This window comes from Pseudoliparis swirei, chromosome 21, assembly GCF_029220125.1.
Source record: "Pseudoliparis swirei isolate HS2019 ecotype Mariana Trench chromosome 21, NWPU_hadal_v1, whole genome shotgun sequence".
NCBI classification, from domain to species: domain Eukaryota; kingdom Metazoa; phylum Chordata; class Actinopteri; order Perciformes; family Liparidae; genus Pseudoliparis; species Pseudoliparis swirei.
In genome coordinates, this window is record NC_079408.1 from 15243992 (window position 1) to 15311566 (window position 67575).

At 45.1% G+C, this 67575-nt stretch overlaps 3 protein-coding genes across 8 annotated transcripts; all 3 read left to right on the plus strand.

Moving 5' to 3' along the window:
* Positions 1-527: 527 nt before the first annotated feature.
* kiaa0232 (KIAA0232 ortholog) lies at positions 528-14850 on the plus strand. Of its 2 annotated transcripts, XM_056442484.1 has the most exons (8): positions 528-1001; positions 6574-7132; positions 7843-7983; positions 9772-9841; positions 9943-10027; positions 10133-13490; positions 13677-13785; positions 14696-14850. In XM_056442484.1, exons 2-8 carry the CDS (start codon positions 6896-6898, stop codon positions 14710-14712), a joined length of 4017 nt encoding a protein of 1338 aa, XP_056298459.1. In that variant the 5' UTR covers positions 528-1001; positions 6574-6895; the 3' UTR covers positions 14713-14850. The 2 variants fall into 2 exon arrangements, with proteins under 2 accessions (XP_056298459.1, XP_056298460.1); XM_056442485.1 differs by lacking the exons at positions 528-1001; positions 6574-7132 and adding an exon at positions 7139-7716.
* A 4227-nt stretch (positions 14851-19077) lies between these two features.
* On the plus strand, positions 19078-55504 carry tbc1d14 (TBC1 domain family, member 14). 4 transcript variants are annotated; one of them, XM_056442486.1, is made up of 14 exons: positions 19078-19466; positions 27668-28439; positions 36111-36234; positions 43567-43691; positions 44995-45077; positions 45184-45301; positions 46286-46392; positions 49906-49986; positions 50068-50156; positions 50292-50363; positions 51712-51840; positions 52872-52981; positions 53062-53320; positions 53390-55504. In XM_056442486.1, exons 1-14 carry the CDS (start codon positions 19418-19420, stop codon positions 53447-53449), a joined length of 2178 nt encoding a protein of 725 aa, XP_056298461.1. In that variant the 5' UTR covers positions 19078-19417; the 3' UTR covers positions 53450-55504. The 4 variants fall into 4 exon arrangements, with proteins under 4 accessions (XP_056298461.1, XP_056298462.1, XP_056298463.1 ...); XM_056442487.1 differs by lacking the exons at positions 19078-19466; positions 27668-28439 and adding an exon at positions 32276-32536; XM_056442488.1 differs by lacking the exons at positions 19078-19466; positions 27668-28439; positions 36111-36234 and adding an exon at positions 40319-40531.
* Positions 55505-55971: 467 nt separating this feature from the next.
* On the plus strand, positions 55972-59980 carry ccl36.1 (chemokine (C-C motif) ligand 36, duplicate 1). 2 transcript variants are annotated; one of them, XM_056442500.1, is made up of 4 exons: positions 55972-56407; positions 57975-58211; positions 58290-58401; positions 59678-59980. In XM_056442500.1, the coding sequence occupies exons 2-4, from the start codon at positions 58094-58096 to the stop codon at positions 59769-59771; spliced, it is 324 nt and encodes a 107-aa protein (XP_056298475.1). In that variant the 5' UTR covers positions 55972-56407; positions 57975-58093; the 3' UTR covers positions 59772-59980. The 2 variants fall into 2 exon arrangements, with proteins under 2 accessions (XP_056298475.1, XP_056298474.1); XM_056442499.1 differs by lacking the exon at positions 55972-56407 and having other exon boundaries at positions 56988-58211.
* Positions 59981-67575: the final 7595 nt, after the last annotated feature.

Genomic DNA, 67575 nt, shown 5'->3' on the forward strand with positions numbered 1-67575 from the left:
TTTATTGTTATAATAATACCATATCTTTGCTTTAACCAAACAGTAGATCATAATAAAGAAAAGAAGGCCCTGGTGGTAGTAAATTATGTTGTAAGTAAAAAGCAATACCTTGGAAAGTACAATTTCCAACAGAGGGAAGGTGGGGAAATGCCACCTTTGACAAAGCAGCCATCCTTGTCAAAAATTACTTTTTTAAAGGTCAATTAATTCTGGTTGAGTTTCTGCAATAGATTGAAAACTCAAAGCTGTATTCAATTGGCAAAATTGCACATAAGTGTTATTTCTGCTGTGGCTTAATGTATACATTGTGTTAATTATGATAACATACATATGTACTCTGTTGTTTTAAAGCATTGTTTACATTATATGAAAATGCCTTCATTAATACATTGTCGAGTAAATAATAACGACACTAATATAAAGAACTATTTTCATGAACTGTAACTATATTGTAATGTGTAATTTGGAGACATGATATTTATTTATATATTTTTAGGAGACGATATTATTTTTGTTCGTCTGTCGAGCGATGCTTTATTCACTTATTACATTTCCATAGCCGAGTTCAACCTCCTATGTCATTTTTCTTCAGTTTAGTATAAATGCTGAGGACTAGTTGGGCTTCTGATGCAATGCCCTAGCGGAGGAATCAAGCCTCTACGAAGAGGACGGCGGAGGTTTGCCTTGTTGCCTAGATACGAACGCGGCGCACTCGCGAGCCCCTTCTCTCAATGAAACAGGATTTTCGTAAGCGGACATTGTGGTTCTGGGTATTAAGTGTCATCGACGAATGACCTTCCGCTAGCTGGAGCCGAAATGTCGCCGGTTTCCTCGACGCCGTTGAGGAAGCGCTGGATGTGAAAAACAGCGCCATTTCTGTCGGCGTCCATGATACGCGATGCTACCGCAGCGGATTCCAGAGCTCGAGCTCGGAACGGCAGCGGGAGAGAAATAGCCGCCGCTCCCCTTTCGCCGCTCTTCGTTACTTCAGCCCTCGGCAGGTAAGGCAACGTGTTTACGGCCGCTCTGCGGTGGCGGTTCCTCCCGTTTAGTGTGCAGTCACTCTTTCTCTGTGTGACGATATGGCGGAGCTACATTTTGAAGGCAAACGTCTGACAGTGCTCCGGCAACGTTAGCCTGCCGCTCCTCCTCCCCTCGGTCACAACAACAAGCCTGCGTGAGAGCTAACGCTAGCTAGCGTTCATGTTTCATATAAATCGGGACGCCGACAGAAATATTGTCCTGACTTTAGCTCCGGTTCCGACATTAAAAGTTGAGACTTGGCCTCACGTTAAACGTGTTGCTGTCTGCTAGCTAACGATAACTATATAACGGAGCACCGTCCAAGCTGTTTATAAACGGCATCGTGATTAGCACACCATTAATAACGTAACTGATCACGTCTAACCCAATTCATGCCCGTTAAGTACCGTTAACTTTGCCCGTAATGATAATAAACTGTCCAATGGCAGCAGGCTCTCACTAACTTGGCTAACTTAAGCTAGCGCATTAGCTCACGTTAAAGGTCGGTGGTGCAGCTAACCTTGCAGTTTGAGTGCAAAGTGACGCCGGCTAACCCAGGTTAAACCCGAGTTAGAACAACGCGAACTAGTTGACACGACAGCCGCCACCTTATCGCCCACTCTGCGGTCAATCTCCACACCGATAACACCAATAACGTGACTTTCTCTTAACCATGAAGCCTGGCTGCTCTGTGGTCGCTCGTCAGTAATCCACAACGAAGGCACGCATCTCCCCCATGCGCCGGCGGGAGAATCTCCAGTTAACGCAACACATAAGTGCATTATTTCGGTCCTTCCCGGTGTCGTATAAGTTGCATTAAATAGTTGGTTGTGTGCTAAAGTTTGTATGCGGACGGTGCAGTCGGGTGCTAGCGTTAGCTGCCGGGGCGAGTGTGCGTACGAGGAACAGCTGGGCTGTAGAAGCTGGTCAGCCATATTTAGCGAGCAGGGAGAAAACCAGCGAACCTTTTAAGCTGCCGTCCATCTGTATTTATTGAACTGACAGCATTATTCTACTGAAGGCTTTGCGTTATCCCTGCGGAAACAGTGCGGTTGCATGCGACTAAACTATTGCCCATTTGACGCCTCTCTGGTTAATCTTTCATATCTAGCTGATGAGTGACGACCGGCTCGGCCAATCGGATTGGCGCAGCCTCCATTTGCTCTTCACGTCGACTCCTCATCCTCTGCTGCCCAACGGAACACATGCACTTGACAGCAAGTGTCCCCCTGCTGGTCGTGGCCACTGTTATACCCAACTGCTGCAGCTTGCGGCTTCTTTTATTGTCATGGGTACTAATCCAGGACGTATTCGGTTTTATTGCTCACTTTTGTTGGTGATTTTAAGGAAGCGGATAAGTGGTGCGTCCTGATGTAGGAGTTTTTATAAAGCCTTGCTGTCATCCAGGTGTTTCAAATGACCCCTTGCTCTCTCACTGTCTTGTGTTACATTGCGTGTCCCTAACAGGAGGGCCATTTCACATTTAAACTTCACTAACGCTCGTTAACCCGTGACTTGATTTAATAAAGGCCTACCACCATAATGGGTGATCATGATTGTGACTGCGGTCCAGATTGTGTCTGGAGCTCGTCAGTGGCGGCTGGTGAAAATTTTTTTGGGGGCGCAGTTGGGCGACGCGGTTTAAATAGCACTCAACAATGAGAAGAAAAGAGGGTTTGAGTAGAATATTGTAAAAAACAAAGCTTTATTTCAAGAAAACAGCATGCTCAACACTGTCCAATAACAACTATCAACACACTGTAACTTTGGGCTTGAGAGGTTCAGAGCAGCTTTAAGAAACATTGGGTTGGGTTTCAGAGGTTTACAGAATAAAAGAGTTTCACCCTCACATGAAAGAGGTTCAGAGCAGAATAGAGTCAGAAAGAGATGCAGCACATGTTACATTGGGTGTTTGACAGAGTAGACCCACTACTGTAAAGACAAGTCGCCTCCTCTCTTTAAAGTGGTCAAACTTCTCAATAACGCTGGTTAAAGTCAATCATATCTGTGACGAGCCTGTTTCCATTATTCTGGAGGGAATGCGTCTGTTTTTCAGAACTTCTTCGTTGTGTTTTCGATGCCAGTTCGGTCTCCTTCTGCTGCTCTGCTCTGCAAACAGGGTTAGCTTCATGCTGTTAGCTAGTTAGCTTCATGCTCTTAGCTAGATAACTGTGGCAAGATTCGTGCTTTCCACTTGTCTGAAGCTCTTTAGATCCCTCACCCCGTTGTAGTCCAGAGAGTTTCAGTCCCTTTGGAACAACAGACAGGGGAAACTAAACAGCGCATTACTCACTGAGCCTCCAGCTAACCAGCTCCGTTAGCTACCTGCTCCCGTAGCTCCGTGGAGCTCTCTGGCTGAGGGAACGATACCGGTCTCTGATCTGCCGAATAGTCCAGTCACGTGAAATAATAAAACTATGTCATTGGCCAGGGCTCACATTTTTGCGCCCCAAGATTCACGTTTCATCCGCCAATGAGAAGCCGTCCTTGCCGAAACGACTGTGAAATGTTTGCTCGCTGCCGTACACACACGTTGGGCCGGAGCCCCGAAAATGGGGAGGGGCTTCTCTCCGTGATGATGAGTGGCGATATATTATATTTTTTCTAGGGCTGGGCAACGATTAAAAATTTTAATCGCGATTAATCGCATGATTTCCCTGATTAATCACGATTAATCTCATTTGTATACGCAAAATCCAATAATTAATTCAAAAGTAGTGTATAGCGCACTTCTATTTTAAATGTTCTGCCATATGAATGAAAGTGCCATAACATGTGTTGTCCCTGTTAGAGTGAGACACCAGAAAACACTTTCAGTGCAGTTTGTCAATTCCTAGAACTTGACACTTATTTTAAATGTTCTGCCATATGAACTAAAGTGCCATAAAATCTGTCAGGACATTGTCAAATGCACTGTTATGCAGAGACACTGTGACAGAATGCTGGAGACTGAAGCAGGGACATGATCAAAGGCAGTCGTCTGGCAGCAGCGATCATCTCTGGTGCTCTATCTGCTCAGTGTGGTGACTTTATGTGACACATTCCACTGCTGTGCAACTTCAGTAAAGTGTCCCGCGCACGTTTCAGCATCATGTGTCTCCTCTGTGTTCATCAGTCAGGGCGTGTGAATGCAGCGCCCACTTCTCATCAATATAATGCTCAGTAACTCCGAGGTCATTGTGGTTACAGAGTGATGTCCAGTAGGGTGACCAGATTTGAGTTTGTGAAAAAGAGGACACTTCGTCTGGGGGGGGGGGGGGGGGGTGCTGAGATTAAACATCTCTTATTTCTAGACTGAAATAATATCGGCATTATAATTATTATAACTATGAGGATTTTTTTGTTGCCTATTTTGTGGAGCCTCCTCAGGACTTGGTGCCCTACGCACAGCTCGTAGTGCGCTATGGGAGCGGCGGCGCTGGTAGTAGTGTACACAACAATTGACTAGTGGAGGGGCAAGGTGCTCAGTGTTGCCAGATTGGAGATGGTGAAGTATCGTACCAAAGGCTCAAAATGGTTGTATTTGGAGGATAATTATCGTGTATCTGGCAACCCTGAGATCGGTCGACCAATGACTGTTCTCTATACTGGGAGATACCATTTCCAAAACTTGTAAGGGGTAAATACTAGTTTATGAAAACCCAGAGAAACACAAATATCCGACGAAGCAAAATCCCGGACGTTTTTGGAATCCCTGCCGGACGCATTTTTTAGGTCTCAAAAGCAGGACATGTCCGGGGAAAAGAGGATGTCTGGTCACCCGATGTCCAGTCGTCCCCAGTGAGAGCAACAGGGTGCACATTGTGAAGCTGTCGCTTTGCAGTCCTCTCCTTTCCATACAGCTCGTGTATTCTCCGTGTGACGTGTGTCTCATACCTGCCGTCATTTGTTGAGATTCTCCATGTTTGTTAAACCGCGAATGACTTTCTTTTCCGGCTCCGCAGCAATCAGTAGCAGACTTTTACAAAATAAAAGCCTGTGAGCAACACACTTTTACAATAAGAAAATAAATAATAAAACCTGCGTTAACGCGCGATAAAATAATTGTCGGCGTTAATTCATTGATGCGTTAACGCAAGATTAACGCGTTAACGTGCCCAGCCCTAATTTTTTCACATTAATTTAAGTGGTTGTTGACAGGCTGACGGTCTCCCACACACATTTAGCGCGTCAACACGGTATATTTACTATTTAAATGATTTGGTATATAATGTTTTTTGACAGGATGTATACATATATATATATATATATTAGGGCTGTCAATCGATTAAAAAAAATTAACTAATTAATCGCACATTTTGAAATTGCGATTAATTAATCGCGATTAATCGCGCTAAAAAGTTGCTTCCTTCTTTTTAAAGACAAAACTTCACACAGAGCTGTGTTTTCAAAGAGGCTCCTACCTATAAAGTGCCAGCGAGGTATTTAATATCGTGGATGATAAATTGTTTCTTCAGTGAAACATCAGATTAGTAAAAAAAAGAAGTATATTGAAACCCCATTGGTCCTGTCATCTTTAACACTGAACACAGCAGAACCAGTGGCCTTGGTAACTGACTGACATTCAAATATGTCACGTTCACCCTCTGGAGGCTGGGCTCATTTTATACATTTTACAAAATAAATAAAATTCACCGTTTAAAGTCTTTTGCATGTGACACACCCCCCCGTGTTATACATCAAACATTCCAGAACAATCTCAGCTCTGAAATGAGCCTCATTGTCCTCGCGCCGTGTCCTCTGGTTCTCTGACTGACAGGCTGCTATAGAGCCTTACCTGTGAGGTGGGAGGTCCTTTGTGATTTACTGAGTGTTCATTGGTTGTTTTTACCGAAACGGATTGACAAATCATGGTGAAGGTTTCGTGTGACGAGTTCTTTCCGCGCCGCGTCACCCGACACGTCGCCCCTCCGTTCCTCTGTGTATCAGAGGGGGAGACGGGAGGAAGGAGGAGCAGGAGGAAACCCGACTGATTCATCCACGAGTTAAACTGATTTCTGCTCCTTATTTTCGCGGAGAAATAATTGTTTTAAAAACGGAAACAGTGTCAAACCGTACTGCCGCGGTTTAAAAAAAAATAATAATAAATTTGCGTTAATTGCGTTAAAATATTTTAGTGCGTTAACGCGGCCAAATTAATCGCATAGATTAACGCGTAAACGCTGACAGCCCTAATATATATATTTTTCATCTCAAAATTTTAAGAGGGGCGGCACCCTAGCGCCCTCTATGGACGCACCGCCACTGGAGCTCGTGCTTTCTCAGGAGCCCCTTAACTTAAGGCTATGAACAGCCAAGCTACATCTTTTTGGGAGGAGGAAAACGATGCATATGTTGTAGTGGGATCTGTATTGACATGTCTCTAACTGGTTCACTCACTGTTTTTAAATCATGGGAAAATATAATTTTAATAATTCCTTTATGCATTTCTTTATATGAAGACGCCTTGATTCTGGCTGTATTGAGGTTGTGTGTAAGGTCTTTGACGACATCTTGCATTGAGCATTGAAAATACCGCAGTGTAACTGATGCTTATTTGCTCCGTTCCAGGTTGTGCCGGTGAAGTAAGACGAAGCCCCAACATGGACCCTTCCGACTGAGACGCAAACACGTTCCGTGTTTTGCTCAGCAGCTGAGATCCATCAGCAGCACGAGCCATGCCTGACGAATAAAATCACCTTTTCTTTGCTCAAAGCAATAATACAAACATCCTACATGCCTCCCCATGTAGAACCCCTTCAGTGGGTCCTGCTGGAGTGACTGCCCCTTCTACCCACGCTTCTGCCTCGTCCTCTCGCTGTACCCTTCTCCTCCGTCCACCCTACCCATCGCAATGCTGCGTCACCTGAGAATGGCCAACACCTGAGGTCCCATGCGTCCAGTGAGCACCGATTCAGACGGTCCCGCTCCTCCTGAAACCCTCTCTTGCCCCTACCCCCCCGTGGGCCCCCGGCCTGCCTCGGAGATGTCCCTGTTCCAGTCGCTGGGCCCAGTGCAAAGCTGGCTTGGCCAGGAGCTTGAGAAGTGCGGGATTGATGCCATGATTTACACCCGCTACGTCCTCAGCCTTCTCCTGCATGACAGCTACGACTATGACCTGCAGGACCAGGTGGGCTCTCTCAACCTTTAAGTAGAAGCTCCTAGTCTAGTCAAAAAGTTTAGAAGATTAGTGCGTGTCATTGTTTGCGTTGTCAAATGAGTGGGCAGTGGGCTTTTATAGAGGGGGAGTTTGTCTGTCAATATCATGGCCTCTTTAGAGGAAGACATCAATTTGCCAGGAGAGGTTAACAATGGAGCTTTTCTTTCACATCGCGGCACTAATGGCTAAACTGACATGAGCCCGTTTCACAAAGAGTTCACCACAAAGATGTGAAGAAGATATGTAATTACGACGGCGTTGCTCTTTTTACACTGAACCAAGCAGCAACGTCACCCCGGTGTGATTTTTAGATGTCATTTCCGCATTCTGGGAGCAAAAGATGCTGCGAAATGTAACACGACGGCGCTGGAGTCGTGTGCGTGTGCGTGTGCGTGTGTGTGTGTGTGTGGTTCGCCGCCGACTTGATAGTGGAGCCACTCTATCCTCCCCCACGGCATGTTCGTACCTTTTTATACAGAACGGTGAAGCAGAATAACGACCACACAGTGTGTGAAAAGGGCTCTATGCAGGTTTGCCGTGTTTGTGTGGTCGTGGTATGTATACAAATTCTGATAATTTCTAATTTTTAAAAATCTATTTATACTTTTTGAAACTGTTTTTTTTCACTGTTAAACACTCATTGGTCTTCTGCGACTGACTTTTCACGGTTTGTGCAAAAGGAAAACGACATCTTCCTGGGCTGGGAGAAGGGAACTGGCAAGAAATGGGGCAAGAGCAAGAAGAAAGGAGGGACCGACCTGAGTCTCGAGGAAATGAAGAAGCAAGCTGCCGTGCAATGCCTCCGCTCTGCATCTGATGAAGTAAGCACCATTCCCTCTCCGCCCGACTCGTTCTGTAGTCTAACATGACTCACGCGTTGAAGCAGCAGCAGTTTGACCTGACTCATCCGATATGAAAGTGTAGAATAAAAAGCATTCCGAGTACAGAGACTTGTGAGGAACATTTTGCAGTCGGGTTTGTTATGGTGCAGATATGAATTACATAAATCACGGTGAATAGACACAGAATGAAGCCATGCCGATGTGCGATGCTGAAGCATTGAACAAGGGAAGATCTTCATTGCATCGCCACCTCATTTTCCTTACTGGCCATACCTTCAGTCAGCCTTCATTAGAAAGATTAAAATAATGTCAGTATTTCAAGAGTTTTTTTTCTACATAAAACTAATGCCATCCTCACTTATATTGCATGCACTCAATAACCTATTGTGTGACATGAAAATCTCCAGAGAGATTCACTCACATGTTTGTCCGTGGCCTAGCTGTAGTACGGGAGGTGTGATTTAGTTGAGTGACATAACATTACGCTGGAGGGGGGGGGGGGGGGGTCTGCAGGGCAAAAGGAGCAGTGTTGAGCTCTGGGGACTGGTATCTGCAGTCTATTTTTTAACCAGCACACGCTGCACAGAATTGCAGCAGTGAGCGGCGCAGTCGGCCGTCAGCTGACCGGCGCTGGCACAATGATGCAAGAGGAAACCCGGGGCCGGAGAAAACTTTGCTTAACTTTTCATGTGGTGATATGGTAAGGAATATAATTAGTGAACAGGGAACAAGTGAGCTGAAGTGAGGCGGCCGGTCATGAGGAGCAGCTGTGTTCCGGATGTGATTGGCTCCGACAGCGCTGCTTGATCTGAGCTCGTGTTTGTTTTTCATCATCCTGCTCAATGTCAGTGGGAATTAACCTAAACAGGATATGTAGTAAACTTTAATTGTTTCAAAACATATTGAGGCAATCACTTGTACTGTTGCTAAGCCCCTTTTTTTCTTTTTCTTCTTGTTTTTCTTTTTTAAAGCATTGTTGCACCATAGCTAAATATAGCCCTGTCATGGCGGGCATGCCTTAGCTCTCACAAGTCAGCTGGCTTGACTTTGTACCTTTCGTTCTTTCTTCTGGGTCACATTAGGGGTCAATGTAGCGATTGGGAAACTGCATTCTTTCCTTAGGCGATGGATCTTGTTACTCGTGTTGTTTTGGAGTAAGAAAAAAAAATCTTTTGTATTTGGGCCATGGCTTGTATTTTATATTGTAATTGGTGTCTCCTAAAAATCTGTGAACATGTTTTTGTCATGTCAACTGATCATTACAATATATAACTATAATATAGTACCAGTAGCGTGATATTAACCAGCGTGCTGCTGTGGCTCAGGAGGTCGTGTGGGTTTGACCTTTAATGACAAAACTGACTTCAATCCACGGTTCCTCCAAAGTTTACTTCAAAAAACATTGACCCAAGTTGCTTTTTAGTTTTTGGAGACTTTGTTTTCCACCCACCCTCTTTTTATTATTTTAATAATAAATAACAATTCTTTAAATGTACATCTAATTTATATTGGTTGCAAATGCAATATTGAAGTAAACCCTAATGTTGCCTCGCAAATAAAAGAAAGATCCCACTCACTTTCAGATCGGTACTCCGTACGGCTCGTACTCAAAACCCAGGTTTTGCTGTCAGTATCGGGACTGAACGAGCATTACTATGAGTCACGTTCTCAAGTATATGAGAATATCATGTCATGAGATTGATATCAGCTGTTCATAATAAGTTCAAGTTCTCAAAAATCTGTTTCTTTTCTTTCTCACGTGTGCAGAACTCTGGAATTGAGAGCCTGGTTGAAGAGCTTTGCTCTAAACTAAAGGACATCCAAAACAAACAGAAAGGTTTGGCTCATACCCTTTATCGTCACATTTAAAATATGTTGGATTGGAAAAGAAAAGGGAATAATAATTGCTCTAATAATATGTGCGATGCTTTTTTACAGAGGAAAAACAGATACAAAATAAATCTGATGGCTCTCCGTCTCCCGAGCGAGCCGAGTCCCCCTCTTCAAAGGACCAGGTGGAAATGTAAGCAACAACATGGATATTGTGTAGCTGTGAATGTGTATTTATAAAGTGTGTCTGCCGTTTGAAGTCTGCTGCGGTTCAATCACGTCGTCTCTCCGTCTGCAGGTATTATGAAGCCTTTCCTCCTTTGTCAGAGAAACCTGTTTGTCTCCAAGAGATCATGACGGTGTGGAACAAGGCAAAGGCCTGCACATACTCGAGTTCATCGTCCTCCGCAGCCCCACAGACCAGCACAGACACCTCCTCCCCAAAAGATTGCAACAGTGAAGGTGAGACCGCGAAGGAGGGAAACCTCGAAGCCTGTGGCGCCATCACGACTGTGAACAACGAAAGAGGTCAGCAGCGGCGAAGCAAGGAAGAGAAGGAAAACAGATGCCGTGGTGGTGGTGGTGCAGCGGCGGAGGAGAAGGCTACCGTCCACTCGAAGAGACAGACGAGACACCGATCTGAGGGGAAAAGCCGACACAGATCCTGGTCTTCTGGCTCTAGCGAGGCGGGCTCGAGCTCAAGCGGGAACCAGGGCGACTTGAAGTCATCCAGAAGCAAAGCGGTTAGAATCAGGCACAAATCCAGGGAGGCTGCGAAGAACAAGAGAACACGCAACGGCGGGCAGGTGAAGGTGGTCGACAAGGAGGAGCGAAGAGTCCCGGGAGGGAGCGGTAGCAGCGTCGCCGGAGGCTCTGCCAAACAACCACAGCTTTACAAAAAGGGGAAGAGACCTCTGAAGGAGATTCGTAAAGACCCGGGCTGCAAGGAGGCCAAAGAGTCCGGAGCCGAGGCCAGGAACGAGAAAGAATACATGGAGGAGCCACTTTGGTACACCGAGCCCATCACAGAGTATTTTGTACCTTTCAGCAGCAGACAAAGCAAGCTGGAAACAAAATATCGAAACAAGGTGGACTCTCCCGATGGCTTTGCTTTGTCAACCGACACGGAGAGGCTGCCGGAGAGGATCCAGGGAATCTGCATTGCCAACGAGAGCTGCCAGAGGGCATACCTGACGGCAGGCTCGTTCGTGGACGGGCACTTTGTGGAAGGGCCCGGCGACGCAGAAGAGGAAACTGTTGAACTCCCCGGGACATCGAGCTGCCCTCAGCCAGAGGATAGTCGAGATTTAGATGACAAGCATCTGTCTGAATTCACTCACTTCTATGAAGTTGACATTTATCAATCCATATTGGATACTAGTGCCTCAGACTCTATACAAGAGAGTCGGATCTTAAGCATGATTCGACAAAAAAGCAAAGAGCAAGGAGACGTAGAGGCAGCATGTTGTTTAGTGTTAGACGGCCTTGAGCAGCAAGGGAAAAGTGCAATACGGGCGGACTCGCTGGAAGCTCCGGGATCCTTTGGATTCTTAATGGCGGATCTTGAAAGCATGGCTCAAGTGTGGGGATGTTACTCGCCATCTACGTCAGAAGATCTAGAAGGAGAGAGCTTCGTGGGAGACTCCCCCATCAGACTCTCCCCACTCCTCGATAGTGTTTCGTTCACCCTGAGCAAACTGTCTGGGAATCTGGAGGAGCCGGCCATCTCCGAAGCCACCAGTGAACCGTCCGGTTTGAACTCGTCCTGCTTCTCTCTTTTCGAGCTGCAGTACGACAGCCCTACTTTCCCTTTCCCCCGCGACTCGCTCGCCGTCGGACACGAAAACAACACAGATTCTAGTAGCTGTCTCGACCCGCATTCTAATAAACGGTCTCGCTTGCTAATATGGACCAAAAATAGTGCCTTTGACGAAACTGAACACTGTTCTAACCTTTCAACGCGGACTTGCAGTCCGTGGTCGCATTCGGAGGAGACTCGGTCGGACAACGAGCAAGGAAACGTCCCGGCGGAGGAAGCCGCTCAAATTGGCAACGAGGAGATCGGTTGTATCATCCCTCCTCTCTCTGGTACATATCTGGAGGAGGAAATCTTGGATTTTTTGCAAGAAAACTCTGGCCATAAGTGTGAGGAGGTCAGTGTCAGCACAACGTCCATCAAGACCCTCACCAAAAAATCTAAATTGGAGTCCGTTTGTGGCATCGCGTTGGAGAAGGTTGAGAGTAAACAGTACGTCACTGGCATGTTTTCGGACAACGCAGAACAACACGGTGACGACTACAGCTCAGGGATCATAAAGGACATCTGGACGGCGATAGGGGAGGACAAATCTGTGATGTCAAAGCCGGGTGCAGAACAACTGAGCGACGGGCTGTTCTCAGACGAGTCGGGCGGTTACTGCTGCAGCGGTCTGGAAGAGCAGGCCAAAGAAGTGCCGACTCAGGGGCCTCAGAAGAAAGCGGTGCAGCGGTCCGAGTATCACCTTTGGGAAGGCAAGAAGGAACGAGACTTGGCCAAAAGCAAACTCTCCAAGGTGGACGGTGCTGGGGATTACATGACTCCGTCCAAGCCCTGGGACCTGAACTCTGACAAGGAGAGTACATCGTTCATCCTCGGCGGGGTCTACGGCGAGCTGAAGACTCTGAGCGGTGATAAGAGTTGGGCTGTGGTGCCGCCAAGTGACTCCCACGACAGCCTGCTCCAGTGTGCTGCTGCGGCTGATATGCTCACCATCACTGGCACAGATGTGTTCATGAACACCGGCAGCTGCTTTGCTCCCGGGCACAGGCCCCTGTGGAGGCCTCTCGTGTCCTTCGGGCAGAGCGACCAGGCCATCAGAGGAGGCGGAGATGGATTGAATAAGGGATTTTCTTTCATCTTCCATGAAGATTTGCTTGGATCTTACGGAAGCTTGCAAAGTAAGGAGCACGGTTTAGACTACCCGTTCTCCTCCTTCAACCTGAACAATCCCTTCTCTCAAGTCCTGCATGTCGAGTGTTCTTTTGAGCCGGAGGACATGGCTTCGTTCAGTCCGGGCTTCAAGCCCAAATCTATTCTTTGCTCGGACTCTGAGAACGAAGCCTTCCACCCACGATTATACGGCATCAACCGGACGCAGTACAGGGCCATTCGCATTTCCCCCAGGACTCATTTCCGACCCATTTCGGCCTCCGAGTTAACTCCCGGCGGCGTGAGCGATTCAGAGGCCGAGACGGACAAAGACGAGACGAGTTTCCCCGACGAGGCGCCGTTGGACGTCTTCGACGATCCTCAGGCCGATCTCAAACCTCTGGAGGAGGATGCCGAATGCGAGGGCCCTTATTACGGGAAGTCAGAACTGGAATCTGGTAAATTCTTACCCAGATTAAAGAAGTCTGGCATGGAGAAGAGTGCCCAGACCTCTCTGGATTCACAGGAGGGCTCCGGTACCCTCCTGCCAATCGCTGAGCAAGAGATTTGCTTAGACTGCAAAACGGCAGCAGCGGCTGCATCAACTGCAGGTGGACCGACGGAGGTTTCTGTCGGCAAGGTCCAGAAGGAGGAATCTTCAGGAGGAAAGCAGTCCTGTTTATCTGCACCAGCAGAGCAGTTCCCCAAGTACGGGATGGCTTACGACTTTGCTGGAGATGTGCCAGAGGTGAGGCTCTCTACGAATTATCTCATAAGATTCTTAAACTTTCTGTGAGACCTTTTTAACAAAAGTGCTGGCCTAACCACACAGTGTTTCATAATCTGTCATCAGCTGTAAAAAGGTTCCCCCTGCGATGTCTGACAACGGTTCACCTGAAACTCACGAGCCGCTTCTCCTTTTTGTCTCGTTTAGTTCCCTCTGTTAAATATAAGTGGACAGGGAGGAACTGGCAACCAGCAAGACGAGTGCTGGTGGCAGAACACGCTGTGTTCCCCCCTCTTCCCTGGATCTCAGTGTGCAGGTAAACCCGCCTCCAACAACACACTTTGCATACTTGCCTTAAACCAGTCGCGTAGCTTATTTGCAAACTTGTTCTCAAGAGTCGAGGTCAGTAGGCAACATACGACCTCTTGAACTCGGGATGTACTGCACACATCTGTAGTGGCTAGAAACTCGTCTGAAAGTGAGACGTTAGTATTTACATTGTTTACGGTCGTATTCACCTGCAGAGCGACGGGGAGCTGCCGTTGCCACTTATTTCCCTCTCATTGGAAACTGCATGTGTAATTGAATATGGAGGTTGTTGCAGGCTGGACAGAGGTCATCCATCTCGGGCACTTCCTCCCACAATAGATCCACTCCTCTCCACAGATGTCAGTCGGTGTCACAGTGCTCTGTGAGAACAGCACATTAAAATGCTTCTTTGTCCCGTGTTGCTGGCATTACATAGAAATCTCACAGAAGATGCCGATGTATTGGATAAATATTGACGAGGTGTTAAAATGATCGTTTGAATGTGTTAACTGGGGGTTGTATGATGTACGCATTTAGTACTGGACCTCTTCCTTGACAGGCATCGTATACGGGCACTTGAGTACGCCCACGAAGACGAGATACGAGTTTAAAGTTGATTACAAGATGGTTTATGGCATTTCAGCCGGCGTCTACGCGCTTGTAGCACGTAACTTGCGTGCCAGGCCTGCATCAACACGCTGGAAACAAAACTTAAGGACCGCATGCAATCGCTCTAAAGAAGCTCCAAAGCATCCCATAAACATCCAACAGACAGACCTGTCGACCTCTGGCCACCCGAGTATGTGAGCTATGGAGGTTCTGTGACCATAACATGGGGATGGTCAGTCTGAAGTCGGATGCAGCGTGGAGTGTTCCGTGTTTCCGTGTCTTAACTTGTGCCTGACTTCTCTCTCCAGGGAGCAGCAACATTTGAATACTCCCGTTCTGCAGAGGACGTCTGTCACAGGGAGGAAACCAACCTCTCCTGTTGCGACTGGACCGCGACCAGCAAAGATTCAGGGTCATCTCAGAGCTGGGAAAAACCTAATGTAGGCTAATTTCTGACAGCCCCCCCTCCGTTTCTCCCTCCCTAAAAAACACCCACACATAACCCTGCAGGTTTTCATTTACTAACTTAAAACCTTGTGTAATCAACAATCGGATCAACAAAAAGCGAGAGGAAAAATAGGAAAACTCAAACAATATTTGTTCTGTCTTTTGAGTGATGCAATGTGCAGATGTGCATTTTAGGCATTTTAGAATTTGTTCCATTTTGATTCTTCTGTACACTGGTCCTCCGTTCAAGTCCCACCGTTAGCTAGCGGGGACGATCTTTTGTTCTTTCCTCGTCGGTTCTGTTCCCGCGTTTTTTTTGTGTTGCTTTTTGAGCTCGGATCCCGCTAGTTGTGCGGCGTCCGAACGGTTGTGCACGTGTGTTCGTCCAGCCAGCCTCACTCCTCCTTGTGCAACGCACCGTTGTGTGTGTGAAATGACGGTCGCATCCTCTACTTTCCATCTTGTGTTCAGAAAGATGCTGGCTTGTCAGAATTTGATAGTTTTCATTTAAAAAAGCAACATGTGTTGGGATGACTGCTGTGAAGCAGAGGATGTGTGCAGCTTTCTTCACAATGTCCCTAAATCCCCCCCATGTGTGAAAAGTTATCATAAATGAGATTTTCTGTTGAATGCTGATCGTCTTACACAAGCAGTGGTAGAGATAGTATGTTTGAGGCAAAAGAAAAAAAATCCTTAAGAGAACAAAAAAAGTGGAAAAAAACAGGAAATCATAAAGAGTTCAGTTGGAAAGAAAATACTAATCTACTTGAAATGCAATGCTGTAAAATAATTTGGGAAGAACGCAAAGACAAAAAAAAAGAAAAAAAGGTTTATATATTGGGGTAAAGGCCCCTCAGAAAAAGACTACGGCCATTTCTGCAGACTGAATGAAACGTTTGTTTTGATTTCTTGTATTTTCTATGGTTCAGACTATTTGGTGCTATGAATATGTTCAAAAACCTGTTTTTGAAGCTGCAGTTCCATAATACGGCTATGATAAGTAGCCTAGTTTTGTTTCTAGTCCGCACCGTCAGACTCCATGAATACCTTTTTGATTTTTTTTTGGTTGCTAAAATTGTTATACAAAAAGGAAGGTTAAAGCCTGACCGCGGTCTCGCTCGATGTGGCTTGGTTTTTACTTTATGGTGACCTCTTAGTGGTCGGGTAACGGCCACTTCCGGGTATTAAATCTCACGTTACCACGCATCCATTCAGTCACTTGTCCCCACGGAGACAGACGGACGCTCCGCTGTCCCGGTTGCAACTAAACACACCTGTAACTAAACAAGTGGCGGGGCTGGAGGTTAAAACCAAAAACATGGCGTCATTACTCTACGGTACAAATGCTTTTTTTTTTTCTCTCTCTCTCTCTCTCTCTCTCTCCATCTCCATACAAGGTGTGTTTTTATTTTTGGTTTACAATATATCCTTTTGAAATATTGAGTAATGTCTCACTTTGTGTGTGTGTGTGTGTGTATTGGCAACAGAACTTGTGGTTCAGAATGAGTGTACGAGAACTTTATCTCAGAAGCGTGAGGAACGCATCGGCGGGCCCTGAATTTGAAGCGCCCCCTTGTGGTTGGACCGGCCCGTCTCGTGACACCTGAGCATCAAAGTCAAACGCCTTTTCTCTCCATCTAAAAGGAAGAGCTCAGTGCATTGGAGAGGGGTCTGTTGGCAGAAATGGAATATGTTGTTGAAGTAAATATAGTATATAATCTTTCCAAACCCGGTCACGAGGATGGCAGCAGGGTGACGCCTTCAGGGTCACGGAGCATGGGAATAAGCATCCCTCCATCTCCTCATGTAACAATGCAGAGGTCGTATATACACGGGCATCGGTTGGTTCAGTCCAAGGCCACTTCAGTTAAAAACAAAATCGGAGGACCCCCGAGTAGCTGAACGAAAGTGAATCCAACTTCAGGGTCTTGCCCCCTTTTTCTTTGACGGTCATCCGACACTCAGGAACCTTTTGATATGAGCATCGTGCATCCTCTACTCTCACACCTGGGACATTGATGCATTTGTGTAAAACCTTTCTTTGATTGTAGAGCAGACATCATGGACTGGAGGACTCTATAGAGTCCTTTTTGTTTCCCCATCCCAATTCTGAGACCTGAACCTGCTGATCGGCCCTCTACTGGACAAACGGGGAGTGAATGGCACACAACTTTCTTTTCTTTTTCAGTTTGGCAGATTATTTTTGCAGAGGTGACTTGCCATTAACGTCTAGTTTTAGGGGCGGGGGGGTAACAAAGCCATTGTAGATTGCATCAGCAATGTGTTGGGGAGTTCTATAGCCCTGAGTCCTATGCAATACGTTGGCATGTAAACATCCAAGAATATATACAGAGAAGTCATTCAGTTCATTCTGCATGTCGATTCCTTTTGAGTGAGAGGATGCTTGAGGTCGACGCAAGCAAACCACGCAGCATGCAAACGGCACACTCTGTTTTTTGTTTGTTTTTGCTATGTTGGATTTAACTAAATATTTTGGTTTTCAAAAGAAATAAATATATATAAATATATATATAAGTGAGGTTAAATCAGTGATTGGAAGAATGTCCAGGACTGCGTGTGAATCCGAGTGAATGTGTCACAAGAAAAGCACTTAGATGGGAGTTGGACCTTTCTCCATTTGACTCTTCCGTTTTGATAGGCCGTGTTGAAGATTTAGAACATTTAAAAAGTAAAATGCATTCAGTGAGGGTTTATGCATTTTGGAAGGACTGTGGCGGGGTCGCCGGGTTTCGTTGTGGTCTGAAGAACCGCGCCCTGAAACGTCTTTTCATTCCCACCTCGACTCTCCTTCACCCTTCCCTCTCCCTCTCTGCCCCCCCACCCCACCCGTCCCGAGTAGCGGTGTTGTTCTGATTTCATGTTCACCCTGAGAAAATTATTTTGTTTCATTGTGGATTTTTCTTAACATCTAATAAAGGAATAAACCAAACCTCAGCCTATGAATGTGCCTGTGTGTTTTTTATTGTACTTTGTTGTGTATTAACCAACGTGGAGACTTTACATTTAAAATCCTCGACCTCGAGGTGACACTAGAGGGCAGGGTGACTATGTTCCCATCAGATTACTTATTAATGCTTAATGTTGTGGTGAAAACATCAAACATTTGAGATACATTTCCAATTGAAAGTCACATTCTAGTTGTGTGTTACTCAAAAGAAAACCACCGAAAGAGGCCGTAAGTCTGGTGAACTGCATCCAATAGGTTGCACTGAAATAATGCTACCATCACTTCAGCATTTATTGGGTGTTACTTGATATTTTGATGCCATATTTTTAGTAATCCACATAGGATTAGGAGTATAGAATATTTTATTTATTTATATATATCATTATTTATAGTTGTATATTGTTATTTATATATTGATTTTATTTATTATATATTAATATTATATATATCGTTATTTATACATAGTTATTAATATATATCGTTATATCTGACATGTCTTAAACTTGTCATTTACTAGTTATTCATATCTATAGTTATTTTATATACATCTCTTTCTTATGATGTGCTCATTTGCTAGTTATTTTACATATATTTATATATAGTTATTCATATATATATGACATGACAATATATGACGTGTACTATGATGTGCTCATATGCTGTAGTTTAACTTTAATGTCTTTTCTGTGATCTGGCACCAATTATATATTTTAGATTGAACTATATTGAATGCCTAGAATTAAAGTTCCTATGCACATTTTATATACAGTATTGTTTCTGTATGTTATGTATATTGATATTGTTCTTAACTTGTTTGATATAACACCTGCTGAACGTCCCTTTTTGTGTTTACTTTTTATTTTATTTATTTAGTTGAAACATGTTTCATCAACCAGATAAATGAATTACAAGTTTACCATCGAGGCTGTAAATCGTTATTCTGGAGCTTGAAACACTAAATATTACACCAAAATAAATACAAAATATGTTAACCTTCACGACAGTTGACACATAAAAAAATTGCATTCTGGGGATTCCTCTTCTCGAACAAAACGTCCCTGGACGAGGAGCCTGTGAGCGAGTCTCGATTATTAATGCCTTCCGTTCCACAGGTAAACCTATCGACGGTGAGCGCTCGTGACTCGATTGCACCGCACTCACGTCACAAGTTTGTTTTTTTAAAATGGCGGCGGAAGCGTCAAAACAGGTACGAAATGTGACCGACACCGGGTCAACTTTAAGAGATGCGCTTGTTTTCTGATACACCGGAGCCCGCGCATCGTCTCCCGCGAGCGGTGCCATGACAGCGAAAAGCATCTCCGGCATTTTAACTCTATTTCCCCGCTGCGACAAGCCGTCGTTTGTCGGCGTCAGCGGCAAGTGCGCTCGGCGAGCGAGTCCCGGTAGACGTGGTGTTTATGTGAACCAGCCTTCTTCCTCCTCTTCCTCCCCCGTACTGTGTTCGTCCTGACTAATTAACTCCCCCGGTGCTTGTTTGTGAACTCTAAGCAGCCCTGAGGAGGCGGCGGGGAGCTGAGGGCGGCCACCGCGTGACCATGGACCGCTCCATCCCGCGGCTACCTGCCAACCACCTGTAGCAGCAACGGCAACAAACATGGCGAACACGACCCCCGGTACCCGGGACCGCAGAGACAGCCGCTGTGGTAGGTCGCGTCCACGCGCCGTCAAACACTCGGAGTTGTCACTGTTGACACGCGCACGGGACAGAGCGCGCGCGGGTCACCTCTAGGCGCGTTCCAGGTCAAAACTGCATTTCTAGTCGATACACCACGACATGTGGCGTTTTGTGAATTAATTAATACATTAAAAATAATAGTCACATTTTTGATAATTGTTTTACTCTTAACCAGACAGTTTATATACGTTTGGCTTCAAATAAGTTAGAGTACGTCATTAATTCATCCAGAAAAAATTATCCAATTCGGCATCCATTTAAATTATACATTTTTTATTTTATTATTTTCTTTACATTAAATGTAAACGTTGACCCCCACAGGTATAGAGCCATGGCTCTTAAACATATTTTTAATTGGTACAGCCTGTCTGCATTCATATCTAACTGGACTTGTTCATGTGTCACCTCCGTCCTGCAAAATGTAGTTGGAAAACCAATAAAAACATTTTTTTAAATTCCATTTAAATAAACTTTTGATGTGTTTTAAAAGCACATACAGCTACATTGGAACAAACCGACGGGGACACCCAGGCGGCGTGTCATGTGCCTTGTATTATCTGCATCACACCAGCATTCCAGGCTTTGACCCCTTGAGAATTTGATATTGTGTCTCAACAAATCTCATAGAAAATCTGCAGTTTCCCCACATGTGGTCATGTTGACTTCATACTGGTAATAACGTCGGCGTGTTTGTGTGTGTGTGTGCTCATGTGGGTGATTGGGTTGAGGAGACGATCCCTTTTGTTTTAATCAGGACTTCTGAACAAGAACATGCACGCCCATGTTGGAGTTGGCCTTGTGGTTAAAACCTCCTCGAGTGGCAGAGTGTTTACTGTGAAGGACATTTCAACATGTTTGCTGTACAAGGTTATAATGATGATATCATTATAACCTTGTATAATAGTGAGATTTTACAGATTTGAGACTTGGCACTGGATCCAACCTGAGCTGAGAGTGTAGCGGGCCGGGGTTCTGATGCCTTTGAGCGCCCGACTCGCTGGCCTCAGCTTAGCTTCCCCCAGCAGGAGTTCACATTACAGGCACACTCTGGTTTCATGCTGTGGGATTAGTTTTCACCTCTCAGGGCTTCCACACCCAGTTCCTGTGATGAAAGCTTTTGCTAACGCTGTATTTCACTGTTATTGGCATTTTGTAATAAACAAAGACATTTGAATTATAATTGAAGTCCGAGGTGACCTTTTCAAATGACCCCCCCCCCCCCCCCCCCCCCCCCCAGTCTCAGGTCCACACACCGATGGAGCCGGCGAATGTTCGACATTGTTGATATGTGACAATGATTTAAATGGTTGCAGATTAACTTTCTGTCCATCTCAAAATAACTAATTGCAGTTTAAAATGTTTCCATATAAAATGTAAATATGAGAGGCTGAAATAAAATAATTAAGTACAGAAGCATGAAATAAAAAACATAAGAAAATGCGATAGATCAGGGTTTAAAAGGTCCGCTGTGGAGTTGTAAAACATTATTTTTACATTTAGTATTTCTCACCAAAACATATAATTGAGGCATGAATAAATGCATCTCCTTCCTCACAAAACATTTAGTCATAATATATATAAATATCTAAAATATCTATATATAATATGTAGATATATAAAATCTAGTATGTGTATATATTAGGGCTGTCAATCGATTTAAAAAAATTAACTAATTAATCGCACATTTTGAAATTGCGATTAATTAATCGCAATTAAAAGTTAAAAGTTCATTCTTTTTAAAGACCAAACTTCACACAGAGCTGTGTTTCAAAGAGGCTCCTACCTATAAAGTGCCAGCGAGGTATTTAATATTGTGGATGATAAATTGTTTCTTCAGCGAAACATCAGATTAGTTTTTAAAAAAGAAGTATATTGAGACCCCATTGGTCCTGTCATCTTTAACACAACAGCAGAACCAGTGGCCTTGGTAACTGACTGACATTCACATATATCACGTTCACCCTCTGGAGGCTGGGGGCATTTTATACATTTTACAACAACAAAATTCACCTTTTAAAGACGTTTGCATATGACACACCCCCACGTGTTCTACATCAAACATTCCAGAACAATCTCAGCTCTATTCAATGAGGCTCATTGTCCTCCCGCCGTGTTCTCTGCTCTCTGACTGACAGGCTGCTATAGATCCTCACCCGTGAGGTGGGAGGTCCTTTGTGATTTACTGAGTGTTCATTGGTTGTTTTTTCCCCAACATGTTGACAGACAAACGGATTGACCAATCACGTTGAAGGTTTCGTGTGACGAGTTCTTTCCGCGCCGCGTCACCCGACACGTCGCCCCTCTGTGTATCAGAGGGGGAGACGGGAGGAAGGAGCGGAGGAGGAAACACGACTGATTCATCCACGAGTTTAAACTGATTTATGCTCCTTATTTTCGCGGAGAAATAATTGTTTTAAAAACGGAAACAGTGTTAAACCGTATTGCCGCGGCTTGACACTCGGTTTGAGTGTAAAAACTTCAACGAACACCGGAAGTAAACAAAGTTGCGTTAATTGCGTTAAAATATTTTAGTGCGTTAACGCGGCCAAATTAATCGCATAGATTAACGCGTTAACGCTGACAGCCCTAGTATATATATATAATATATATAAATATCCATATGGCTGCTGTCGGTTGGCATTCTCAGAAGGTGTCCTGTCCAGCGGAGAGTCTTTCTGATAAGGTCTTCCAGAGAAGGGAGTCCTGCTCGTTTGAGAATCTCCATGTTAGTCACCCTGTCCTGCCATTTGATTTTCATGATCGACCGCAGGTGTCTCATCATAAAAGTGTGTAGCTTCTTCACTTGACTCCTGTACACTGTCCATGTCTCAGCCCCGTACAACAGAGAGGAAAGTACGATCGCTCGGTATTTTTTGCCTTTTACTCTTTCTGACATGGTAGTTTTTCCAGAGTCTTTCACGAAGGCGACCAAAGCACATGCTAGCCTTTGACATCCTCCTTTGTATCTACATAATGTGTTTGTGTGCATATATATATATATATATTAGTGCTGTGAAAAATAACGTGTTAACTCAGTTAATTAAATTACAGGATTATTTTTTATTTATTTTTTTAACTCATTTAACGCATGCGCAGAATGAGCTTCCAATCCGTCTGTTGTTGGTCGTCTACAGCAGCATGTCATTCTGTCTCTACGTGTCGCGTTAACACGACTCCGATCTCCGTCTCGCGCGCCGCAGAGCTCGGATGCTCGGGACGAAAACAAGTCACTTGCACCCCCCCCCCCCCCGCGTCAACAACTCCTCTCTCGGCTCGCGCGATGCTAGCGCGCGCACTGGTGAGCAAGTTATGTGCCCCCACTGTGTATAAATGCAGGGCTCTCAAGTGTCACGCATTGAGCGTGAGACTCACGCATTTCGGTCTTAACTCACGCACTCCCGCCACACATTGTATTTCTCACGCTGAAAAAAACTCGGCTCTTTAATGTTTTAATGCAGGTGTGTTCAATATGTCGATTGCGGTCGCCGCAGAGTTCCGATGCCGGTCTGCTCGCATCGGGACGAAGCAAAGAAAAGTCACTAGCACCCCCCCCCGTCAACAACTTTTCTCGGAGCTCTTGCCTGTCTTGAGAGCCCTGTAAATGTATATATGTGATTAATCATGATTAATCCACAGAAACCTGTGATTAACCTGATTAAAAATTGTAATCGTTTCACAGCCCTAATATATATATACAATAAGTGTGTGAATATATTTATCTATATAATAAATCTGTGTTTGTGTATATATATATATACAGGACTGTCTCAGAAAATTAGAATATTGTGATGAAGTGCTTTATTTTCTGTAATGCAATTAAAAAAAACAAATGTCATGCATTCTGGATTCATTACAAATCAACTGAAATATTGCAAGCCTTTTATTCTTTTAATATTGCTGATTATGGCTTACAGCTTAAGAAAACTCAAATAACCTATCTCTAAATATTAGAATATCATGAAAAAGTATACTAGTAGGGTATTAAACAAATCACTTGAATTGTCTAATTAACTCGAAACACCTGCAAGGGTTTCCTGAGCCTTGACAAACACTCAGCTGTTATAAATCTTTTTTTTAACTTGGTCTGAGGAAATATTAAAATTTTATGAGATAGGATTTTAGAGTTTTCTTAAGCTGTAAGCCATAATCAGCAATATTAAAAGAATAAAAGGCTTGCAATATTTCAGTTGATTTGTAATGAATCCAGAATGCATGACATTTTTGTTTTTTTAATTGCATTACAGAAAATAAAGAACTTTATCACAATATTCTAATTTTCTGAGACAGTCCTGTATATATACACTAGAGATGCACCGATCAGGTTTTTGGCGCCGATCACTGAACTCAGTACCTGCCGATCCGATAATACCGATCACGGTGTCGATTGAAGCATTCTATTTATTGTGTAGCATTATTGCCTAGGACTATGAGGAAATACATATATAAAGCACCTCAAACATTGAAGAAATTACCGATTTCTTTAAACATTTAGGCCTTTTACTTTGAAAAATGTCCTAATTAATACATTAAAATTGTTTGATTGCTATTGTAGGGGATTTCAGATATGTATGGAACACATCTGCATTATTCATTTCCTGGAGCTCTTGGGGAAATCTATATACAGGACTTTTCTTCACATACAAAAGTCTGACTTATTTTTATAAACTCTTCCTTGGTACAGTAAAAATGTTTTAATGTTAGCATAACAGGGTTTTTCCTGCATAGAGAACATTTGGGCGCGCGCCTACTCCGTTTTCCCGAGCGCCTATGACAAATCCCGAGCGCCTAAGGCAAAAAAAAGTCTGCGATGAAAAAAACAAACAAAAAACAGTTCATCACGTGCATGTCAGCGAATATGTTCTCAATAGTATGTTTCAAGGAGGCTACAGCCGAACCCTCGTCCTGTTTGGATCAATAGTAATCGAGTTCAGTGATTCCCCGAGGTTTACAGCTTCAGGGGGGCGGGACCTGTAGACGAACAGCGTGTATTATGCATTCTTGTCTGTACATTCTAAATACTACTGTTGTTGAGTCACGGGATGCAATTTAAGGATGTTTTGAGCCGAGAAGTTAGTTGTTTAAGCATCAAATCTGTGGTCGGTTTATCGAGATTCAGCCTAATAAGGATATGCGACGGAGATTTGAGGTCCTGCTCGCGGGACCACTGAGCTCCGGGCGCCGCCGAGAGAAGCCTGATCTCGGCAGGACTTTTTTAAATGCTCCGCTGGCTCTGACGTCTCCGTAGCGGCTAAACATGAGATATAATTAGGTTTTGGAGGATCTAAAGAGCACAACGAGTTTATTATTTATTAAAAGATAACGTTATGTCAATTTGACTGAGATTCATAACTTCATATTGTAGCGACCCTGGGTCAGAATGGAAAGCTACGAGACGTTTTATAGTTATTACCGTTTATTCGGGAACAAGTACCAGGCTACTGTGGGCGGAGTATACGCCAAACGACAGTGAACACCGCAACACATTCTACTCCACTGTAAAGTATGAACAATAACAGTTGATGTGGTGACGTCACACGACCAGAAAGACCATCCTGCGTCCTCGAGTCTGGACTATAAAGACCAGACTCCAGAAGAACACAAGTCTGTACTCAGTGTTCTTGGAATTGATAAACGGCTGAAGTCAAAAAGCTGTCTCGGCTAACTTCTGCTAACGGTTAGCTGAGCGAGTCAACTTCAGCATCATGTGCCAGGCAGAAGTAGTAGAGCACAACAGACCAGGTGCATCACACTCCGGTGACCAATCATGCTTTAGACAGAGGTTCGGACCGCCCGGCTCATTTGAATATACGGACACGTAAATGTCAAACATACATAAATGAAGAAATACGTGTAGACACATAAATAGAGAAATAAATAAATGAAGAAATACAGAAATGTATAAATATATTTATTTAATGATGTCCTGTTGATTTATAACGTATATTTATTCATTCCTGTATTTATTTATACATTTATTTAAGCATTTATTTATTTATTCCCATATTTATTCATGCATTTATTTATGTATTTATTTATACTTAAGTCATTTTGAGTCCTCCATTGCCAGCTGCTGATCACTCACTCAACAGCCCAACTGCATGAATAGATGGTGCGCGCGTAGCGCGGCTAAAAAAAATTTGGGAGCACCGAAGACCCATTTTGACCCAGGAAAAACCCTGCATAATTTAAGCTAAATCTCAGAAACGATAAAGATACTAAATCAGTTCATGGTTTACTTTTATATGTTCGTGTATGATTTGTCGACATCTTATTTTGAAAAACGGATGTTGTTTCACGTGGTTCTTTCCGCTAACTTTGCCAAACCGGATGTTGTCACGTAAATCCTTCCGCTAACTTTATCAAAACCCTTGCGCGCTCCCGATCGAATGTGTTTACCGTCAACATCAGTCTATAGGGGCTCAGCAGTGGCGGGCCGTCAGGGCCAGCAAGGCCTTCTCTGCTGGCCTAAACATCATCAGAATATTTTTTTTTTTCTAAATATATTTTCCCACAAATATGTATTCAATTATTTCCCAGAGTAAGAGTTATTCTCTTAATTTCATAGCGTTCCTCTTGGTTGCACTGCTGCCAGCGCCAGGTTGAGATTTGGAGGGCTGGTCTTTATGTTAGATCTTTTATCGAATCATATTCAGCCATCGTGTGTTGCCAGGGGGCTAAAATCTGCCCTTAGGCCTTCAGAATCAACATTGCGGGCGCTGGTAGCTTAAAGTGAATGGGAATGACAATGTTGTGTCAACCAATCAGATTTAGAGTTGGCTCCTGTAGGCCAGCTAGCTCGCCCCGGAACCGGCACAGGAGCAGCGAGCAGGCGGAGTGCTGCACGTCTTTTGATTGGATTACCAATATTGAGAGGCGGGGCCTATGGGCAGGTAGATGCAGAACCTCAGAACTAGGAAACTGAATTTGATAGACTGTACAACAGAGTCATTGAAGTCTTCTTGAGGAAAGAAAGAAGGATGGATTTTGTGTTCAAATAATCAGTCTTTGGTGAGTAGGCATACAATGCATTCTATTTTTTATTAAATGTGTCTGTATGTTTGGCACAAAATAAAATGGCAAATAGCCTTTGTTGCAAATTATTTGTTTTCTTTCTTTTATTTTCAGTGAATAGTTATGTGTCTTTATCATCACGGTGAAACTGCTTTGGGTGCGACAATGCCCTGTTTAGTGAACAAACTAGTGCAAGTGACTTTTTTCTTCTTCTTTTTTTCCGTCCCGATGCGCGCATTCTGCAGCGCGCGAGACGGAGAGCCGAGAGGAATGACATGCTGTTGTGTAGATACGATCAACATCAGACGGCTGTTTAGTTTAATAAATGAACAAAGACGTGCTATAGAGAAAATGACGGGGGCGGGCCAATTTTTTTCAATGTCATGCGATCTACCAATACTACGCCGCGATCGACCGGTAGGTCGCGATCGACGTATTGAGCAGCCCTGATCTAGAGCCATGGCATCATAATGATAGTAATAAGAGGTGGATTAATTCGGGTGGGACTGTGTAGGACCTCACTGAAGGCCCAGGCCCCAGGCCCACGGCCCGCCACTGGGGCTCAGACATGTGAGAGTCGGCTGAGTTGACCCAGAGATTCAACTCGGGGGACGGGGACGCCGCTCGGTGGTGAGGATCCCCTCGTGGACCTCTCACTCTGCGGCCCTCGCCGGGCGCATCGTCTCCGTTGCGGTGCGCGGCGATTGAAACGTCTCTGATAGTTCTCGCAGATGTTACATCATTTGATCGGCCGTTCAAAACCAATCATGGGAATATCGGCCGATATGGATCGGCGCCGATCAGATCGGTGCATCCCTAATATACACATATATATATATATATATGTGATATGGTAGTTCTCCTCCACGATTGGCTCACAGAAGTTTCAGTTTCACAGATCCTGCACCCCAGACCTTAAAGCTTCACCAAGGGTCTTTCTTGGTGTGTTGCAGTCCTTCAGGATAACTATGGAGAACATCTTCTTGCTGATGGTCTTGTTATACATTAGACAGAAGCACATCTTGAGCCCGTTTCATAACCACATCAAAGTTCCTCATAGTTCCTTTTCACAATTATTTACTTTTTCCTAATTTTATTAAATAAAAAAACGTCGTAAAGATTGATATAAATGAATCTTAAGTGCTTCTCCGTTTGAAGGTGTGTCTGGAGAAGTCATCGTGGAGAACGGCTGCATAGCGACAGACCCGACGGCCTCTGACCTCCACGATGGGACCAACCACCAGGAAACCAGCACCATCCAGCACCGGGAGTCCGTCCTGCCCAGTTACAGGCCGTCCTGCTCCTCCACCCCCATCTATTACTGCAGCCCACAGAAGAGCTACTCGGACCTGAACCAGGACAGCCACAGCTTGACCTCCCAGGACTCTGGTATCCCCACCCTGGAGATCAACCCCCCGGAGCCAATCCTCCACCACCGGCCCGGTGACGGAGGCTTCGTCCCGGACTCCAGCTCCTACTCTCCCGCCACTTTGACTTTAAATGACAATCGCTTTCACGGCAACGCCATCCGCAAATCCTCCACCTTCCCCCGCAGCGGGTACGACTCCAGCCGCCTCTTTAGCCCCGCCCTCCGACTCACCGCAACAACGGCGACGGGTCTCGGGGGCGGAGCTCTGAACCGCAGCGACGACGTCTCCGTGTGCAGCGTGTCCAGCATGAGCACCGAGCTGTCGGTCTCCAACGAAGACATCCTGGACCTCACCGTCACGTCAGACTCCAGCGCCATTGTTACCATGGAGACGGACAACAGCGGCGCCGCGCATTTCTCCGATGTGACGCTGTCCTCGTCGCCGGTGGACCCCAGAGACCTGTGGGGTCCAGTGAGACCGCATCCCGGGTCCGGTGGCACGCAAGAGGAAGAGGATGGCAGACAAAAGAAACTGGGACCTCTGGCGAGCTTGTTCAACAGGTACGTTCAGAATGTATTTTATTTATTTTATTTATTTTATTTATTTTATTTATTTTATTTATTTTATTTATTTTATTCATTTTATTTAAATGTACACTACCGTTCAAAAGTTTGGGATCACCCAGACAATTTCGTGTTTTCCATGAAAACTCACACTTTTATTTATCAAATGAGTTGCAAAATGTAGAGAAAATATAGTCAAGACATTGACAAGGTTAGAAATAATGATTTGTATTTGAAGTATTAATTTTTTTCTTCAAACTTTGCTTTCGTCAAAGAATGCTCCTTTTGCAGAAATTACAGCATTGCAGACCTTTGGCATTTTAGCTGTTAAAGCAACACTATGTAACTTTTCACTTTTGGCGCCCCCTTCAGGTTTGTAGGTATTTAGGTATCGATTTCAGTGTCGTAAATACCCAGTGACGATAGATGCAGCCTCGCATACACTTGTATTGAGTTGGGATCATGTGTTGTCCTGTATTATAATATTATTATTATTATTATTTGTACGTGTCACGGGTTATAAAAGGTGACGAGGGGGAGGTGACGCGAGGGTTTTTGTTTGAGCGCTGACCGACGGCGGACTCAGAACGACAGCAATCCAGCGACTTTCTATTTTGGATTCATACCAACGGGCGGGATCACTAATAGAAGACTGCGCAGGAACACTGTGAACTGGCCCAGCACCTACCGGACTAGGGTGAAGGGGCGCGGGGATTGAACGCGGCGCCTCGCCACGTCTCTGCCTGGTCAATCAGCTGTTTGCGGCTTTTGGGGGGGGGGGGGGTGCGCGCGCCTTTTGTTTTGGGGGGACTGCAAATGTGGAGTACGTGTGATCGAATACAATATTGTTGACAACACCAAAAAGCTACATAAAAAAGCTACCCTTATACTGGAGCTGCCAGCGTGGAGTGGCACTATATGACATTGCGTAATCACTGCCAGAAAGCAGGTCGAGTACATCCGCCGGATGTACCGGGCGGCTCCAGAATCTTACATAGCGGAGTTATTTCCCCACAGACACCCGATGGCAATAGCGGAGACGCAAATCGTCATATTAAAAGTCATTGTAGCGGCACAATTTTTTTCAAGCTGTTATTTTAAGGTCCAAAAGTTACATAGTGTTGCTTTAATTTGTTGAGGTAATCTGTTGAAATTTCACCCCACGCTTCCTGAAGCACCTGCCACAAGTTGGATTGGCTTGATGGGCACTTCTTGCGGACCATACGGTCAAGCTGCTCCCACAACAGCTCAATGGGGTTGAGATCTGGTGACTGTGCTGGCCACTCCATTACAGACAGCATACCAGCTGCCTGCTTCTTCCCTAAATAGTTCTTGCACAATGTGGAGGTCTGCTTTGGGTCATTGTCCTGTTGGAGGAGGAAATTTGCTCCAATCAAGCGCTTCCCACAGGGTATGGCATGGCGTTGCAAAATGGAGTGATAGCCTTCTGTTAAGTTGTAATAGTTTATCAACCGGAACCATCAGGACAGCACTTCCTTATTTAAAATCCCTTTTACCTGGTACAAATCTCCCACTTTACCAGCACCAAAGCAGCCCCAGACCATCACATGACCTCCACCATGCTTGACAGATGGTGTCAGGCACTCTTCCAGCATCTTTTCACCTGTTCTGCGTCTCACAAATGTTCTTCTGTGTGATCCAAACACCTCAAACTTGGATTCATCTGTCCAGAACACCTTTTTCCAATCTTCCTCTGTCCAATGCCTGTGTTCTTTTGCCCATACCAATCTTTTCTTTTCATTGGCCAGTCTCAGATAAGGCTTTTTCTTTGCCACTCTGCCTAGAAGGCCAGCATCCCGGAGTCGCCTCTTCACTGTCGACGTTGACACTGGCGTTTTGGGTACCATTTAAAGAAGCTGCCAGTTGAGGACCTGTGAGGCGTCTATTTCTCAAATTAGAGACTCTAATGTACTTGTCTTCTTGCTGAGTTGTGCACCGGGGCCTCCCACTTCTCTTTCTGCTCTGGTTAGAGCCCGTTTGTGCTGTTCTCTGAAGGAGTAGTACACACCGCTGGAGGACATTTTCAGTTTCTTTGCAATTTCGCATGGAATAGCCTTCATTTCTAAGAACAAGAATAGACTGGCGAGTTTCACAGGAAACTTCTATTTTTCTGGCCATTTTGAGAGTTATCGAACCCACAAATGTGATGCTCCAGATAATCAACTAGCTCAAAGGAAGGCCAGTTTTATAGCTTCTCTCATCAGCAAAACAGTTTTCAGCTGTGCTAACATAATTGCACAAGGGTTTTCAAGGGTTTTCTAATCATCCATTAGTCTTCTAAGGCGATTAGCAAACACAATGTACCATTAGAACACTGGAGTGATAGTTGCTGGAAATGGGCCTCTATACACCTATGGAGATATTTCATTAGAAACCAGACGTTTCCACCTAGAATAGTCATTTACCACATTAACAATGTATAGAGTGTATTTCTGATTGATTTAATGTTATCTTCATTGAAAAAAACAATGCTTTTCTTTGAAAAATAAGGACATTTCTAAGTGATCCCAAACTTTTGAACGGTAGTGTATTTATTTATTTTATACTCTTAATGCATTCGTTCTTTTGTAACTCCATCCATTGCAATGGTTTGTCTAAATAGCTTTTTAAATATGTCACTTTCATTGACTCAACACACAAGGTGTAAAAATTAAATATCATTCCTATATTTTCTTGCTCTATCATTTGTTTGGAGCTGCACCGGCATTCATCCACTTCAAGCCCCCGTATTTAATAATAAACAGTTTATTAACACGTAATACATTTTCTATTAACTGACACGCACAACAATGTATTTATAGGCAGTTTATTTATGAATTTGTCATTTATAATTACTATAACATTCGTCTTTATGGATTATAAATGTTGACAAATACTGCACATTGATAAAATGTCCTAATAGTACACTAGAAAGGTTACTAAAGGCAGATGAACAGTATTTATATCGTGCTTATTAATGCTCAGCGGGGTGTTGAAAGTATAATGTCTCACTAACGTTCACGAGCTGAGGGAGAAATGACACTTTCTTTGTAAATGTCTGAAATGTATTTTCATCTGGCTGCACATCACGCATGTAAAAGCTTAAATCATCAGTACTTGTTTATTATTTACTATAGAAAACAGAAGTGTTGCATGTGCACCAGCCTCATTGTGTGCTGCCTTGAGGCTCCTGCCACCAGTTAGTGTGGAGTTGAGGTCGTGGTCGTCCCCCCCCCCCCCGCCTGATTTGGCTGGTGTTACCACATCGCAAGCTCCTCTCTCCCTTATTTGTATTTCTTTGATTCTCTGTTAATAAGTTTGTGATTTAAGAACAATTGGTTGTAAAAATAATCCAAATTATGAATGTTTCTTTCATTTTGAAGGAGCCTTTTCGAAAGGTCAGTCAAGAGACTCTTCCTCAGATAAATGAGAACAACAGGGACGTGAGGCAGGGCGGGATCATTACTTATTCATGACTCATGAGGTCAGCTGGTCATTCCAACTCTAGACAGGACGTGGTGCCCCGAGCAGGATTATGACTCGAGATCCTCTGATTCTTCTTCTAGCGCCACCTGCAGGTCAAAGTAATACTGATTACTTGCAGAACTAACATTTGTCTTCAGCTGAACTTTTTCTCTCTTTTTGTCCCTGTGACGGATTTGACGTTAAATGAATGAATGTGATCCATCATGTGTTACCGGGCAGGAACTCCCTTCTTAACTCCTCCCCAGCAATCTCTCTCTCTGTTATCCCTCCTTCCTCTCGTGGAGAAGTTACTCATTCCCTCGGTGCCCTTCCCGTCTCCTCTCACCCGTTCCTCCCCCTTTCTCCCACTTGTTACGTCGGGTTTCTCCACAATCTCACTCTGCCTCGACTCCCCGGCCGTGTGGACCTTTATTCCCCTTCTCTCCGTAACTCAAGACATGGGCCTTCATCTCGCCTAAACGGAGAGCTCCAGTTTCTGCTCTCCTTTTTTTTAATTAGCTCTTTCCTCCAGCGCTCAACCTCGAGGTGCCCGTTTAATTTTTTTGAGGAGGTGATTTAGAGCCACAAAGCATGATGGCCACCCCATCACTTCTCCTGTACGCCGACAGGTAGGACGCCAGCCGCCTCGTGAAACTCCGTCAACATCGAAGCCTCGGCTGGCGTTCAACGCGCCGCCGAGCCGCTCCACTTGAGCACTGGAGCGTAGCCGGCGGCCTGAATGAGAGCCCCGTTCCCCCTGTGGACGCCAGCTCGGCTCCACCGTCGTACGAGCTGTTAAAAGTTGAGACTTGAAGTCCGGTGTTGACCTCGGGGTTGACCTCTGCTCCTTGAGCTGTGCAGCGTTGTTTTACAGCAGCAGGGTCACTCTGTGCAGCGCGGCCGTGGTTCAAAGGCTCCACTGCAGCTAGTCTGCTGTTTTACATGTGGACTTATGTAATACACTACACCTCTATTCCTCTAAAGGAAAGACCTCCACTTTTAAGGGTTGTTATGGTCTTTCTTCCTTTGTTATTTGCCTTTTTCTTGCCATTATAAGAGCGATATACGACTTCCTGCAGTACACTACTGTCCGCATAAAGCTTCAGAGGTGTAGTGACACCGTCTGTTCCCACTGCTTTATACACACAGTAATCAACTAAAGTGGAGACACCTGTAGGAATTGGTAGCATCAACTTTCACGGATTCATTTACTTCCAGACCAGCTGCACGTCGTTAACCCTTAATTACTTGTTCCCTGAAATGTACATTACTTTTCAGTTTTTGGTAACCTAAACTTTTTGAGTTTACCCTCTGGCAGTTTACCGCTGACCTTTGTACCATTTCAGGTTATTCACTGGACTTGAACTGCTTAAATTCCAATAAAAACTGGAATAATGGTGTTCTAAAAACTTTTGACCGGTAGTGAAATGCACTGTTTATGATAAATGTTTTAAAGTTTTATGACCTTGGAGATAATAGCTCAATAGTCTCTTTTTGCAGAGCCTCAACCGTGCTGCTCGTCTTTTTCAGCATACACAGTTTGCTCCGCTGTCATGAACCTTATTATTAAACTCTGGTTACACAAGAGCACGGGTCATGAATGTTTCCACTCTGAAGATCGAGAGAAGTGGAGTTGAACAATAAAGCTGTCAGCAGACCTCGAGTTATTATCTTCTTTTATGAGTCAAACTCTTACATCATAGTTGTGATCAGCGGCAGCCGCCTTTTTAAAAGTGTCCTCCAGGCGGCGCTGGGTGACGCCGCTGCTTCCCGTAACTTATGTCAGGGCGTGAACTGGTGCCGCCGGTTGTGTTGTCATAACTCGTTTCGATGTCCGTGACGTCGTTCGTTTCGAGCCTGGCGACGCCCCCACAATGAGGAAACGCCACGTTCTCCTTCAGCAGAGTGCACGTTACGGTCTGGCGTACTGGAAAGCACAGAAGGTCAAACGTGGCGCGCTGGCTCAGCGGCCCGACACGGACGCGTGATGTGGAACTGTGGCGAGACGTGCGAGCCGCAGCACATCGCTGGAGTGGTGGCAGTAACTGCTGCTGAGTCAGCGTTAATTAAAAAACATCACCGTAGAGGCCGAGTTGTACGTTTTTAAATGCGCTTCAGTGTTATAATTATGTGTATTTGATTGAGTTACACACACACAGTCATAGCCGTGATGGACAAAGACGGGGGTTGCGGTACAGGCCACGCCTCTCTTGGCCTTTCCTGTTAATTTTTAAACCATTTGAGATGGTTTCACTTCGTCACGTGCACTCCAAGTATCTTAACGTTTAGAGTTTGAAGTTGAACCTCTCTTTAGACTTCAGTTTATTTTTCACTCTCAAACTAGATTAAATGTTCTTTAAGTTAACTTTAAGCTCCTTTCAACATGATCCAATACTTAATTTTCACTTGGTGTGAAAAAAGCTTTTACCTTAATTCTGTGTTTTTCTTTTGTGATTTGGCCAAAAGTCTCCATTTATTTGGCGAACATGTTTTGTTTTTTAAATGGCCGAAATTAGAAATTCTTCACCATGAGTCAAACTAACTGACTTAGTTCAAGTTTTCCTTAAAGCCCCATTATGTAGTTTTTCCCTTTTAGCGCCCCCTTCAGGTTTTTAGGTATTTAACGTTTACTTCAGTGTCGTAAATACCCAGTTACGATAGATGCAGCCTCGCATACACTTGTATTGAGTTGGGATCATGTGTTGTCCTGTATTATAATATTATTATTATTATTATTTGTACGTGTCACGGGTTATAAAAGGTGACGAGAGTTTTTTTTGTTTGGAGCGCGCTGACAGGCGGCGGACTCAGAACGGCAGCAATCCGGCGACTTTCTATTTTGGATTCATACCAACGGGCGGGATCACTAATACGAAGACTGCGCAGGAACACTGTGAACTGGCCCAGCACCTACCGGACTAGGGTGAAGGAGCGCGGGGATTGAACGCGGCGCCTCGCCATGTTTCCGCCTGGTCGATCAGCTGTTTGCCGGCTTTTTTGGGTGGTGGGGGTGCGTGCGAGCATGCGTGTGCGGTCATTTACTTTTGTTTTGGGGGACTGCAAATGTGGAGTACGTGTGATCGGATACAATATTGTTGACAACACCAAAAAGCTCCATAAAAAAGCTACCCTTATACTGGAGCTGCGAGCGTGGAGTGGCACTATATGACATTGCGTAATCACTGCCAGAAAGCAGGTCGAAGTACATCCGCCCCGGATGGACCGGGCGGCTCCAGAATCCTACATAGCGGAGTTATTTCCCCACAGACCCCCGATGGCAATAGCGGAGACGCAAATCGTCATATTAAAAGTCATTGTAGCGGCACAATTTTTTTCAAGCTGTTATTTTAAGGTGCCAAAAGTTACATATTGTTGCTTTAAGCATGCACATGTCTTAACTTGTTCTTTATTTTCTCATTTTGCTCAAGTAATCATTAGATTAAAATAATCCTCGTTGTTGCCGTCCATCCGAAATTTCGTGTTAAATCATATTAATCCAGTTAGTGTGTATTTTTTTGGGCATATTTGCAACCTTACGGCTGTGTGCGGATGAATCCTGGGAGCTGATTGGTGAGCACCGCAGGCGGCCGAATGTCCCGATTATTAAAAACGTCTCCAAAACAAACGCTCGGCGACCTCCAGCCTCACGTCTGCTTCCATTCATCAACCTGGAGACGCGGGAGGCGGAGTCCTCGTGGTCATCATGAGCATTTCTTTAGCCACCGTTTCGCTTTATTCATGCCCTCTCACGGCCGCCGCGCTCCATTCAGGCTCTTGATGAAAGCTCAGAGACAACGGCGCTCTGCTGGACGGCTGACGGAGGGAAGGCCGGGCACGCCGTCGATAGAAGAGCATCGCGTTCCTCCAGTAAGGAAGCAGAGAAACGGCTTCTTACGCTTTAACGTGTCTGGCTACATCACTGATGTCACACAGGTGGTTAAAATGCTCTTCAGGTGGCCTCTTAAAACCCCAGAATCCCTTTTGTGAGCTCATCTCAGAATTGACACACACACACACACACACACACACACACACTACCTGTGGTCTCTGGGGACCCACACGGAGACCCGGAGAGCCATCATGGTGCTGCCTTCGACCTTCTGCGCTCATTATGCCGTCATGACCTTCATGTGTGTTCCTCCAATCTAATCCCCCCCCCCCCTTCTTTCTCTCTCTCTCTCTCTCTCTCCATCCGTCTCTCAGGAGCATGTTTGCCAGGCGGGTGACGGACAGCCGGCCGGCGGAGCAGAGGGACGCCGGCTGGAAGCTGTTTGGGAAAATCCCGCCGCGGGAGGGCGCCGCCAAGGACCCGAAGAAAATCCAGAAGGTAGGATCTTTAATTTCGGGGCTCCTGAAACCTCACCGGGACCTTCTTTCCCTCCAGCCGCTCTCCTCTTTTCGTCTCTGCGCTTTATGAAGGTGACGAAGCTTCCGTGTGAATCTGTCCTGAAAAGCTTCATCGCTCCCACGCGTGTACAGATTACTGCTCGTCTGTTCTTGGTTGAAACTCTGCTTTGACCCCAGTATTCAGAATCTCCCACAAAGAGAAAGGAGTAAGTCCACTGACGACTTGATGGACCCCACCTCGCCCACTGAAGCACGGCGGAGGCGGCGTTTTGTGTTCTGGAGTCGATTAGTCACAAGAACCCACAATAGGTCTTCAGCGATAAAAAGCACTTTGAAATTCTACCTTTCTTAAAAAGTCATGTATTTTCTACAAGCCCTATAAACGAGCTCTCCTCGTGCTCCATAGTTTATCTGGTCTTGTCAGCTGTGGTTTGGGGTCCTCCGGTTAAACCACCTCACTGTGTGGCACAGCATCCTAAACCCCGACGTTGGCTCTGTAAGGAGGCTTTAAGTTACACGAACTGCTTTGAGGTAGAGCGCTCGTCTAAAAACTATAACAATTATTATTTCCCCCCAACCATAGCAAGATCCGCAGATGAATGATCGTTCGAGGTCCTCACTTTCGGTCATTTGACCGGGAACGACTCCTTGCCTTCTACATATTTCAATATCTTTCTTTACACTGAAGCTCTTTGTTGGAAAGCATCAAACTGCATGTATGAAGTATCACAAACCCCAAATATTGAATATATCACGTGTCTATTTACCTGTGTTGACCTTTTGTCGAACTCACCTGAAGCTGTTGTGTAAACATCTCATGGACACCTCTCTCGGTGCAGTAAGCTCTTCGAGCAGAGCGACCATCACGACCAACACGATGACCACACGCATGACTTCACAGAGGTCTACATGTGAGGAACGTCGGCGTGTTCTCCGGGAGCTCCCCGGCTCTCCTCCCATCACGGACATTTAGCTTCTTGGGCTATTTTTAAGAACGCCGCGTGCAGGAAGAGAAACGACCGCGCTCGGTTCCTCGAAACGTTATGGAAAGGACACGGCACATTAAACCACACGGACTCTAAGCCAATCAGATGAGACGGAGTAGCCAGTGTTGCCACTAGTCTCACTGCATGCTGGTGCACAGCTCCCCGGTTGTCACTCTTGTGACTCGCTCCAGGGAGCCAATGGGATGTTCCCTTTGCTCACGCCCCGACTCCTCTCCAGGTTTCAGGACCACTGTTTGTTAATTGCACTGCGTAACATGAGATGTTTCCTTCTGCTGAATTCAATATTTCAACCGTTGCGCCTGCTACTCGTGACAAAAGTGTAATTTTAGTATTATCAACCCTTTTATTGAAACCCATTGAGATTAAAAACATCTCTTTTTCGAGGGTGACCTGGCCAAGACGAACAAAAACACACGGAACAAGACGAGTTAAAAGAAACTAAAAGTTAAGAGACGGTGACATCACACAGTTAATTTAGGAAACATTGACATGTTTGGGAGAACCTGCCTCTATTTCTTTCATTTTATATTTAAAATCCATTCGTGGAATCAGTTCTTATGTTGCAGAATACTTTAAAACTCGGAGGACACAAAAGCCCTTTTCCCCGTTTCCGTTGTGGCCTGTAGCTCGACTCGCTACCTCTTCCCAGGACTTGTATCTCCACGTTAGACTGAAACTGAATGGACATGCAACACAAAAAGCCAAAATACAATGAAAAGATCCACGCGTTAATATTTTCAAACATGCAAGTGCGGATAATCGGACTGCTCGTCTGCCCGGCTCTCGGCTGAGAGGCGTGGAGCGGCTGCAGCTCGTTGGCAGCTGGAGGCTGAACACTCACATTATCTCCCACTCGCTCCCAGCCAGTCTGATGTGAAGGAGCGTCCACCTCCAGGAGGAATAAAGCAAAGAACACGATGGCAGCCTGTCATTAAGCTGGGAGAAGCCTGTGATTATTGTGCTGTTTACTCTTTGTGCTGCAGAAAGCTCTCTGCACTTTACACATCAGGAGCTTTAGAGCTTTAAATCGCTGGTTATGTACACAACCGTTTAAAAGTTTGTGTTTCCATTAAAACTCACACTTTTAATCATCGAATGATTTTCAAAATGAATAGAAAATATAGTCAAGACATTGACGAGGTTATAAATAATGATGTTTATTGTAAATATTAATGTTGTTCTTCTTGTCGCTCAAAGGAAGGCCAGTTTTATAGCTTTTCTCACCAGCATAACTGTTTTCAGCTGCGCTCACATAAAAAGGGTTCTCAAAGTGTTCTCTACCCCTCTGCTTGTCTTCTACGGCGATAACACAATGTACCATTAGAACACTGGAGTTGGGTCTCTATACACTCTGTAGAGACTTCATTAAACACCAGAGAATAGTCATTTACACATTAACTATGTAGAGAGAGTATTTATGATTCATTTAATGTTATCTTCATTGATAAAAACAGTGCTTTGAAAAATAAGGACATTTCTACGTGACTCCTAACTTCTGAACTTGTGCACAAACGCCTGCATGTGGTTGTAACCTCACACTGAACCTTAGGAATCTGAGAACACGGTGTGTGTGTGTGTGTGTGTCACACACACACCGTGCGATGTCCTCAAGCAACCCTTCGCCTGGGGACTTTCATGAACATGTCGTGGTGATGCTGTTGCCGCTGAGTCTCTGGTCTAAGTCACACTGAGATTTGGGGAGTGGGTCTGAATTGAATTTTGGACAACATTCCCAGCAGGAGGTCGTTGGAATGGCTTTTCGACTTGAGGGGTTTTGAGAGCGAATGTGTTTGTGCTGCTGTAGAGGAACTACGTTCAATGGCCTGAAGGGATCTTCAGTGGTTTGTTGTTCTGCTCCGGATGGAAACGTTTCTGAAGCGGTTCAAGTCTACTGTTCCACATGTAGACTCAGGTCTGGATCAGCCTCGCTGTAAATCAAGTATAAGTCATATGTGGCGTGTACGGATGCGTCTGACTCCGTGAGGTGTCGGTTCACCACGAGCCTCCAGGACCGGACCGGGCTCATGGCGAATGAGTTCCTTTGGTCTGGAAGCGTCTGCTGTTATGTTTCCATTCATTTCTTATACGGGTCTTACTTCTGGGAAGTGCTGACGGAAATTTGCTATTAGAATAAATAATTTAGAGCTTAAAGTCCCACCTGGGTTTCCATTGGACGTCAGCGGGCTGCAGTCCAGGAGCTGCTAAAAGTCTGCAGAGCCCTGAAGCTCCGCCCCCACGGCTACATCCAGTTTGCCATTCAAAGCTTATTGACGCTAAATGTCGCACGGGTTCCTCAGCAAAAACGGCCACCAAGCGTGAAGATGGGATGAGCGTCTCCAGAGAACCGCCGAGGAACAAACCCTGAATGGATGTGTGGCGTATCGGGTTGAATCCTTTGTAAAACATGAACACACAGGCCAGAGAACTGTCTTTCATTGTCGAGTCTGATGTGGAGAACTGCCAACGAACAGGCCGACGGATGATACGATGTGACGGGATATCGGGTTCGGATCTGACTCCCGAGCCGCCATTTTGTATCTCTGGATCGCAGAATACCCGTGACATCGGCACCAGAAACAACTCGCCTGACGGCAGAGAGGTGCTACACTACTCATTGGGATCGTATCTAATCATTTGCACAAATCTAGAACAGCGGAGTGGGGGATCGAACCGCCGATCTCCCGTTTCTAGTGGATGAACCTCTATAACTGGTGAGCGGTGTCACGGTTTATGGATACTTGAGGCAAGTTCTGAATAGTGATGAGTAAGATGAGACCCAGAAGGAATGTGAGGATCCTCCAATGAGCCGTAAACGAGCACACGCTTTGTGTCTGCGTCGACGCCTCGGAGAGCGTCTGAGACCCGATCCGTTGCTCTGGGATCGATTGAGAGCCGCTGCCAGGACACGGCAGAGCGCAGAGCTCCCCTCGGTGCAGCGCTGGGGACTAACGACACACACACACACACACACACGCAGAGCTGATGCAGAGCTGCTCAGTGTAGAGGGAGAGAGAGGGAGAGAGAGAGAGAGAATGCTGCATCGTTTCCAACGCGAGGTGTGTCCCTCCGTCGGCAGCTCGACTCCATCTCCCCTCCTTTTTGATCTCCTCCTCCTCGTCTTCTTGCGCCCGGGTGTCCTGTTGCCAGGAGTGAGCAACACCCCCCCCCCCTCCTCCTCCTCCAGGAGCAGCAATGACGCTGGGCTCAGGTTCTGTAACGAGGAACCCCCACCGGAGGACTGGCGGTCTGTGAGGACCAGCAGCGTTCATGGTGAGTGAGCATTTTTTTTTGCGCCGCGAGGACAAGTGGACTACCTCGTCTCTCTCTCGCCCTCTCTCTCTCTCACCTCGTCCCTGCATCAGAGGGCATTTGGCAGTCGGAGCGTGAACGGGCCGCCGCGGAGCGAGAGGGCGACTCGGGTTTCTCACAATAGCCTCGTTCAGCCGCGGCTCTGTGCTCCGTGGTCGTGGATGATTAGTCAGCGGCGTCTCCAAAAACGCATTTTGAGTTTCCCGAAAATGTTCCGATGGACTGGATGTGACCCGGCGTTCTTGAGCTCGGCGTCATAGCTCCCGACTCGGTTCAACAGAAGCACGTGCGGCGGCGCATTGTTCCCCTGACGGATCCCAGGGACACGGGGCTCCCATCTGGATACTGAGTGTTTTCCTCACTTACATCTGTGCACAGGCTGCATCGAATGGATTTGGTTGATCTTGAGGTGAATTGATGTGTGTGTGTGTGTGAAGCAAAATAAAGGCCGAAACTTGACCGTGGCAGAAGTTCATGTGTTAAATCCCTCAATGTGACGCCACGCCCACCGGTTCCTCAGGGCCGCTGCATGAATAACGTCTTTTCTTTCTTTCCCTCCTTTTTATCATCTCTAAAACTCAATCGGGGGAGTCGGATCTGTATCTGAGCCTCTGACCAACCCGTCCCGCAGCCGCCGTGGCCTTTCCTCCCGCAGCCGCCGCGGAGAGAAGAGGTGTTTTCATGTGTGATGCAGAGGTGCTCATCCAGAGCACAGCTGGAGCAGCTGCTCCGTCACGTGACATGATGCACTGACCCCGTGTCGTCTTAACGGCCGTTGGTGGCCAGCCAGAGCCCAGGGAGAGCTCCTCCACCAGGGAATTGGAGAGCTGAAAGCCAGCGTGACGAAGCCGGTTGCCCCGGCGGCCGTCATCATGGGATACCGCCGCTGTTCCTGCAGCTTAAAGCTAACGACCCACAGGGAGGAGAGCGAGGGCACGAGAGGGGTCCTCTCCATGCTGGAGGAAGAGACGGCAACGTGTTAGTTTGTCGTCCTTTAAGGAAAGACTCAGGGCGTCGGTCACGGGGATGCACTGAGAGACACACTCGTTTATGGAAAGTGAATTATGAGCGATCCGAACCGGGGGGAATCCCACCGACCGCTCCGCTTTTAAAGTCTGTTAACACCTCAAGGGAGGAGAGTCGCCCACAGCCTTCGGCGCCGAGTGAAGTCCCATAAAGCTTTTCATCTGAAGTGCTGGTTGTTGAGTGGTGAGGAATGTGCCGCAGCGTGGTTATTAGCCTCGACGGGATTCTGCTCCAGTGTTCCACTTGTTCTTGTTTTAGTTAAACTCGTATCCAGTTTCTCAGCCCGGCATACTTTAAAATACTTTTACGCTACTATTTTGCATCTCATTCACACAAAGCTTCTTACACCTTGTTGCTACCACCTGCATTGCTGCTGGACCCCCTTCACACACACACACACACCTCTCTGCAGTATCAGTCTATTCTCAGGATCCAAAACTCTGACTAACACTTGTTTTATGGGCGTGCAGCTGTTCCATTTTGGCAAATCAATACCAACTAAAGGCGAATGTGGTCAACCATTCACAAGAGGGAAATATTGTTGTGCAAATATTTTATTTTTATTCGTTTCACCTCAGATTAAATGTTTTAGATTATCAGATGGCAACTAGCTGTATGAGCAAGTTGCTAAAACTCAATGAAATGATACACAAAGCTACAAATACAAAAGTGTTGAGATTTGAGATTAGTTGCTAAAAGTGAGTAAGCTATCCCGTTAGCTGTCCTATTATTTAACCTCTTTATTTTATTTACGTGTCCTTTTTTATTTAGCGGTCTTATATAACCTCCCCTCTTGAATTTTATTTAATTTAATTTACTTTATTTACGTGTCATTTCTTGAGTCTTTGCAAGATGCGATAATGAGGAACTGATACGTTGTGTTTACTTCCCTCTTTTTAAAGCTACATTTCTTTAGAATTCTCATATCTGTCCATCAGATAAACTGATAATAACAATAATAATAATAGTATTTCACAGCGGCTTTACATCTCTTCTGTAGCTCCTCTTACTTTGTGTTGCCCTGCCTTCCTAAATCTAATTGAATCACCATTGTTTGTTTCCACGCCTCTGGCCCAACGGGCGGAAACACAAAGAAGGATTAATAACACAAAGAAGGATTAATAACACAAAGAAGGATCAATCACACGGGCTGTCGTGCACGCACACACACACACACACACACACACACACACACACTCCTATTGTAGGAATGGATTGTTCCGTGAGTGTTGTTTCCTGTGCTGATGCATGTGGCTCAGAGCTCCCCCTCTCACACACACAACCTGTATGTCAGCTGATGGTGTGGTTGTAAGGGTCTGGGCGTCACATGGCCTCCTCTCTCTAGCACCGTATCGGTGTCGAGCGCTCGGCGGCCGACACAAGGCCGTCTGGACATTTCTCAGTGTTATGACTTCACCTTCAAGTCCGCCATCTTTGTTTTCTCATCTCCTTTCTCTCCCAAACCCATTAAACCCTGCTCTCTGTGCCCGACCGCAACAGTAGCCTTGGGGTCAGCGGTGGCTCTTTTCTCTGAAACTGCATGCGTGACCTGTTTGCACTTTGACACACACACACACACACAGTGTGTTCTGTGCTCGGCTGCAGCTCATGGGGGATGAGTGGTCGTCCCGTAACCACAAGCTACCCGCTTCACATCCCCGCTCTCCCCATGAGTTACAACATATGTTACCAACGTAATTAACCAAATTTATCAATTAAAAAATAACATTTCTGTTTAATTTGGACCCCATTAGTGGCATGTTGAAGTGCCCTTGAGCAAGGCACTGAACCCCCAGTTGCTCCCCGGTCTTCACTGCAGCCCACTGCTCCTGAATAACTCCGCATGGCTCAATGCAGAGCAGGATTTACCCAGGGGGCGATGCAAGTGGTCATTTCTTTCTGCTTTCAATGAGTTTTTATATTTGTGTTTTAAATGTTCCATTTTTTCTTTTTCTTCTGTCCGTCGTCAGGAATATGAAACGAAGAGTGGCAGAGCTGGACCTGGCAACCCGATCTCCCCCCGGCACGGTGTGAGGAGAAACCTGGACTTTGAGCCGCTCTCCACCACCGCACTCATACTGGAGGACAGGCCTGCGTATGTACACACACACACACACACACACACACTGGACTATCCCCCATTCTCTCTCACTGTGGAGTTTGCTCATGAAAGCCTCGTCTGTTGCCTCTCGCTCTTTATCTCGCCCTCATTCCTTCTTTATCAGTCCTTCCTGTCACCCGACCCCTCGGTGTGGCTCCAGCCCGCCGCGCGTCTCTGTTTACGTTACAGACCGTAAACGAGACGCGCTGCTGAAAGTTTAATCGCCGTCCGTCACGCTGGCTCCATTACCACGTTTTTGTGTGTGTTTTTTTCTTCTTTTGCGTTTGACGTTTAATTAACAGACGGACGGACGCTGGGCCTCACGTTTCAGTCAGCGCTGCTAAGCCACACGATTAGCACCTTTCTTTCTTTTCTTTTTTTATTTGCCGTGTGTACACATGGACGATTACTCCATCACACCATGACTGGCAGTTCAGCTGCTGCGTGCAGCTCCTTCCTCCGTCACCGTCGCCCCCTGCTGGCAGCAGGAGTCTAGAAAAGACGGCTGAGTGTTATGAGAGTATTCCAGTGCACCCATAATCTATCTACATTTATAGTGAGGTAGAAGAAGAGTATTTTATCATGGTGCGATTTAATGCAGCACCCTGAATCACATGACCCTCGACTGACACTAATGACTCGCCCCCAGCAACAGGTGCACAGAGGTCATTTCTGAGTAAATACTAAATTACTTTGACCCTAATGTCAAAGTAAAAAATGTCATAAAATAATATAAACGTATATCTTGACTCCACGTCCACTTATTCTGAAGCTTTCATCCAGATCTGCAGATTATAATAAGCCAGAAAATGCAATTTGAGTTCATTTCCTTTTTATTGAAATCTATATTTATGTTTGACAAGAGTTAATTTATTCACGGTTCTGGATCTTTCACTCCTGATCTTCATCAGTACCAATAGTCCAGTTGAATGGATGTTTGTATTCTCCATCAGCATTTGAACATTTGAGTATGTAAGACTACACAGGTAGTTGTACTGTTATTAGAATGAGATTCCAGTGGTAGGATTGTTTCTGACTCGTTTCCAATAACTGCAGGGTGTTGGCGAAAAAAGATGATGTCATCATGTCCAAACATTCCCAATGTGTTTTTAAATGGCTCAACACATTTCATTGATATCAACACAATAACAAAACACATTTTAAAATGAGATGCAAAATGACTGGAAGCTCCCAAAAAAAAGAGCAAAATGGCCTTTTTAAACGTTTCTTGCGTCACAACCTCCGGGGACACGGAGGCGCTGATCCGCCTCCTTCTCTCGGTGTTCGTGTGTTACAGCAATCTGCCTGCCAAGCCGGCCGAGGAGGCTCAGAAACACCGGCTGCAGTATGAGGAGATGGTGGCCCATGCCAAGAAGAGAGGTGAGTCGGCCAGGTTCTTGTCTCGGAGCTTCTGGAGGTTTCTCTCAAGCTCAACGCCCCGGCCTCTCCTATTAACCCCCCCCCCCCTCTTGTTGCACGTCTGTAGAGTTGAAGGAGGCTCAGAAGAGAAGGAAGCAGCTGGAGGATCGCTGTAAGCTGGAGGAGAGCATCGGCACCGCCGCCCAGACCTGGAACCAGGAGATCCTGCCCAACTGGACCACACTGTGAGGACAAGAAACGCCGGCGTTTAGTATCGTGAACATTCGGCCTCTTGTTCACCGATCGGTTGGATCGGAGCCGCTGACAGAGAGACAGGAAGCGATGCAGAAATAAAGTGAATTCACACCCAAACACCCGGTGGACACTCGTAGTAAATTGGTGAAATGCCGACGTGGGCGTCGCTAATAGTCTGTTTCCTTTACACCAAATCATGATGACGCAACTTTTTACGGGTACGGCGAACGGCTGCCGCAGACGAGCGCCGCGGTGAGACATCCCACTGATTCATCACGAGATGAACCAGACAACCAGTTCAACACGCTCAGCTGCCGCGCGGCCACGCCAGCGTGTTGATTTGACGCCACCGCGCCTCCATGCCGTCACATACTTCCCTCGAGGTGTCACGTGATCAACCTTTACCAACTCTAGTCTGTTGTGACATACGGGGGCGAACGAGTGAATGCTCATTGTAAAGCGAGGCCCAGGTCGTACGGTCCTGGAAAACCTGGAAGTGTCATCGGAACCGAAATAAAATCCCCAAAGTGTTGTGAAAAGTTATGGAAATATGTTATATTCCATTTTAAATGGTGAGTATGGTTTTCAAAGAGAGACGCTCTAAATATAAGTCGCCATACACTCTCATACGCAGCTTAACTGAAAAGATATAAATGTTTTACTTTTTAATCTAAAATAATTCATTTGTCATTTAAGGTTATATACTGTACGCTTTGGAATTGTCATTGTTAGTTTAAATCTGACTTTATCACTTTTTAATGTTTACGCCGAGAATTACAAAAAAAAGTTTTCTCATGGACATTTGGTTTAAAGTCCTGGACCCCGTCATGTGTCATGGGTCAACATGTGTGTGAACCCTGGAGGTCATTTCCTCCCCCTGAAGTGGACACTCGGAGGAAATGTTCTGGTCAATGTCAAAGCGAGCTCAGGTGTGCTCGACGGTGACCTTTAACCCTCGCCTGTCCCGCCCCCAGGTGCACATCTCGACGAGTCAGGGACCTCTGGTGGCAGGGCCTCCCCCCCAGCGTGAGGGGCAAGGTGTGGAGCCTGGCCGTGGGCAACGAGCTCAACATCACACATGGTACGTGTGTGATGTCACCTGACTGCTTACACTCGAATGTACACACACACACACACACTATGCACACACACACACAGACACACAGGGTTTCACTAGGAGTGAATAAGTGGAAGGAAGAGTTCATTAAGAAGGATCATGGTGCAATAAGTATTGGGGTTCTCTCCTTCATGTCCTCCTCTAAAGTGTTCTCTCCATCATGTCCTCGAATGGGTTCTCTCCATCATGTCCTCCTCTAAGGGGTTCTCTCCATCATGTCCTCTTATGGGTTCTCTCCATCATGTCCTCCTCTGAGGGGTTCTCTCTAGGGCTGCAACTAACAATTATTTTGATAATCGATTCATCGGTTGATTATTTTATCGATTAATCGGATAAAAAAAACTTTAATTTTCAACCCTTTATTCAAAACAGGGTCCGTACGGTCATGGAAAACCTGGAAAAGTCATGGAATTGTTAAATGGCTATTAGCAGGCCTAGAAAAGTAATTGAAAAAAATAAAATCCCAAAATATTTGGAAAAGTAATGCAAATTTGTTTTATTCAAATGTTAATTTACACAGTTTCATATACGGTATGCTTTGGAATTCTTATTTATTTTAAATACTACATCTTCTCACTTTGTCACGTATAGACAGAGTTTTCACAAAATGTTTAATCATGGAAATTTGGTTCAAAGTCATGGAAAGGTCCTGGAGACCCACTGGTCACCATGGTGATGAACCGTCACAAACAGACTGACAGCTTTCCTCTCCTGAGCAGTGGTCCCCATGTGGCCCCGCCCCCTGAACAATATCAGAGACGCGTTACGATTTATTATTGTTTTCACCTGGCCCGCTGCCGTTGAGATTGCAGTGAGACGCGGAAAAAATGTGAAGTGGTGCTCTTCTCAATAAAACATCTTTGATGGGACGTGTCGCGTCTCGGCCAATCAGCGTCAAGATGTCGACAGCGTTTGGGAAGTTAGGTTAGCTTGAATGTTAGTCCGCTACATCTGCTGCTGTCACGCTGCACGGTGTAGCGATCCTAACAAAGTACCCGTACGTTAAAAACGATGTGATTTAGCATATTTTTAGTATCGATACTTCATTAAAAGAGCGATCAGAGCGCACGCGCTGCTCCGCTCCGTTAAATGTTGTCTGAAGCGCACAGAGCGAGTGGCGTCGGGGCTTATCTCCGTTGCCTTTCTCCGTGGATAAATATTTTCTGCTGTCCGCCACGAAATAAATAACCACGTTTTCTACGTTATCCTCTTGTGGAAATGCCACACACGTCGTGACATGTAGCGCCCTGGTGTCTGGGTTCATAACGTCACCCGGAGGCGCACTCAGCTCCGTGAATGACTTCCGCATCCAGCGCCACGTGAGCAGCCAATTAGATTCATCAACAGAGGAGCAGCTCAGCGCTGATTGGCTCTCACAACGCAGCGTCCTGTCCTTGCTCTGCTCTGGTTTCCCCTGCGCGGCTCTGCGCTCAACTCAACTTTGTTTATACTCCGTGACTTATTGAGCGCCGTAATAATCGCGCGACACAACGAATCGATAATGAAATTCGTTGCCAACTATTTTAATAATCGATTTTTATCGATTCGTTGTTGCAGCCCTAGTTCTCTCCATCATGTCCTCCTCTAATGGGTTCTCTCCATCATATCCTCCTCTAAGGGGTTCTCTCCATCATGTCCTCCTCTAATGGGTTCTCTCCATCATGTCCTCTAAGGGGTTCTCTCCATCATGTCCTCCTCTAATGGGTTCTCTCCATCATGTCCTCTAAGGGGTTCTCTCCATCATGTCCTCCTCTAAGGGGTTCTCTCCTTCATGTCCTCCTCTCAGGGGTTCTCTCCATCATGTCCTCCTCTAATGGGTTCTCTCCATCATGTCCTCTAAGGGGTTCTCTCCATCATGTCCTCCTCTAAGGTGTTCTCTCCTTCATGTCCTCCTCTAAGGGGTTCTCTCCTTCATGTCCTCCTCTCAGGGGTTCTCTCCATCATGTCCTCCTCTAATGGGTTCTCTCCTTCATGTCCTCTAAGGGGTTCTCTCCTTCATGTCCTCCTCTAAGGGGTTCTCTCCTTCATGTCCTCCTCTAATGGGTTCTCTCCTTCATGTCCTCTCAGGTGTTCTCTCCATCATGTCCTCCTCTCAGGGGTTCTCTCCATCATGTCCTCCTCTAAGGGGTTCTCTCCATCATGTCCTCCTCTAATGGGTTCTCTCCATCATGTCCTCTAAGGGGTTCTCTCCATCATGTCCTCTAAGGGGTTCTCTCCATCATGTCCTCTAAGGGGTTCTCTCCATCATGTCCTCCTCTAAGGGGTTCTCTCCATCATGTCCTCCTCTAAGGGGTTCTCTCCATCATGTCCTCCTCTAAGGGGTTCTCTCCTTCATGTCCTCTCAGGTGTTCTCTCCATCATGTCCTCCTCTAAGGGGTTCTCTCCATCATGTCCTCCTCAAGGGTTCTCTCCATCATGTCCTCTAAGGGGTTCTCTCCATCATGTCCTCCTCTAAGGGGTTCTCTCCATCATGTCCTCCTCTAAGGGGTTCTCTCCATCATGTCCTCTAAGGGGTTCTCTCCTTCATGTCCTCCTCTAAGGGGTTCTCTCCATCATGTCCTCTAAGGGGTTCTCTCCTTCATGTCCTCTAAGGGGTTCTCTCCATCATGTCCTCCTCTGAGGGGTTCTCTCCATCATGTCCTCTGAGGGGTTCTCTCCATCATGTCCTCCTCTAAGGTGTTCTCTCCATCATGTCCTCCTCTGAGGGGTTCTCTCCATCATGTCCTCCTCTAAGGGGTTCTCTCCATCATGTCCTCTAAGGGGTTCTCTCCATCATGTCCTCTGAGGGGTTCTCTCCATCATGTCCTCCTCTAAGGGGTTCTCTCCATCATGTCCTCTGAGCGGTTCTCTCCTTCATGTCCTCCTCTAAGGTGTTCTCTCCATCATGTCCTCCTCTGAGGGGTTCTCTCCATCATGTCCTCCTCTCAGGGGTTCTCTCCATCGTGTCCTCCTCTCAGGGGTTCTCTCCATCATGTCCTCTAAGGTGTTCTCTCCATCGTGTCCTCCTCTGAGGTGTTCTCTCCATCGTGTCCTCCTCTGAGGGATTCTCTCCATCATGTCCTCCTCTGAGGGGTTCTCTCCATCGTGTCCTCCTCTGAGGGGTTCTCTCCATCGTGTCCTCCTCTGAGGGGTTCTCTCCATCATGTCCTCCTCTAAGGGGTTCTCTCCATCATGTCCTCCTCTAAGGTGTTCTCTCCATCATGTCCTCCTCTAAGGGGTTCTCTCCATCATGTCCTCCTCTAAGGGGTTCTCTCCATCATGTCCTCCTCTAAGGGGTTCTCTCCATCATGTCCTCCTCTAAGGGGTTCTCTCCATCGTGTCCTCTGAGGGGTTCTCTCCTTCATGTCCTCCTCTAAGGGGTTCTCTCCTTCATGTCCTCCTCTAAGGTGTTCTCTCCATCGTGTCCTCCTCTGAGGGGTTCTCTCCATCGTGTCCTCGTCTCTCGTGTTGACCGTCTTGCCGTCTTGTGTCCCTCAGAGCTGTACAGCATCTGTCTGTCCCGGGCCAGGGAGAAGTGGAGCAGCACTCCTTCACATTCCTTAGAGACGGAACCTGAAGGTAGAGACGCAGCGGCCCCCGTGAGGCCTTCAGGTGAAACGGTAAACTCCACGCGCGTCACGGTGTCTCCTTCTGGTTCAGATCCCGGCTCGTCGGATCGGGAGTCGAGTCTGGAGCTCATCAAGCTGGACATCTCCAGGACCTTCCCCCACCTGTGCATCTTCCAGCAGGTCAGTGAGATAGGCTCCTCCCCCTTACAAAGCCCTTTGTTATACTGTCTCAACATTTTGTCTGTCAGGATCTTGAGAAACTATATTTGCCATTTTTTGTTCCATTGTCTTCACGATTCCTTTGTCACTCGTCAGGGCGGGCCATATCATGACGTACTGCACAGCATTCTGGGAGCATACACTTGTTACAGGCCAGACGTTGGCTACGTAAGTCACACACACACACACACACACACACCACACACACCATGACATCCTGCCTTGGTGCAGAAGCACATGTTTCTTGTAGATGGATGAACTTTTTAGCTCCAAGCTTTTTTTAGGCCTCTGCTCTGAAAAGTGCGTCCCCAAACTAAAAAGGCTGCATCTCTGCCACCACTAGGGGGCTATTTTAATCAGTTTTACATTTTTAAACATTGTTTTCTTTTGTTAAGATGTGTACATATCAGTCTATATGCTACTGGGTAAGAGTAAATGAAGATGGCACTCAGAAAAAATATTAAAATGTCAGGTCCGAATTGGGGGAAAAAGCACTTCCAGGATGATTTAGAAAGGTTTAAAACTCTCACATCATATTAAAATATGTGAACATTCTCTCTGCAAAGATTAACTTTAAAAAAGTGAAGCGGGACAAAGTTAGAGAGGTTTGAGTCCAGAGAATTTAGGCGGGGTCTCCAAAATGGACATTTTGGCCCATTTTGGATTTGAATCAGATATATTTGATGATTATTTTTCACATATTTTACTATAACATATTTGTTCTGAGTGCCCGGTTGTAAACATAAACAGTCGACCACGTTCCAACATCCTGAGGCTTTATTGATCCTGCATGTAGAATGTTAGATATTATTACAACATTCACTAAATGAAATTCATAAAATAATAATACATTTATCTATACACACACATCATTTATTGGTAAACTACACATATTTTATCATGTTTTTGGGGATATTTCATATATATTCAAATACGTTCCGAATTTTTTCTCCCAACAAATGTTCACAAATTATATCGATATATTTCCCCCAAAAAAATTCCCATATTTTAGTAGAAATAAATCACATATTTTAATATTTCCAGTTGATATGCTCCAACTGCTCCTATTGTTGATCCTTTATGAACTGATCAATAGCAACAAACCACCACATGTTCCTGGTTGATGAGAGGAGTGTGTGGCATGAGGCCTGAGACAGATTCATAGTGGCGGTTGTGTTTCAATCACAAATCATCATCATCATCATCATCTTCCTCTTCATCATGGTCATCCAGTGTGAAGCGCAATAAGATGTCTGGATGTTCTCCTTCCAGGGAAGTCATGTTGGCTTCGTGCTGCGTTCACTGCTTTAGAAATGACTGTGACTTCCTGCACTGACCCCAACCCTGTGCTGCCACACACACACACACACACACACACACACACACAGTCAGGGACGGAAGTCAAAGGGTATGTTACATTATAACACGTCTTTTTTTAAATGCTTGAACAGCACATGTTCGACCGCAGTTATTTTCCTCTCTCCATCTGTGTGTGTGTGTGTGTGTGTGTGTGTAGGTGCAGGGGATGTCGTTCATCGCAGCCGTGCTGATCCTGAACCTCGACACAGCCGACGCTTTTATAGCTTTCGCTAACCTGCTCAACAAACCCTGTCAGATGGCCTTCTTCAGAGTGGACCACAGCCTTGTTAGTACACACACACACACACACACACACACAGGAACTCAACATACGATTCATGTTCATACACACATGTTATATAGAGTCACCACAGCCTGTGTATGGGCCCGCCCAGTCGTATCTTTAGGTACTGAAGTGTTGCTGGAGACCGGCTTCAGGCGGCAGATTCCTCGGCGCTTCATGTTGACCCCGAAATCTGTTCTTCAGCCTCGTTTTCGATGGCGCTCAAACGAGCAGCTGCTTCCTCGTCCTCTTCGCTTGTATTAAAAGAAAATGTCGTCCTAAAAACATGAGAGCGGAGCAGGTCCTGGACGGGGACAGACGTCACCGTGTTTTGGGGGATATTGAGCCGGCTGGAGTCGAGTGTTCACAGCCAAAGAAATGCAGCCGTGAGAGGAGCGGCTGGACGCAATGCACCCTGGGACGTGTAGGCAAAGAGACCCCCTCTTGCTGTCGATCTGATGATGGTTTAATGAACTACAGTTCCCATCGACGCCAAGGGGATGTGGGGGTTTCCATCACAGTGATCAGGGCTCAAACTATATTTAATTGTGTTCATCAGGGTTCGTACGGTCGTGGAAAACCTGGAAAAGTCCTGGAATTTAAAACATGGTTATTTCCAGGCCTGGAAAAATTAAATCCCACAAGTTTTTGAAAAATCATGTAAGTGCGTTATACGCAGTTTGATTAAAAGAATAAACATTTATCTAAATATCTTTTAGTCAAACTATTGTCTCTCATTCATTGTTTATACTCGTGAATACACGCAGGTTTCACAACATGTTTGGTCATGAGAATTTGGTTTATTCAACATGTTTATTACTTTAAACTGTTGGTTGAACAAATATATTTAGTTTAAAAACGACGAAGGAAACAATCAAATATTCACATAAAAGTTGTTTTAAGAAAAGAAAAGACTCAAACAGTGAAACTACAGCCGGTTGGACCGTCGGCCCGTCCACAGGGACTCTCCTCGCTGCTCATTGGTCGATCTGGTTCTGGGCCCTCTCTAAGCCCCGCCTCCCCTCTCTCCTCAGATGTTGACGTACTTTGCTGCATTCGAGGTGTTCTTCGAAGAGAACCTCCCGAAGCTCTTTGCACATTTCCACAAGAACAACCTGACGCCCGACATCTACCTGATCGACTGGTGAGCGTCCTCCTCCGATTGGCTGTGCGCGGCCCCTTGTTCCCATGGTTACCGTGTCCCCTCCTCCTCCTCCCCTCCAGGATCTTCACCCTGTACAGCAAGTCCCTGCCGCTGGACCTGGCGTGCCGGGTCTGGGACGTGTTCTGCCGGGACAGCGAGGAGTTCCTGTTCCGCACGGGCCTGGGCCTGCTGCGCCGGTACCAGGACGTGCTGACCACCATGGACTTCATCCACATGGCCCAGTTCCTGACCCGGCTGCCCGAGCAGCTGCCCGCCGAGCAGCTCTTCCAGCACATCGCCGCCGTTCACATGACCAGCCGCAACAGGAAGTGGGCGCAGGTGGGAAGGACTTCTTCTTTTTTAGGTGACGTTCTTCTTCATTTTGTAACCCTCCCTCCTCCTCCTCAGGTCCTGCAGGCGCTGCAGAAAGACCCGGAGCGAGGCGGCAGCCCGGTGCTGAAGCGCTGAGCCGCCGGACTCCACCAGAACCTCTCGGCTCAGCGGGACTCGTCGGGTTGGAGCCGCCGTGAGGAACCTCCAGAGGGTCCGTGATGGTGACGAGGGTGGGCTGTGAAGAGGAGTGTGAGGCCTTATTTATCTCCCACCACCCCGAAAGAATGTGTCACACACTCCCACAGGCCAGAGGAACCCACTGAGGAACCCTCTCCTCTTGGACTCCGTCCAGCTGCGGTTCCACTCGTCTTTTCTTCCCGTCTCCGTGCGTCCCGGTTCAGGGACGTGACGTCTTCATGCGAGTCTCCCGGATGTGATGTGAAGCTTCAGCTCTCGTCTTTGTGCACTTCTCGTCTCCTTTTCTACACGCAAGTCATTCCTTCACTCTGAGTTCATCCTCGTGTGCTTTTCTTCTGTGTGTTTGGTTCAGGTTTCGTCTCTGCTCTCGGAAAGCACTTCCTGTGTCTCTGAGAGCTCCTTTGTTTTTCAGCGGCCGTGAGCTGCCTGTCAAATGAGTTTCACACTTTATATTTATGTCGATGACACTGAGTCCTCGACGCTGCTGCTGGCTGCCCTTAAAGTTCGAGGTACATTTCAGCTTTAAAATGTATTTATTTAAATATGTATCCGGAGGACATGAAGGCTCGTTGCTGAGCGTCTCCGCCCAGCGACACGTGATATGAGCAGCTCATGGAAGGGGGAGGAGTCGAGGGAGGAGGAGGAGACGCTCGACCTCCGTCTGTATCCTCGGCCGATCGTCTCGTTTTATTTATTTAATTTTTTTATACAGAATCTCCCGGTTGTTTAGCGATTTCGACCTTTTAGCTGTTTCTCTTCACGTTGTTGGGCCTCTGAAGTTTGTTTGTTTGTTTGTTTTGCACATTCTTCCTTCCCGTCATGTCGAACACAGCGTGTGTGTCAGCGGTCGCCCGGTCCCCGGGTGTAACCGTCTTTGTGGCCGCCGCCTTCACACACACACACACACACACACACCGTGGTTGGTGTGTCACGTCGTCGCAGCAGCAGTGGGCGGGGCCTGTGTGACGTCGCTGTCGACATGAAGCTTTTTGATAATCGGCTCGCAGAACAATCGGCCATCTGTTGATGACGACGGCCCGGTGGGGGTCAGGAGAACGAGTTAATCACGGAGCCGGAAATAATCTGAAGTTTATAAGGAAAACACTCGAATATTATCTGAGATTAAAATGGTTGATTTACAAGAAGAAGAGATGATGAATGTTTTTCATGTCTCGTCAGAGTCCGGATGCTGATGGAGTATTTCCTCCTCACTAAATCCGACGGCAAAGTATCATTTGACTGGTTAATTCACCTCGGGCATTATGAGTCTTTAATAGATAAATCTCAAGTTTATGACTTTTTGATCTCAGAGAATATCTGACACTTCTTTGGTGAATCTGAGTTTCTTCCTCAGATGTCGGAACACTTTACTGCAGGATGCTCTTAAATATGACTTATGATGTTCAATATATTCCTCCTTTTTTAATTAATTTTTTTATTTTGTGATTTGCCCATTTTGCACAAACCTGTTTGTCAAATGAGATAAATGATTTTTAAAGAGACGGTTATTGTGACGCTGCTTCATCGGATGTAGAGATGAGACTCCACTTCCTGTTGTGCGCCGTGCTATCTGGTCCCCCTCTTGTCCCCTCTGAGTCCAGCCCTCCAGGACCTGAACCGCAGATGAAGTACAACGCGTGTTCTGGTTTAACACAAACAAACAGGAAGCGCCTTGAATCCTCCCCCCAACACACACACACACACACCCTGTGTGGTGACACCCTGCAGGACTGCAATAAAGCTCTTTGCACATATAAGCCTTCGAGTTGCGCCTCGCATCGTCTCTTAACGTCGCCACTCGCAGGTCACAACGGGCCGTCGGCTTCTCATCGTGGTGTTTTTTTGTTTTTTATGTGTGTGTTAAGTGGCATTTGCAGAATGTGATCTGTTAGCTACTTGTTACATTCAAGGCCTCGCAGCTCTACACACACACACACACGCTGTATGATCCACATTCAATCCCATTTTAATAAAACCTGTGATACGCTGTGATTCTCTGGGTTCAGTTTGTCCCCCTCAGAGACGAGGTCTGTAGAGGTCTGGAGAGGACTGATGGATGTGGAGGCAGCGGAGCTACCAAGCAACTGTATATAAACATGGTTTTATTAAAATAAAGTGATGTACTTAGGGCTGCAACAACGAATCGATAAAAATCGATTATTAAAATAGTTGGCAACGAATTTCATTATCGATTCGTTGTGTCGCGCGATTATTACGGCGCTCAATAAGTCACGGAGTATAAACAAAGTTGAGTTGAGCGCAGAGCGGCGCAGGAGAAACACAAGCAGAGGGAGAGGAGAGACTGAACGCTGCGTTGTGAGAGCCAATCAGCGCTGAGCTGCTCCTCTGTTGATGAATCTAATTGGCTGCTCACGTGGCGCTGGATGCGGAAGTCATTCACGGAGCTGAGTGCGCCTCCGGGTGACGTTATGACCCCAGACACCAGGGCGCTACATGTCACGACGTGTGCGGCATTTCCACAAGAGTATAACGTAGAAAACGTGGTTATTTATTCCGTGGCGGATAGCGGAAAATATTTTTCCATGGAGAAAGGCAACGACTCGCTGTGAGCGCTGCGCGTGCAGACAACATTTAACGGAGCGGAGCAGCGCGCGCGCTCTGATCGCTCTTTTTATGAAGTATCGATACTAAAAATATGCTAAATCACATCGTTTTTAACGTACGGGTACTTTGTTAGTATCGATACACCGTGCAGCGTGACAGCAGCAGATGTAGCGGACTAACATTCAAGCTAACCTAACTTCCCAAACGCTGTGGACATCTGAACGCTGATTGGCCGAGACGCGACACGTCCCATCAAAGATGTTTTATTGCGAAGAGGACCACTTCACATTTTCTCCGCGTCTCACTGCAATCTCAACGGCAGCGGGCCAGGTGAAAAAAATAATAAATCGGAACGCGTCTCTGGTATTGTTCAGGGGGCCGGTCCACATGGGGACCACTGCTCAGGAGAGGAAAGCTGTCAGTCTGTTTGTGCCGGGTTCATCACCATGGTGACCAGTGAACAGGTTCATCACATGCTGACCAGTGGGTCTCCAGGACCTTTCCATGACTTTAAACCAAATTTCCATGATTAAACATTTTGTGAAAACTCTGTCTATACGTGACAAAGTGAGAAGATGTAGTATTTAAACTAACAATGAGAATTCCAAAGCATACTGTATATATACCGCGTAAATTAAAATTTGAATAAAACAAATTTGCATTACTTTTCCAAATATTTTGGGATTTTATTTTTTCCAATTACTTTTCTAGGCCTGCTAATAGCCATTTAAAAATTCCATGACTTTTCCAGGTTTTCCATGACCATACGGACCCTGTTTTGAATAAAGGGTTGAAAATTTAATTGTTTTTTTTAAAAATCCGATTAATCGATTAATCGATAGAATAATCAACCGATTAATCGATTATCAAAATAATCGTTAGTTGCAGCCCTAGTTGTACTGATTGGACCCTTTGGGTGCTCTTGAGGCCCCCGTGGTCTAAGGGTAGCTCTACAAGTCTCGTTGCAGCATTGCATTCTGGTCACTTGGGGCTTCCTTCTGAATGTGTATCTGCATATTTTATGATCGATGTATATTTTTTTGTTTTCAATTGTTCCTACGCCTCGACATAAACACTTCACCTCTACACTTATTTACTCATGTAAAAAAACGGTGTCCGTCTTCTGTGCTCTTCAAAGTCTTGGGAAATAACCCAGAGGAGTTGGTAATAGTCATCCATTTTATATATATATATATATATTAGCATGTTGCATTATGGGAAAATACAGGGTCCAAATTGTCAGTCGTTCCCATAGAACTGACTCAAGTCAACACACTTTTAAGGGTTCTTAGATTGACTTCTCTGGCATTTGCAGGGGAGAATTTAAGATGTTGACGTTTTAAAAAGGTTTACGAGCACCGAAAATAACCTTCTTATTCAATTCAGTTTATTTTATATTGCCCAATATCACAGATTACAACCTCCCCTCAGAGGGCTTTACAATCTGTACACATAGACATCCCTGACCTTTGACCTTGCATCTCCCCCAAAAAGAAGAAGAAAAAAAACCTAAAAGGTGAAGAAGCCTTCAGGAGAGCAGAGGAGGATCCCTCTCCAGGATGGACAGAAGAATGACCAGAACCATGAACACATTCAATGAATATGACAGTGTATGAATAATGAGTTGTAAGCGTGGCCCACGGTCATTCAAATTATACATGCATACAAGTTTAAGATTTAAATTGCATTCGCTTGTTTGGGCAGCAACGAGCATCTAGAAAAATAAATGTGAAGAAAGTTTTTTGTATTAAACCAAGAGACACAAACACATTCCTGATACCCGGGTCCGTTAACGTGAAGGTAGTTCAGGTGCTGCTGGTTTTGGGTCTCAGCTCTTGAGCTCCATCTCATAACCACAGCTGCGTTTCCTTCCTGTCATCCACCTCAACCTTTTGAGAAACCCGAGCCGAAAGTTTCCATCGCAGTCGTCGAGAAACCACAGCGGCCCTCCCTCCTCCGCCCGATGACACCGTTTTTTAAAGTAGAATTTTAAAAAAAAAGTCTTCTTCCATCTCGATGAACCTCTCGCGTAGACGATACGTCTCCATCTTCACACGAGCCACCATGAGGACCGCTCGCCTCCTCCTGCTGTGCATGCTGGGATACGCGCTGCTCTCCTCGGTGACCTGCAACAGTACGGTGACCTCGGCTCGTCCATCTTTCAGACGCATCGCACGCTCCTGGTAAAACTTTCACTTCCTGCTTCCTTCAGATGGAAGCGGGCCCGACGACTGCTGCTTCAGGACGTACCCCTGGAAGCTGAGCAGGAAGCTCATCCGCTCCTACTACCTCACGGACTACCGGTGCGCCATGCCGGCAGCCATGTGAGTTTACCCTCTCCTTATTAGTCAAATATTATGAACTACAAACGTACAAACTCAGAACTACAAGAATACGGAAAGTAGCATTTATTCAACAAAGTCAAACTACAAAAATACAATAAATAAAAACATAAGTAATACCATGAGTAATACCACAAATAATACTATGAGTAATACTATGAGTAATACCATGAGTAATACTATAAGTAATACCATGAGTAATACTATGAGTAATACCATGAGTAATACTATGAGTAATACCATGAGTAATACTATGAGTAATACCATGAGTAATACCATAGTAATACCATGAGTAATACCATGAGTAATACCATGAGTAATACCATAAGTAATACCATGAGTAATACCATGAGTAATACCATGAGTAATACCATGAGTAATACCATATGTAATACCATGAGTAATACCATATGTAATACCATGAGTAATACCATAAGTAATACCATGAGTAATACCATGAGTAACACTATGAGTAATACCATGAGTAATACTATGAGTAATACAATAAGTAATACCATGAGTAATACCATAAGTAATACCATGAGTAATACCATATGTAATACCATGAGTAATACCATAAGTAATACCATGAGTAATACCATGAGTAATACCATGAGTAATACCATATGTAATACTATGAGTAATACCATGAGTAATACCATGAGTAATACCATAAGTGCCATTCAAGTGCCACTGACTTGTTACTTCGTGACGATTCCTTCTTAAATTAATTTAAATTCTTGAACATTTAAATGTTCTCTTTCATCAGACGTCTGTGTATTACACACAATCTTTATTTTAATATTTAATATGTGATGCATCGTAAATTTGGTCCCCGTTTCCTCCTCGTTCTTTTTTTATTATAATAATCTGTCTCAATTGTGGACCATCGTGACATCATCGTGATGTCATTGTGCCATCATCGTGACGTCATCGTGACATCATCGTGGTGTCATTGTGCCATCATCGTGACATCACCGTGACATCATCGTGATGTCATTGTGACATCATCGTGACGTCATCGTGATGTCATTCTGCCATCATCGTGGTGTCATCGTGACATCATCGTGGTGTCATTGTGCCATCATCGTGACATCACCGTGATGTCACCGTGACATCATCGTGATGTCATTGTGACATCATCGTAATGTCATCGTGATGTCATTGTGACATCATCGTAATGTCATCGTGATGTCATTGTGACATCATCATGACGTCATCGTGATGTCATCGTGACGTCATCTGTGTTTCATGTCAGCCTGGTGACAAAGAAGGGGCGTCACATCTGTGTGGATCCCAAGCTGTCCTGGGTCAGGAACATCATGAAGCGCGTGGACCAAGACGCCTTCTGAAGCGGCCGCCTGCTCGCCCTCCTTCAAAGGGACCGCAGCTTTCCCCCCTCCATCCATTCCCATCCTATGAAATGCATGCCGCAATAAAGACGTGTAGATTTAGCCTCCAGGTGGAGTTCTGAGCTCGTGTCGGCACAGTGACCGACTCGCCCCGTGTTTCTGTTGCTTTGTATCGACGTCACACAAATACAGTCAACGTTGAAGCTTTGCCTCTGGGTCCTGTTGTTATTTATTTTTTTGGTGCATTGGTGACTTCACAGGAACGATATTTGAAAAGAACATGAGAGAAATGATAAGATATCACGATTAAATGATCAGTGGATCTAAAATATCTAGTTGGACAATCGAAGATCATCTATTACCTGGCTGTGTGAAGTCTTACATGCAAAACGTATATTTTTTTATGGATTTCAACCTTAAACCCCGGGGGTGATGAGGGGGGGGGGGCTCAAGTTGCTCTTTGATTATAAGGACTCTGGTATTTCATCATCATTTCATTGACTTCAAACATTTTGACACATCCTGATTATTTATGTTGATGTGTGAAACATGTCAGAAGTTTCTCATAACAGAAGCAGCACACATATTACCTCTTTATGCTCCGTGTTTGGTCTCCTCCATCTCCTGTAGGCCTGGCAGTAGGCCTGTCTGGCTCAATGCCGCTGAGCAGTTCGAGGACCGTGGGTTTTTAGAGCGCTGAAACACCTGCAGCCGTTTAACATTTTAGTTGTGAGTAGCTACAACTGTTATCTTTGGGGGCTTTGGGAGGTGAGTTATGATATTTCTCGACAGAGGCAGGCTAGCTAGCCTGTTTCCAGTCTGGATGCTAAGCTAAGCTAAGATGCTCCAGCTACATTAACGCGAGTGGTATTGATCTTCTCGTATAACTCTGTGGAAGAAAATGAATAAGACTATGTTAGTGGTACTGTCCTTGTTAGGATCTTGGAATTTCGAAACATACAGGTAACAAAGACGGACTTCTCAAGATTCAGAGTCTGACAATAGCTGCGAAGCGTTTTATAAACTCGAGACAAACTCAGATGACATTGAAGGTTTCTTTCAGTGAAAATTCAAACGTACACTAAAATATCATCTGCATAAAGGAGTATTTTATGTTGAAGGTTTGACTTCTATGGTTGTGCTGTGTGGCTGCAGCCCGTGGTGCAGGATATAGGCTACTATGGTACAGGGGAGAAATACACATAATATATGTTTCCATTGAGGTCAAAGAATGTCTTGTCCTTCCTGTCACATGATTCTACCTGGTGCTGCGAGTGTGTCAACATAACCAGTTCTGAAATATGCTGCCATCTTCTGGACAGCAGTTCTCCAAAACTTGCGAAAAATGATCTTCAGGATGCTCAAAATAAAGCTGATTACCTCCAACTATATATTAGATCTGTACATCTTTTCTTTTTTTATCTTAATTTTCTTACAATGTAAATTACAATTATTCAAACTGAGTCTCACGTACAACATTAAATACAACTCCTCACTACTTCAGAGTCCAACTATTATTATTCATCTTGGATTGAAAGATGATGAACAGTTCTATTAAAACAGTGTAGCAGAGCAACGTCTACGTGTTCATCAACATCCACACTGATCAACACACCTGTTGACCTCGACACCAAACTGATCAACACACCTGTTGACCTCGACGCCTCACTGATCAACACACCTGTTGACCTTGACTTCTCCCTGTGGACCTGCATCCTGGACGTCCCAACGGCAGACCCCGGTCTGTGAGGCTAGACAACCACATCTCTTCAACTCTCCGGCGTCCCTCAGGGCAGTGTGCTGAGCCCACTCCTCTATCAACTCTTCACCCACCGAGTCGCAAATATGCAGACGACACAATGCTGTTTGGCAACAACAACAACAACAACAACGATGAGTTGGCCTGCCCAGGGAGGAGGTCCTCGACATCGAGAAGACCAGAGGACTGCTCTGGCCTTTACATCGTTAAAGTGGTTTGTAGGAATGAGAAGTCATAGTCAAAGTCATCTTTATTGTCAATTTTCTTTTGTGCAGAAGATTGAAAGTATGTAAGTAAGTAAGTTTCTCTCTTGTCCGACATAAAGGGATCATCGTAATAATAATAATAGACGAGGTCGTCATCATATTCAGGTGCCTGTGACGACCAGGGCAGTTCATTTGGACCTTTTTTCTCATTCCTGTGATTCATTGCCCAAAAGGGTAAACCATTTGAGTAGTTATATATGATATCGTTGTCATACCACGGCACCGAGGTTGGAACTGGGGGCCGTGCACATCACCTTAAGTCCTCCCCGTGACTCCTGCACAGTATTCTGCTTTTTGGAAAAAATACTTTTATAATGTTGAAACCACGACTAATAGAAAAAGTATTTCTCTTTTTGAGATGAAATCAACGTAAGAGCTGCTTGCACCAATAAAATAGCCACATTCCTTGTATGTGCAAATAGAACTGATTGTGACTGGATGGTGAATAAGGAGAGGTGCCCCCCCCCCCCCCCCCCCGATAAGGAAACGTTACTATTGATATCTGTAAAAATGGTTGTAAAATGTTTCTTAAGTTGTGACCAAAACCAACGTAACGAAGAGTCTCTTCTTAAGTATTAAAAGGTCTGACAAAAGTTATAGAATAATCTAGAACAAGGCAAAATAAATCCTGATTGTTTAGAGAGAACGACATTGAAACCGATGTTAAATCCTCTGGCATAAAGAGGTTTACACTTTATAATATGAGTTTAACAATGATGTAATGAGATCTTTATTAGGGTTGAAGGTATAGGGAACTAAGCTCTCCACCGACCTAACAATTCATATTTTGATAAAACATAAAACTTGACATATCAGGGAATGTGAAATAATGTGAATGTTTAATTGTGTAGTAAATTTAGCAGAAATCAGGGAAGAAAATCCACAAAATAAATACAAATATATTCTGCTTGTGTTCACGTCATTCACTCCACCAACAAGACAAGATAAGATAAGATCAGATAAGATAATCCTTCATTGGTCCCTCAGTGGGGAAATTGCAGGATTACAGCAGCAGGTAATATAAATAAAATATAAATAATGAAGTAACTAATATAAATAAAATATGAATAATTAAGTAATATAAAAAATATAAAAAAGTGTTTAAAAAAGTAAGAAAATACAATATTAAATATACAGATGGAATAAAAGTATATACAAGGAAACAATTAAATGTATTTACATTGCAGACACAGTCAACAAAGTGAGATAGATAGATAGATACTTTATTAATCCCCAAGGGGAAATTTGTCCAAAGTGAAGAAGTGTTTTAAAAATACTGTTTTAAAAATAGTTTGTCATAAATTAATTAGTTCTAGTGTGACATTAGGAGTCAAAACCAAAAGGCTCCCCTGGAAACTCTCCCCGAAAAAGTAGCTCGTTGACTGCGGCGCACTCACATGCTGTTGTTTGTGGGAAGTCGAACTAGCCAGGTGTAACGATACACGGCACGTTGACCCAGCTCAGCTCAACAGCTCAGTTAAGAAAGTGAAGAGAGTAGAGAGAAATTCAAGGACCGTCGTCATTGGCAGCGGTGATAGCTGAGTGTGATCACTAGCGGAGGGAGCTGATTTTGCGCGAGTTTTGCTGGATTTGGAAATTTTCTGGTGCGGCTTAGTTGGTCAGACAGGAAGAGAGTTAACAGGTGGTCACAGTCGACCCAGAAGTTTGACTTTTACTCTTCAGTCAGGATGGCTGGAGTAGAGGGAGATAGTGATAGCATGGCGCTAAGTGGTAGAGAGGCAAGAGGTAGGAGGGAGAGCGAGTGGGAAAAGACAAGGAAGAAGAAAAAGAGGGGAAAAGAGAATTTGGGTGAAACTGAGAGTGAAGAAGAGGAAGTTGGAGAACCAAAGGCAGAACTACTGAATGTAGTGATACGATTTGAAGGAGAAGGAGGAGTTAAGAAAATTGATCCATTAAAGCTGACCAAAGTAATTAGAGCACAATTGGGAGAAGTGAAGTATGCAAGGGTCTTGGGAGATGGCAATCTCTTAATTGGGTGCAACAGTAAGGAACAAGTTGATAAGGCAAAAACACTTGCCATGGTTGGACAGATAAAAGTGCTTAAAGTGGTGAAAGTGGGAGAACAGAGGCCAAATGACTCGTTTAAGAGTAGACTTAAGACCTTCCTCTTTGACAGAGCTTATAGTTAGGGCTGAATCAGGTTTGCCCTGGTCCAGCCCCTTGATATGCTGCTATAGGCTTATAGCTGCCGGGGGACGTTTTAGGATGCACTGAGTACCTATCTCCTCTTTTTTCTCTCCTTAAGGATGAATTTTCATCTCTCAATCACACGTTACTAACTCTGCTTTCTCCCCGGAAGTCCTTTTGACTTTACGTCTCATGGGGTCATCGGACCCTATGAGACGGCATAGATCCTATCTGCCTGATGGATCGTCTGGGTCGTGGAATTCCTGCTCATGACTACGCCACTGTCCTGTTGAGACTCCGCCCACTCCTCCTCCCCACCGCCATCTGCCTGATGGATCGTGGAGGTCTCCATCGTGGAATATGCCTACTATGAACTATTCATACACTCTGTCATATTCATTGAATGTATTTTAACTCTAAATCTGTCCTTCTGTACACATTACATCTATTGCATCTGTCCATCCTAGGAGAGGGATCCTCCTCTGTTGCTCTCCTGCAGGTTTCTTCCTTTTTCCCCTGAAGGGTTATTTGGGAGTTTTTCCTGGTCCGATGTGAGGTTTTGGGGCAGGGATGTCTATGTGTACAGATTGTAAAGCACTCCGAGACAAATTTGTAATTTGTGAAATTGGGCTATACAAATAAACTGAATTGAATTGAATATCTGGAGTACCCTTGAGTATGAATATGAAGGATCTGGTGGCGAGCTTAATAGTACGTTGCGGAGCAGTTAAGAGTGCTAAAAGAATGACAAGAGGAGTAGAGAAAAAGGAAACTGAAACAATTTTGGTCGAGTTTGATGGAAAAGACATTCCTGCAGAACTGTATTGTGGATTTGTGAAATACAGAGTAAGGGAGTTTACACCAAAACCAGTGAGGTGTTTCAAATGTCAGGAATTTGGGCATGTGGCAAAAGTGTGCAGAGGAAAGACAAGGTGTGCCAGGTGTGGAGGAGAACATGAATATGGAAAGTGTGGAGAAGGAGTTCAGCCAAAGTGCTGCAACTGCGGTGGGAGACATAGTGTTGCGTATTGGGGATGTGAAGCAATGAAGCGAGAGGTGGAAGTCCAACAAACAAGAAGGAAAGGAAATGTAACTTATGCAGAAGCAGTTAAGTTGGTGAGGCAGGAGAAGAAGCCAGAGGAGGGTATCAATAAAGTCCAAATGGCAGTGGAAGCAGAAAGAAATGATAAAGTCAGGATACGGGCAAAGAAGGAGAAGATGGTGACTTTCATAGCAGGGGTGATAAATGCAACTGCTGAGGTTAAGTCAAAAACTGAAAGGATTCAAATAATTGTTAAAGCAGCAGTACATCATCTTGATATGATAGGTTTAAAATGGGAGGAAGTGAGAGACCGTCTTAGTGTACAGGCAAGCCAGCTTTCATGTATTGGGTGATAATCATGTTAATACTTCAATGGAATGCAAGAAGTTTAATTTCCAATGGGCAGGAGCTTAAGAAATTTATAGATAGCAGAAGGGAGAAACCAGATGTCCTGTGCCTACAAGAATCGTGGCTAAAGCGAAGATTGGACTTTGTAATAAATGGGTATGTATCAATTCGAAGAGATAGGAAAGAAGGACAAGGAGGGGGCTGTGTTACTTTTATAAAAGAAGGGATTCCCCATAGGGTACTGGGTATAGGGCAAGAAAGGGAGTATGTGGTAGTTGAAGTTTGGAGTGATAGGAAGGAATTTGTGGTAGTGAATTATTATAATCCATGTGTAAAATTAGAATTGAGAGAATTAGAAGAAATAGAAGGACAAGATCGGACAAGTATAGTATGGTGTGGGGACTTCAACGCACATAACACATTATGGGGGAGTGGAAGTACGGATGGCAATGGACAAACTATAGAAGAACTATTAGATGTTAGGAATTTAGTCTGCATAAATGATGGGAGTAAAACCAGGATTAATGTCAGCACAGGAAAGGAGTCTGTGCTAGACCTAACACTAGTGTCGAGTAACATTGCGGCAGTGTGTGATTGGAAAGCATATCATGAGGGAACTATAGGCAGTGATCACTACCCGATATTTTGTAAAATAAATATTCGTATGTCAGTAGTGGAAGAAGCCAGGGGCGAAAAATGGGTCTTTGGGAAAGCCAACTGGAAGAGATTTAAGGAAAAGAGTGATGGGCATCTGAGTAAGATTAATGGTGATATGCCTATAGAAAGCCTAAATGATATGATAGTAGAAGGCATTAGAGCAGCTGCTCTAGAGTCCATCCCAAAAAGTAAAGGAAAAGCAAGTAGAAAAGCAGTACCATGGTGGACCAATACTTGTAAAGAGGCGGTTAGAAATAGAAACAGGGCATTCAAGTTAATGAAAAGAACCCATAACTATCAGAATATGATACAGTTCAAGAAAGCTCAGGCATTAGTGAGAAAGACAATAAGGCAGGCAAAGAGGACATACTGGAGGAAGTTTTGTGAGACAGTTGGAAATACAACACCAGTAGGAGAAATATGGGGAATGATTAGAAAGATGGGAGGGGACAGAAGAGAGTGGAGTTATCCTGTACTAAAAGCTGGAGAAGAGGTAGCGGTGACTAATAAAGAGAAAGCTGTTATGTTGGCTAGTACATTTGTAAAGATACACAGCAATAACAATCTGTCTGAGGAAGGGAAGCGAACTCGAGAGGAAACAAGATGTACACATAGGGAGGCCTTGAGGAAGAAGGAGGATACTGAAGATGAATTAAGTGTACCATTTACAATAGGGGAGCTAACAAGAGCAGTTGCTAAAGCTGGAATGACTGCCCCAGGAAATGATGACATATGTTACATTATGGTAAAACTATTAAGTGGAGATGGGCTGAATAAATTGTTAACATTGTATAATAAAGTGTGGGAGGAAGGTAGCATACCAGCAAGGTGGAAGGAGGCTGTGATTGTCCCTATAAGGAAGCCAGGGAAAGATGCCAGTAACCCATCAAATTATAGGCCAATTGCGCTAACGTCGAATATATGCAAGCTTATGGAACGGATGGTAAATGAGAGATTAATGTACTATGTAGAGAAACATCGGATACTAGTAGGGTGCCAGAGTGGATTTAGGAAAGGTAGGGGAACCTTAGATTCAATCCTATGTTTAGAAGATGAGGTAAAAAAGGCACAGGTTAACAAAGAAACTGTGGCAGCAGTGTTTTTTGATGTAGAAAAGGCGTATGATATGCTATGGAGGGAAGGGCTATTGATTAAAATGCATTCCATAGGAATTAGGGGGAAACTGTTTAATTGGGTTAGGGAATTTCTAGATAAAAGAACTATCCAGGTAAAAGTAGGGACTGAAAGGTCAAGAACATTTGAGGTAGAAAATGGGACACCACAAGGGAGTGTGGTAAGTCCTATTTTATTTTCCATTGCAATAAATGACATCTTTGGAAAGGTCTCACCAGATGTGGGAAGGTCACTATTTGCAGATGATGGGGCTCTATGGAAAAAAGGTAGAAACTTGGAACATATTGTTAAAAAATTGCAAGAAGGGATAAAACAAGTTGAACTGTGGGGGAAGAAATGGGGATTCAGATTTTCAGCAGAAAAAACGAAAGTAATGCTCTTTACAAGACGGAGAACCAGGGGAAACTGTCAGCTGAAGCTGTATGGGAGCAATTTAGAAATAGTAGAGAC

Bases quoted from the DNA above. Each gene is read 5' to 3' on its own strand.
- ccl36.1 (XM_056442500.1), top strand. From the start codon at position 58,094: ATGAACCTCTCGCGTAGACGATACGTCTCCATCTTCACACGAGCCACC. The intron at 58,212-58,289 runs GTACGGTGACCT...TGCTTCCTTCAG, and splicing joins CTCCTCGGTGACCTGCAACA to ATGGAAGCGGGCCCGACGAC. The intron at 58,402-59,677 runs GTGAGTTTACCC...GTTTCATGTCAG, and splicing joins TGCGCCATGCCGGCAGCCAT to CCTGGTGACAAAGAAGGGGC.
- tbc1d14 (XM_056442486.1), top strand. From the start codon at position 19,418: ATGGCGAACACGACCCCCGGTACCCGGGACCGCAGAGACAGCCGCTGT. The intron at 45,302-46,285 runs GTGAGGACAAGA...TCCCGCCCCCAG, and splicing joins CTGCCCAACTGGACCACACT to GTGCACATCTCGACGAGTCA. The intron at 49,987-50,067 runs GTAGAGACGCAG...CTTCTGGTTCAG, and splicing joins CTTAGAGACGGAACCTGAAG to ATCCCGGCTCGTCGGATCGG.
- kiaa0232 (XM_056442484.1), top strand. From the start codon at position 6,896: ATGCGTCCAGTGAGCACCGATTCAGACGGTCCCGCTCCTCCTGAAACC. The intron at 7,984-9,771 runs GTAAGCACCATT...TCACGTGTGCAG, and splicing joins TCCGCTCTGCATCTGATGAA to AACTCTGGAATTGAGAGCCT. The intron at 10,028-10,132 runs GTAAGCAACAAC...CTCCGTCTGCAG, and splicing joins TCAAAGGACCAGGTGGAAAT to GTATTATGAAGCCTTTCCTC.